The 68,224-nt window shown below is 35.2% G+C and overlaps 2 protein-coding genes and 1 pseudogene across 2 annotated transcripts in view; all 3 read left to right on the top strand.

Moving 5' to 3' along the window:
- Positions 1-8,707: 8,707 nt before the first annotated feature.
- Positions 8,708-11,508, top strand: LOC126712146 (cytochrome P450 CYP82D47-like). Its single transcript, XM_050411358.1, has 2 exons — positions 8,708-9,736; positions 10,569-11,508. The coding sequence occupies exons 1-2, from the start codon at positions 8,783-8,785 to the stop codon at positions 11,190-11,192; spliced, it is 1,578 nt and encodes a 525-aa protein (XP_050267315.1). The 5' UTR covers positions 8,708-8,782; the 3' UTR covers positions 11,193-11,508.
- Positions 11,509-31,466: 19,958 nt separating this feature from the next.
- On the top strand, positions 31,467-58,215 carry LOC126694255 (cytochrome P450 CYP82D47-like; annotated as a pseudogene).
- An 8,903-nt stretch (positions 58,216-67,118) lies between these two features.
- Positions 67,119-68,224, top strand: part of LOC126712148 (cytochrome P450 CYP82D47-like) — an 11,672-nt gene continuing 10,566 nt past the window's right edge. Inside the window, exon 1 of the mRNA XM_050411359.1 lies at positions 67,119-68,160. Coding sequence (XP_050267316.1) covers positions 67,240-68,160 — 921 coding nt within the window. The 5' untranslated portion in view covers positions 67,119-67,239. The remainder of the gene's footprint in view (positions 68,161-68,224) is intronic.

Consider the following 68,224-nt stretch of genomic DNA (forward strand, 5'->3'; position numbering starts at 1 on the left):
TTTCTTGTAGTGTTATTCTCTCATCTCTTTCTCAAGCAAGCTTGGAAATCAAGAAGGTGACAAATACGTTAGAGTTGAAGGAGCAGGAAAACCACATATATTTAAATTAACTATCAAAGAATAATACAAAGTATCAGTGACCTTCACTTTGGCACTGAGGAAGGACCCCAAACAATGCTAAAAAAAGCATATCCAAAGGTGTTGAACCAATAGAGTTCATTACAAACAAGGACAAATAACTATACAGTTAACGTGTATTAGGGTATGTGGGCTTTAGGCCCACCTTGTCTACTTGTATAGCACACTTACTTGTACTGCACACTCTGCCTCCTATATAAAGGCACTTATGTATATTCTATTACTTGAGAAATACAATACAATCATTCAGCATTTCTAACATGGTATCAGAGTCACTGCTCTAATTTTCTTGTGTCTTGCAGTCTTGTTTTGTCGATATTTTCCGCTGCCTCATCTTCTGTGGTCAGTAAACCCTTTCAATGCCATCTCCCAACTGCTCCGCCGCAGTCAGAGGTCCTCAGGGTTGAATCTCCACCGCCAGAAGCTCCTCCTTGCCGCCAAAACCACTGCCATCATCGGATTTGTCACCTCTGACCTCCGATTAGGACATAAGACCTATCAGCGTGTAGATATTCAATCGATCTACAAACCGCCACCAGAAACATCCACATCTGACCATCCACGCGTTGCCACGCGCCGGTCAAAGTTTCGGCGAAGTTGATCCACAGGCCTTCCGTGCCACTAGGGTATCTCCGATCTTGTTGCCACCGACACCATAAGAATCTTCCTTCTCCGATCTACATCATCAGAGAAGAAACGGCATCATCAGACAATTCATGCGCTCTCACGCGCTGACAGAATCTTCAGCGAAGTTGGTCCACGTGCCTCACGCGCTCCACGCGCCACTGGGTTATTTGCTGACGTCATCTCTGACGTCATCCCTGCTTACGTCAACCCTAGCTGACATCACCTGTTTACGTCAACGCCACATCATCTGCTGACGTCATCACCTGTCAGCCTGCTGACGTCATCCGGTTGACTTTGACCAGGTTGACTGTTGACTTTTTGCCAGAGTTGACTTTTTGCAGTCCAGGTGCTCCTTACCCAGTTTTTCGCGTAGATTTCATTTTTGTAGTCCATTTTTGCATATTTTGCTTCTAAATGAGAGATAAGGACAGGTCTTCTTCTTGTTGCAATAATAGTCACCGACAATCTAGCAAACGTTTTTGCAGTTTTTGTAAACGTTTTGGCCATAATAATGAGACTTGCTATCATCGCAACAAATTAGCTATGTCAATTTCCGCTACTACTATTGCTAACACTGAGAGTGTCCAACCAATGGCTCCCGTCTTTGCACAGTCTAAGACTTCAGGACGCACTTTCACCATGTCCACAGATGACCTTAAAAATATCATCGCCAATGTCATTCGTATGGTTGGTAATGCATCTTATTCCTCTTCTCTCTGAGCCTTATCTGGTATGTCTCCTTCCTCTTGGCTTATGGATTCTGCTTGTTGCAATCACATGACTCTTCACTCGTCCTTATTTTCTGAATTTAAACCTGCACCAAACCCTCTTAATATTCACACAGCAAATGGTTCCACTATGTCTGGTCATAATATAGGTTTCGTTTCGACCTCCAATCTCTCGGTTCCTGGTGTCTTTAATGTTCCTGACCTTTCTTACAATTTATTTTCTGTGGGACAATTAGCTGAGTTAGGTTATCGCATTTTCTTTGATTATTCTGGGTGTATTGTGCAGGATTCAAGGACGGGACAGGAGCTTGGGACCGGTCCTAGAGTTGGGCGTATGTTTCCCGTGGACAACCTTCGTCTTCCACCTGTTGCTCCTGCTTTTGTTGTTGCAGCTGCTGCAGTTTCTTCTACTCCTTCCCTTGCACTTTGGCATGCTCGACTTGGTCACGCATCTTCCTCTCGAGTACAACAATTGGCTTCTAAAGGTTTGTTAGGTTCAGTGTCTACAGAAAATTTTGATTGTGTTTCATGTCAGTTAGGAAAACAACCAGCTTTGCCTTTCAATACTAGTGAATCAATATCCACTGATATCTTTGACCTTATTCATTCTGATGTTTGGGGGCCTTCCTCTGTCTCTAGTATTGGTGGGTCTCAATATTTTGTTGTCTTTGTTGATAATTACTCTAGTTATAGCTGGATTTTTAATATGAAACATCGTTCTGAATTATTGCAAGTATATTCTAATTTTGCAAAAATGGTTGAAACTCAATTTTCCAAACGTATCAAAATTTTTCGATCTGATAATGCTCTTGAATACACTCAATATGCTTTCCAAGTTGTTTTGCATTCCTATGGCACTGTTCATCAACTAACTTGTCCAAGTACCTCTCAGCAAAATGGTAGAGCTAAACGAAAACTTCGTCATATTCTTGACACTGTTCGTGCTCTTCTTCTCTCTGCCAAAGTTCCTGCTGCTTTTTGGGGTGAAGCTGCCCTTCATGTTGTTCATGCTATTAATCGCATTCCAAGTCCTGTTATTCAAAATCAAACTCCATATGAGCGCCTTTTTGGGTCACCTCCAGACTATCACCACCTTCGCTCCTTCAGTTTTGCTTGTTTCGTTCTTCTTCAGCCACATGAGCATAACAAACTTGAGCCTCGGTCAATGCTTTATTGTTTTCTTGGCTATGGCGAAACTCAAAAGGGGTATCGGTGTTATGATCCTGTCTCTCATCGTCTTCGCATCTCCCGCAATGTTGTCTTTTGGGAACATCGCTCCTTTGTCGAGCTCTCTCACTTCCGTGCCTCCCTATCTTCCTCCTCTGTTTTAGATCTTTTTCCAGATGAGGCACATATTCCTCCTATAGTTGCTCCTGATCCTCCTATAGACTTCTCTGTCCAACCACCAGATATCTTTGATCCCTTTCCTAGTTCACCCTTTAATGAACAGGTGGAAGATGCACAGGTTGAAGATGCACGTGTATTAGGGTATGTGGGCTTTAGGCCCACCTTGTTTACTTATATAGCACACTTACTTGTACTGCACACTCTGCCTCCTATATAAAGGCACTTATGTATATTCTATTACTTGAGAAATACAATACAATCATTCAGTATTTCTAACATATACTTTTTCTAATTGACAGACATGACATAATGCCATCAACTATTGCCCGAACACTATAGCTTATTTGAAGTAAGAATTTGTTACAACGGGGATGACCAAGACTATGATATCCATCAGCAAATAGAATTAACACATTCAAACACTGGAGCGTTGTATATATTATAATTATATATTTCATACTAGTATAGATAAGACATGGAATTGGTTTTCTTTTTTTTATCTCTTAAGTACACTGAACTGATAAAAGTGTACAAAATTCCAAACTAGGTAGTTAAATACTGTTAGGTTCTAAATGTTTAGAACAATTGGCAAATCGTGAACATAAACTTGTCTAGATATAGATCTTAGAGTCTATAGGTATTGTTAGACAATGCACAAGGTGATTCAAGTCAAGATTCAAGAACATACAAGCTGTAGGAAGAAGATTTCATAATCTGCTTGGTTCGATCGATCGAAAGACAAGCTCGATTGATCGAAAGTCGTATCTACAGAATTTTAATTAAGCCCAAATAGCAGTTTAAGCCCATTAAGGATTAGAGTTTCAGATCTACTTCTCCCAGTATATAAAAGAAACCCTAAGTACGTGTTTATAAGGCTTTTCAGAGAGAGAAGAGTGTGCCTCTTTTGTATTTAGGGTTTTGTACCTAAAAAGCTCTCTTATATTTTCTACCGGTGTTATTACTTGAAGAATTTCAAGATCCGGTATTGTAGAAGTTGTTGCCTTCTCTAGTCATCAAAGGTACTGATAATCTAAACCTTCAAGGGTGATCTTGGAGTCACAAACATAAGAGTTTGTGTTGCTAAACCTTTGAGTGGGATCTCAAAGTCACAAACGTGGGTGTTTGTGTTTTGCAAAGTTAAGGAAAAAAGGAGTCCATGGTCTCGGAGCTTGCACGTGGTCATTTCAGTAAGTTTCTACTGGTGGGTAGCAATAGAATGTTAGTGGTCTAAGTTCTATTGTACAAACTTCAATTCTTTCATAGTGAATTTGCTTTTTACCTTGAGGATAGCTAGGTTAAATCCTCCCCAGGTTTTTTACCGGTTTGGTTTTCTTGGGTCATCATATCTTTGTGTTCTTTATATTCCGTACTTTACATTGATATGATTATATGATTATGTGTTAACCTAGATCTGAAATTTGGACTAAGTAATTACTTGGCTAATTAACTAGGTTAATCCAATTGTGTTTTAAGGGGTCTAAAAACATACAAGTGGTATCAGAGCAAGTAACTCTTTTGTTTTAGATCTTTTGATCTAAGAGCTGATCCTTGACCCCTGTTGTCATGGATAATTTGAAGTGTCTTTCTGATCATGTTTCTGCTCATGCTTCTGTTGATTTTATTGATGCCTGCGAAACTCTTTGTAAGGAATTATTGAAATCTATGAAAATTGCTAAGAAATTCAAGGAAGAGTTAAAATTGGCTAATCTTGAAAAAGAGGAATATATAATATATAATTTTAAAAATTTAGAGTTTATGTAATTTATCAAAAGTCATTAATAAATGTTGGCTACTTGGCGTAGAGAGAACATAGGAACTTGATTCAATAGTGGTTTTCAAAACCCAATCGCTTGTTATATAATATATAATTTTAAAAATTCAAAGTTTAATTTAAAATTATCACAAATTATCTGGGCCAGAATAATCAAAAAACTCAAATCCCCCCCCCCCCAAGCTGAGGCTGAGGCTGAGGCTGAGGCTGAGGCTTTGCCTTGGTCTGTGGAGATTGCAAAAAGAGAGTGTTGGAGCCACGTTATCTTCAAGGGTGATGCGGAGTGCTATTTTGACCCCCCTAACGGATGAAAGTATTGCCCCTGACTAGTCCATTAATGCTGCTATCTCCAATATTCTTTCTTATTCCAAGTTTTTCATGCTATTTCTTTTGTATGGATTAGGAGAGCTTGCAACTCTACAGCACATGTTGCCAGATTTGCTTTAGTTTTAGATTTGTCTTGTTTTCTTTAATAAGGATAATCTTCTCCCAGAGTCCCAGTCCTTTCAGCCATCTGTAAGGTTGATTATCCCCATCCCTTTTCTTAGCTTTCAATGAATTGTAGTTTATCAAAAAAAAAAAAAAAAAAAATTTTTACCCTTAGAGAAGCTCCTACACCGTATTTCACAAAATTGAAAAAAGCAACTCCACATAAACATGGATACAAAGCCATAACAAGTTTAGACCAAACCAAAACTCTATGAAGCATTTCAACAAACACTTTTTATGCCACCAAAAAAAAAAAATTGTGGGAGATTGATGTTTTGCCTAAATACTTTTGATTCAATCACTTCCAAAAACTATCCAATTAGATCAAATCCAAAAAAAACAAAAACAAAACTTCTTTTTTTATAAGGAAAAAAAAAACTATTACTAATTATATTTAACAACCAATAAAGTTTTCAACTATAAATCAAATTTGAAATCCATGTTCATGTTTTACAGAACCTAAAGATTCCAACAAAGTGCTACTAAAGAAATACGATTAAAACTTGACCCATTTAATATAAAACAAAAGTAAGGCAACAAGAACTTAACCCAGTTAATATTGAGCTAAGAACGAAAAATAAAAACTAAAAGCAGTGAGATAGCCGTAGTGGCTGGGACAGATGAAATAGAAACAGAGCTGAAGTGTAACCAACGTTGCGATGGAAAGAAACAGCAGCAAATAGTGGCAAGTAAACTGATGTAATACCATTTTTAGTGATGTGTCTTCTCTCTATTGGCTGGGACTACAAGCTGACCTTGTAGTCCAGGACTAGCTAAGAATTTTCCAAAATTCATTATCTCTAGACAATTAAGGTTGTCAAACGTGAAATCAACCTAGAATTGATTTATTTTCCCGTGTTGACACTATTCATCCAAGTCTGGTACAAGTTTGAATTTTTTTTCTTCTTATTTATAAGCAAGCTGGAAATTTATTAGAACACACTAACAAACTTACTTAAAGAAGCTCGGAACAATTGCCTGCAAACAAACTCATTTATTGTGGAAAACTCAACTACAAATACAATTCAATTAGTTCTAATATACAAAACAGACAATGGAATCGATATAATATCTAAAATTGAAGCGTAATATTTATTGTTGTTACGCTCTTATTGAGCCACATCAACGTAGCATTTTAGAATGTTCAGTCCAGTTCGGTCTAATTCGGTCCACTTTCATCCAATTCGGTCCACTTGCATCTATTCAATCCATTTTGCTAAGTATACTTTTATCATGTTTAAAATTTTCCTCCATCCCTAAGTGTGTGTTTGGGTGGAAATGAAAAAAGAAAATTATTTCACTATTTAGTTTATTTTTGCTACTATTTATAGGTCTCACTATACTATTTCAACTAATTTTTACCTTTATCTACAGTACTTTCAGTAATAATTTTTCAGTTTCAGCAAAATAAACAATATCCAAATACACTAAGTATATTTTGGAGACTTTTGCTATCCATAGACACTCATCTATCCCATCAGTACACGTTTGAAAGTTTGGATTACTAAGTAGTAGGTGAAATATTTCAATCATAATCTAAGTGATAGTAACGGCAACATTTGTAAAAGAGAAATTTTATACCTACAAAATGATATTTTATCAATTTCATTTTACTGATGAGGTAAGATGGATCTTGATCCAATAATATGATAATAACAATTATTGAGATTTATGATATAGTAAAGAAAATTGAGAGAGAAGTCAAGTTAATTGAAAAGCTCGACAGGTTTCTAACTTACTTTCTTGGATCCATCGCACAAACTCATCCATTCTATAGAACCATCAGCTTTAAAAAAATAATAAAGGTAGATTTGATTGCTTTATATGTTCTAATATTCGTGGTATAGTTTCTAGCCCAACGTTTGATCCTTCTATTTCCTTCTCTAATCTTGCAGGGGCATGTGCAGAATCGTTGCCTGTTCTGCGTGTATGGGAAAAGCAAGAAATGACCTTCTCTTCTATTTTTCTGCCAAAATCCTAGACTTCACGCTTAAACAAACAAGCAAGCTGAAACAAAATTTGGGTTGTCATTTTACATTCGAAATACCCAAAGATCTTCTACTGACTTTTTTATTTTTTGAGAAGATCTTCTATTGACTTAATCGTACTGGTATATATATGGACCCAAAAGTGTAATAATACTTAATCAACAATTATTGTGATTGACGATATAATAAACAAAATTGATGCGTTAATTTCCACGTGTCTTAACTTAATTTCTTGGACTTATCGTTTAAATCACTCAAGTTTCTGACTTAATTTCTTGGCCCCATCACAAAAGTTCGTTCATTCTGTACAACCAGCAGCTTTGAAGAAGAAGCAAAATTCGCCAGCACCACCCCTTTGCAAAGCCTGCTCTACTTAAGTAATGGTGGTTTTAGGAATTTTTTTATTTTTTTTATTTTTTTTATGGTTGTCACTATAAAATTTAAATTATACGAAATCTAATAAAGTAATAACTTAAATATTTACTGCAACTGCAAGTCAAGTCGAAAAAGAAAAACAAAATTGTTACGACTGTAAAGCCAAAAAGAATATAACTGTCATCACCATCAAGGAAAACTCACAACTACAATATTTTTCTTGGTATCATTTTTAAAGGAAAATTGAAATTAGATATTATTTTTATTGAATAGGTTGAATGAGTTACAAATTTGAATAATTAGCAATTTTTATCTTTTTGTTTCATAATAGGCTTTTTGTTGAATAATTTGTTCATTTGTTGTTGTTTGGTCTTGTCTTATTTTTGTTTGATTTATATTTGTTGTTATTTGGGCTAATATTTATTATTGTTATTTAAGTTTTTTTTTTTTTAAAAAGGATTAAGGATCATGTTTGGGGGGGTAGAATTGGTTTTGGAGTAATGATACTTCCACAACATTTTTACAATAAATCTTATGCAAAAAGTTGTTTATTGGTGGGTAAAAAAATAATATTTGTATTAGGCCCAAATTATAATCATAACAACTTATTACATTGAATTTGTTGTGAAATTATTGTGAATGTAGTAATACTCTTATTTTTGTTAAACCTAAATTTTTGTAATTCCCAAGTCAAAGTGTTCAACATTTTTATTAGAGTGATCACAATAAGTTAGTTTAGTATATATATATATATTTTTAGCAAGTGTATATATACATTTTTTTTACAAGTTAGGGTGATCTGGTGACCATCCTAGCTTGCATGTGGAGCCACCATTGACTATAAGCTATATAAGCTATAATAGAGTCAAACAAACAATAACTTGATAGAATAAGATAACTCCAGCTTAAATCTTATAAATCTCTTTAATTTTTAGATAGATGTAAGACATATAACATTTATTTGATTTTTTGTGATTTATATGAATCTTTTAACACCATTGATTTTTTAAATATCACGTATCTTATTTGTGTTGGAATTAAAATTAGAGAAAAATGAAGGATTTTAATGCAAAGATCCTTTCCTATCAATGTTTCTGTTTTTGGATTTGAGGTAAAATACTAAAATTAGGCCGGATTTGCAAAGTAAAATGACATCGAGATAAGACAAGAGAAAATCTTAGGGTACGTAAGATGTAAAATGACAATCCAAATTTATTTTTCAGCTTGCTTGCCACGTATCTTGTAAGAACCACCTCCTTACTAAGTTCGGGCTATATATATTTTCCCACATTAATTGTCACTCACCAGAAACATCAACCATGCTCTTCTCCTGCCCATTCTTCACAAATTCTATGGCTAGCATATTCACCATTTTCATGTTCATATTCTTTCTAATATGGATATCAAGAAGAGTTCAAAGAATTGCCACTAAACAAAGATCAGTTCTACCTGAAGCTGGTGGGGCTTGGCCTTTGATTGGCCACCTCCACCAGTTAGGAAGGTCACAACCGCCTCATATAGCCTTGGGTAACATGGCTGAAAAGTATGGACCAATCTTCACAATTTGGTTGGGTGTGCATCGAACAATAATAGTAAGCAGTTGGGAGATAGCCAAAGAGTGTTTTACTACCAATGACAAAGCCTTTGCCAACCGTCCTAAAGGTTTAGCTCTAGAAATCTTGGGCTACAACTATGCTATGATTGGGTTCAGCCCTTATGGTCCCTTCTGGCGCCAAGTGAGAAAATTGGTCACGCTAGAGGTCCTCTCAAACCACCGCCTGGAAACACTCAAACACATTCGAGAGGCTGAGGTAAATGATTCTATAAAAGAGATACATAAGCTATTGGTCAAGAACAACAAGGTGTTATTGGAGATGGAGAGATGGCTAGGGTGCACAGCCCTAAACATAATATGTAGGATGGTTGTAGGACAACGATTTGGTAAGGTTACAACCAAGGCTGAGAATGATAAAAATGATCAGTGTCGAAAGGCATTGAGAAAGTTTATGGATTTGAGTGGAGAGTTTGTGGTCTCAGATGCACTTCCATATCTAAGGTGGTTGGACGTGGGGGGAAGCGAGAAAGCCATGAAGAAAACTGCAAAAGAATTGGATGATGTGACTAAAGAATGGCTAGAGGAGCATAAGCAGAGGAAAATTTCTGGTGGGGTGAAGGAACACCAAGATTTTATGGATGTAATGCTATCCATTGTCACTGATGATGATGAGACTTCCAGTTATGATGTTGATACAATCGTCAAAGCTACATGCCTGGTAAGCTTTTGATAACCCTATTAATTCACACATAGTATAATATATTCCCAAAATCCCATTTGCTACATATATTCAATTAGGTTAACTTGTTAAACACACGTTATTTTACACAATTTTTAATACGTGAAAAAAAAAAAAAAAAAAAAAAAACAAACAAACAAACAAACAAACTGAAATTATAAGCTTTTTTTTTTTTGTGTTTATAAAATTGTATAAAATAATTTGTGTAATAAACATTACTCTATTGAATTTGTAGAGTCAATCCATTGATCACTTTGTGGACTAATAATTAAATTTCTTAGATAGTTGAACACATGCATGGCCCATGTAAGAAATACAAATTCTTTATACTACTTTTTGTATTCCACTTTATATTCTACGAATCACAACTTATCATGTACTGTTTTTATTTTTTTTAATTTTATAAAATAATTGAAGTTTTAAATGAAATAAAATAAAATCAAACACATTGCATACCACAATTAATGGAGCATAAAGTACAACACAAAAAGTGGTATAGAATATTTGTATTTCCCGTGTCTCACATAAAATTCAACGTGGATCTAGAACTTCATTTTACAGAATTAAAATGTCCAAAAAATTTCATGATAATTATCTTGTGCATAATGGTTTATTTAAATCCTGAACTTGAAGGCATGTCATTTTCTTGTCGAATATTAAGCCATATATAATCAAATAGCACAAGTTTTGAATTCTTAATGCAATCTGAATTCTTGCTGCTACTAAAGATTCTTGGACCATGGCTAGAAATCTTAAAGCTTTAGCCGATCATCTAAAATTCTAACCAATTCATATTATGTTACTTTTGTAGAACCTTATCTTAGCGGCTTCAGACACATCAACAATAACATTGACATGGGCTCTCTCTTTACTTCTCAACAACCCTGAGACCTTAACAAAAGCTCAAGAAGAATTAGACATCCATATCGGTAGAGAAAGGCAAGTGAAAGAATTAGATATGAAAAATTTGGTATATCTCCAAGCTATCCTCAAAGAAACAATGCGTTTATACCCTGCTGCACCACTCCTAGTGCCACACGAGTCAATGGAAGACTGTACTTTGGTTGGTTACCACGTCCCTGCAGGTACACGACTTATTGTTAATCTTCCAAAACTCCATCGAGACCCAAATGTGTGGGTGGATCCTAGTGAATTTCGACCTGAAAGATTTCTTACAACTCACAAGGATGTTGATGTTAGAGGCCAAAATTTTGAATTGATACCATTTGGTAGTGGTAGAAGAATGTGCCCTGGGATTTCATTTGCCTTGCAAGTTACGCAACTCACACTTGCTACTTTGTTGCATGCTTTTGAAATTTCAAGCCCATCAAATGAACCTGTGGACATGACAGAGAAAGGTGGAATTACAAACCCGAAAGCTACCCCACTTGATGTTTATCTCACTCCTCGCCTTCATGCTCAAGTTTATGCATAATTTGACTAGGTATAATAAAATATGGTGTGGTACGATATGCATAATTTGACTAGGTATCATTTGATAAATTAAAATATGCATGGTGTGGTGCAATGAATTGGTGTATGCCATTTCCATGTAACCATTCCAGAGGCAAACATTAGAAAAGTAAAAGTCATTTGAAAAAGTTATCATCTTAGTTAATTTAGCTTTGTTTGAAAATAAGTTCTGTATTTGTCAAGTCATATTACGTGTGACTTGTAATTTGCATTTGTCTTGTGAGTTCTATTTTTGGAGGTTGGATCTTTTTTCTAAAAATAAGTTTTTTTTTTTTATTTATTGTCATTTTATGTGTGTCTTGTAATTTGGCATTTGACTTATATATGAGTTATTAACCGTTAGGAATTGTATTCACTATATATATGGGGGGAGGTTATGTTTTTAAAATTATATGTATATATATATATATATATATTTATATTATATTTTGAGAAAGACTTAGACTGACACACACATACAAAAGCCAGTAAGATTCTATGTGATAGTTTTTAGACCCCTTAAAAGCACAATTGGATTAACCTAAATAATTAGCCAAGCTGTTACTTAGTCCAAATTCCAAATCTAGGTTATCACAATCAAACAATCATATCATGCAAAGCAGCGGAAAGATAAATAACACAATGATATGATCACCCAAGAAACCAAACCGGTAAAAACCTAGGGAAGATTTAACCTAGCTATCCTCAAGGTAAATCTAAATCCACTATGAAAGAATTGAAGTTGTTCAACAGGACTTAGACCACTAACATCCTATTGCTACCCACCAGTAGAAACTTACTGACACGACCACGTGCAAGCTCCAAAACCACGGACTCCTTCTTTCTTGGATTCTCTAGCAAGTACAAGCACACCCGCTTGTGTTTCTTTAAGTTCTTAAGGCAGCAACTGAATGATCATCAAGCTCTTGAAGAAATCTCCTTTTTGATAATCCTAAACTTGTGTAAAGGAAAGCTCCTCACAGATCTCACAAGAGATTTACACAAACAGCAATATGAGCAACACTAAAACGTGGCTAGGGTTTGCCTTATATACCTGGGGCAACTTACAAAACCCTAAACGTTTTAAAACAAACTAGGGCTGAGTTGGAATTCTGCAGAAAACGCATCTGACCCGATTTTCGATTGGTCGAGCCTAAGCTTCGATCGATCGAACCAGGCTGAGAAGCAATATTAATTTCTACATCAGCTTATTCCAACTTTACATAAAAGAACCAACTTTGAGCAAGTCTAAACACGACTAAACATCTTGTTTTGATCACGGTTTGCCAACAATACACATTAGAGTTCTAAATACATAAAATCCTAAGTCTTTAGAACCTTACAATATGTATATAGATGGAGGAGATGTGGAACTTCAAATCAAGCCAAAAATCTCAAATATGCCCCCCCAATACTGCTACCAAGGTTGTCAAAATTTTGATTTGGATCCTACGATCCTATGATTTTACGATTCCACCTATCCAAAACGATCCAAATCTTTCAAAGATCTTTGCGATCATTCAGAATCAGTAGGATCGTACGTTTCTGACGATCCTAAACGACCTTGGTTTTTTGTAATTTTCTTTAACTTGACAGAAGGTTCAATTGAACCCAAATGAAAAATAAAGTCCCATAAGACCAATTTTTTCTACTCTAATGTAAAGAGAGTGTCAATTGGACTCAAATAAAAAAGATTCCAATAGAGTGTCACATTTTGAGGTTTTTGGCCTCTTTAAATAATGCTTACAAATGAATGTAGTGATATATGACAATTATATCAATGAATGTATAATTTATGTGATTATTTAACATACCAATGTGTATTTTTTGTTTTTTTCTCAAATAATGTAAGATCTTATGATCCACGATCCAATCCTACGATTCACGATTCCACCTACCTCCCACGATCCTACGTAGGATCCCGATTTTGACAACCTTGACTGCCACACAACCTTCATCATCTTTTCTATTTATGGTCAATGGTGGTGATTTTTTGGTAAAAAATAAAATGTAGCCCAAACTTCTAAATTTAAAATGACAACGATGTAAGGCAAGATAAAATATTTGGGTACCAGGCCGATTCAACAATTTTGGGGCGCAAAAAATTTAAGTGGTGTCATTTTTTATTTATTTAAATATTTATTAAATTTTATTATTTATTTAAATTTATTTTTATTTTATTTTTTGAGATGCAAAAATAATAATTAAGTTTTTGGATTTAAAGTCTAAATTTGCACAAATAAAACTTAATTTATCACCTGGCTATATAAATTAGTATCATTATAATACAAATGGTTTAATATGATATACGTCAAATTATCAATTAGTGTGATAATTTATAATAATTGCTAAAATAAAGGGTAAATTGCAATTTACACCTTTAAAGTTTGGGAGTGATTGAATTTTACACTCTAAAATTTCAAGATTTGGATTTTACCCCCTAAAGTTTAGGGTGTTAGGATTTTACACCCTGACGTTTCAGAACTTAGATCTTACCTCCTAAAGTTTAGGATTATTTGGATTTTACACCCCCAAATTCTGAAACTTTAGGAAGTAAAATCCAAACACTAAAACATCAGGGTGTAAAATCCAAATTCTAAAACATCAAGATGTAAAATCCAAACATCACCAAACTTCAGGAGGTAAAATCTAAATTCTAAAATTTTAAGGTGTAAAATTAAATCATTCCCAAACTTTAGGGGTGTAATTTGTAATTTACCCTAAAATAAAAGATTATTCAAATGTCGCACGTGTGTACGATGGTGGCTTACTATGTGGGGCCGTGGGCCATGTGTCTGTGGTGTGCCAAGATGCTATATGCCTATGCGCATATAGTAGGTGGGTTTAGTTAGTGATAGTGTGTGAGGTTGTGAGCCATGTGATTGTTGTATGTTAATATACTATGTGCAGTGTGCTATGTATGTAGTGTTTAGTGCAGAGTGTAGTGTAGTGTGCAGATTAAAAAATAATAATTGAAATAATGTATAAAAAAAACCCATAGTTAGAGCGTTCACACCAGTTCTTCTAAAATACATAAAGTGACAAAATTTACACAATTTTTCTCTAAAGTTACCCACACAAATGGGTGTTAAAATGCAAATATACCGATGCTTCTAAAATACAAAAAGTGACAAAATTTACACAATTTTCCTCTAAAACTACCCACATCAATGGGTGTTAAAATGTGTATATTTGCACATTTGCTACAATAACCATCCAAAAACCCCTACAGCCTACATTTAAATAGGGGCAAAACTTGGTAAAAATTCTTCTTTTAACTCCTATGTAAAACACTATCTACAAAATAGGATCACACTCTCATTACACTCACGGTGGTTTTCAAACTCAAATTAATTCTTATTCAGTTCTCCAACTCTGGTTTAATCTTCTTTTCACCATTATTATCATTTTTTTCTATTTGCCCTACTCAAATTTGCTCTTGCTCAATGTTATGTGTATGTTAATGTACATTGGTCTTTTCTATTTTGGTTTTCTAATTCATGAACAACTTCTTATATTCTAGAAACGATTCGAATATTTGTGTAAAATAACTCTTATATTTCAACCTCACCTTCAATTTCTTTCACATATTTCTTAAGGAACGTGCACTAGGGTGCTATCTTCAAGATTTTCTTGTCTAAACTTCAAGGAACATGCACTGGGGTGTTGATCTTCAATATTTTCGTGTTCTCTGTCCTCTAACTCTAACAAACTGTTTGGACTTTAGACCTGAAGTGTAGTCAATAGCAAAAATGTAAGTATCTTTGATCACCTCTATTTAGATGCCTAATGCCTATTGGGTTCTCTGTATTACGTTTGCTTTTATGAGTTGTCATTCAATATTTACTTTCTTGTATTTGGTTTATATTTGGTTTCTTTATTTTGTTATCATTATCCTTTTTCATATTATTATCTTCTCTTTAAAAAAAAAAAAAAAAAAAAAAAGCACTCACGTTTTCTTATATTTCTGTTACACCGTCATGTTTTCTTATATTCCTATTTTTTTGGTTCAAATATGATCATCGTGAAAGCAAGATCAATTGTTGTTTAGCTTCTCTTGGAGATGATGGTAAAAGCAGTCGAATTTGTCAAGTGAGATCTAGCCAAAAAGGATATCAACGTGATGGTTATACTTTGAATGAGGTATTTGCCTTTGAAAATGGGTACATAAATAAGAAGAAGGATAGTTATCATCAAGTACAAGATGTTTTACAACTAACCAACGTCCATTCCTCCATGTTTGAGGTGCCAGACAATGAATATAAGAAAATTTGAGTTCAAATAGAACTCATTTGAAAACTTGAATATAAGAAAAAAAAAAAAAATTAGTTGAATGCTGACTTAGAGTTTAGGGGGGAAAAAAACTTTATTCTTTTATAAAAAAAAAAAAAATTTCTTTTAACTCTCACGTAAAATATTGCCTACAAAATAGGACCACACTCTTCTTTTTTAATCTTCTCCATTATTTGGTCAATTTGGTGAATATTTATATTTTCTCTAATTAATGACTCTTTTTTAAAGAGTGGCAATGATATATATTTTTGTCTTTTTTTTTTCTTTTTTGTAGTTATTGGGTTTGACTAATTATTTTAGTGTATGTGTTCTAAATGATGCTCTCTCTTCCTCCTATTATTTTTGTCTGTTGTTTTTATTATATTTAATTCTTACTCTCTATTTTTTTATATTTTTTTTAGGGTGACATTTCAACAATTTTGTTAGAATGCATAGCTGTCACATTGGATGAATTTAGGTGAGCGTAGTGGTAGTCAATCTATCAAGTAGTTGTTAAAGACCATTTTTTGTGAATATCCTACCATAAGAAATTTAATATTGTCCTTTGTTGTGCCTTTCATTGCACATTTGATGATTCTATAAGCAATTACTTTATACAGAAATCTTTTTTTTTTTTTTTTTGAGAAACCTATATACATAAATCTTGAAATAGAAAAATGATTCTGGGGAAGTTATCTTTAAAGATAAGATTTAAAAATTGTGGAGAAACCTAAAACGTGGGTTTTTTTTTCAATCTCTTTTCTTTAAAGATAAAATTATAAAATCATGGAGAAAATTGCTTCTGAAAAATAGGCAAACTTTTAGGAATAAAAACACTTGGGTTTAAACACATTAAAACGTGGGGTTTTTTTCCCCTATTTTCTTTAAAGATAAAATTATACTAGTCACTGACCCGTGCTATGCACGGGAACTTATCTATTTGTGAGTTAGACTAAAATAATTTTATAAAAAATTTAAGAAACTATACCATTGCATGATTTGCTCTTGTATGATTTCAATTTGTGTTACAATTTGATGAAGAAGCCATTGCTTGAAACCTTCTACAAAAAAAAATACAACATTGAATATTAAAACTTCAACATTGAATATTGATATTGCAAAAAAATAACTCAAAAATTTAGATATTAAAACTTCTAGAAGGCCAAAAAATATTAAAGAATCAAATGATTCACTACTTAGAAATTATTGAAACAAAACAAAATATATATGACTAAACAATAGAGAAATATAAGAGAAAGATGGGTTACATTCAAAAGAATAATTTCAATTATTGCAAGCTTTTTTATCTTGTAAAAAAAAGGCTAAAGAGAGTTTGGTAGTTCATGTACAAAAATTACTTTTTAAAAAATACCATGAAAAACCATAATATAACAAAGTAGAGGAGAAGAAAATAAAATAAAAAGAGCTCATACCTCTGCTTGGCTATAAAAAGAAAAAAATTGGGGTTTGCTTTGCTTTTATAGTGTTCATGATTAACCTAGCAAATTTGGAAATAAATTATTAATGTTTGAGTTTGAGTTTAAGTTGGACTTATTAGAGAAATAGAGTTTCACTCCTTGATAAGTTTTGACTAAACAAAAATATTTTTATTTAAAAAAATTGATAATTGTGGAAAATAGTTGCTTTAAAAAAATATATATATATAAAGCAATAAGTTTTACTGGTGTAAACTCTAAACAACAAAAACAATCACATGCGCAAAATCAAATACCAAAAAGTGATTTCATATAAACTCATTAAAAGAGTAATGAGAATAATTAAAAAAATAATAATGGAGTAATAGAAGAATTAAAAGAACGTAGATTAAAAAAATAATAATAATGTAGATGACAAAAAAAAAGTACCAAGCTTAAGATGTGAGACTTGAGGCAAAGAGTAACTCAATACATAGCATCTAAAACAACTAAATTAAACCATGAAAAAAGAATACCATAGATACTATATGGTTGCATGGAGCCATGCTTGAGCTCTGAGCATGTTAGCAACAGCCAGCCACACCAACCTCATTGTATGTCTAATTCTATTAGCAGTGGCAAAAGCAAAAGCCAAAAATAAAAATCCTAAATATAGCTCTTTCAATTATCATGGCTCTTCATTCTTTTTCAGCTTGTACATTGTTATATATCTATATATATATATATATATATATTTTAGTTGTAGGATGGTGGATAATTTGTTGAGTTGTAATCAGTATTCAACTCTACTTTGGTTAACCTATTCGCTTCCAACTATTTTTATGCAATGTATGGGAGTAATTTTTGGTTTCCAACTCTCTTTAAGCAACGTATGGGGTAAATAAAAGTTTAATAATTTGGTTTAAAAAAAATAATAATGATGTGACAAGCTCTGAAGTGGTTTCAAAAATAATTTTATTTAAATACATTTTATTTTAATATTGTGCTGACATGGAAAATTGTGAGAGTTTCAGAAGTTTAGGTTAAATATATATAGATTACAAAATCATGGAGAAAATTGCTCCTAAATAATAGGCAAACTTTTAGGAATAAAATACCTAAAACATGGGTTTTTTTTTTTTTTTTTTAAATGTAAAACCGTGTTGGTTAGTAGGCTATTAGTAGAGGATTTTAAAATCCTAAAATTTAGGATTTCTTTTCTTGAAATTGTAAAAAATAAAATAAAATAAAATAAAATTGTGATCCTATTTTGTAGGCAATGTTTTAAAAAATTGAATTAAAAAAAAATATATGAGTTTACAACGTGCAAGTCTTTAGCATTTGAAAATTTTGTTATGGATATGCAATAACTAGCTACCTTTTAGGACTAAGTGACTGCCTTTTAGGATTTAAAAAAGAAAAAATTGATGTTACATTACAACGTAATATTACATTATTGTAATCTTACATTAATGTAATCTTAATGCAAGAATATAACATTACTTTGTTTAGAAAGGTGATGTGATATATTTTGTAATTTTAGATTATGGTAATGTTAGAAAAAATAAAATAAACAAAAAAACTTTAATGTCACATCATTGTAATCTACACCATATCAAAAGCGTATCACAACGAACCAAACGCCATTTAAATGGATGGTCAAGACGTGCCCATTTTAAAATATGTATGGTGCCCAGTCCAATTCACTCTCGCACTAGAAGCAAACCAAACTTTGTGGAAAAAATATAAAAAAAAATATAAAAATATAAAAACAAGGATCAAATTCGTGACATCCAGCCAAAAATAGAATTCAACAAAGGCAACGCATGTTTGAGGACATTCACGGACAAGGAATTTTGTTGACTTATTTGGGGAAGGTACAAGTCCGTTCTCAAATTCTATGTTTTAAATTTTGTGTTCATCTTTAATTTAACGTGGATCTAATGTTTAATTTAATTCTATTTTTTATTTTGTTAAAATTGATAAATTAAAATTTTAAATTTAAGATGCTAACGTGGCATTTTTTAAATGCCAAATAATTTTTTTTATTATTATGTTAATAGCCACATCAATATTTAGTATGTTAACAGACCGTCTGTCACGTTGACAATTTCCACTAGTGAGATGATGATAGGGACCAAAATAGAATACGTTTTTCATTTTGGGAACTAAAAGCAATAAAATAGAAAAGTAGAAACCGAAATGGAAAAAACTGTCAAACTATAGGGATGGAATATATATTTCCGCCTATTTTTTAAGAAGCCAATGAGAATGATCTAAGGTAAAATATTATAGATGTGCAATCCTTGTCACATATCTAAGTATGTAACTCATGATATCATTAATAGGTTTAGAGCATCTCAAGATGATTGACAATCTCGATGGCTAGGGATATTTTCAAGAAATTTCAATCCTTGCCAAGAGATTTCTTAAGTACCATCATGGAGAGCAGGAGAGGGACATCCGAGGGGGTAAAAAAAGAGAAGACTTTTGTTCAGTATTTGAAAACACTGGATGGATAGTCAAGACATGTGCCCTTTTTAAATATGTATGGTGTCCATGACTCTAAAATGATGTTTAAAATATAATTTTTTTTTTTTTTTTAAATCTAATCCATCAAGTTTTAACCGGACCATCGTTTATTAATAACCAAATTTTAATAATTTTTTACAATTAAAAAATACTGAACAAAGACTTAACGTTAAAAGTTAGCAAAATAATTCCTAAAAGAATTATTATTTTTTAGCCAGACACTAGAGTCATGCAAGAAGCCGTGTCCGACACGGACATGCAGCCCATTCTGTCTTGTCTATACTCTATGCTACCTAGCCCTTAAAGCAAGTTAGAATAAAATTTACTTAAACACACTCTTTTTTTTAATAAATACTAAACCTCGGTGTGAAAGACCAGAAACAGCAATGTTAGGACATATGTGTTTCACATTAAGAACATATGTCATGATTTTATGTAATTGACTTATCCTTTGACAAAACGCACTTTACTTGTATTTGGGTAGATTTACAATGTGTTTAGATACTTCAAGAAACCATGTTTCAAGATCAAGTATTGAAGCCTTCAAGTCTGTTCAAGAAAATAAGTTGATAGTGCAAATTCATTAAAGCTCAACAGTTGGCTCGACAGCTGCATCTATTGAGCTTAAGAAAGCTGTTCAAAGTTCGGTGTGCTCGACACCTCCTATCTATCGAGGTTTAATATTTCCAGAATTCAAATATGATTTTCTTGGGATCCGTGAATATGTCTTTGGGCCTTCTTTTCTCCTAACCCTAGACATATGACAGGATTGTTTTAAGGGCTATCAAACAATTCACAAGTTGGACAAGCTTTGAGAAAACTCTACTCAAGCAAATTGTGACCGGAGACGAAGTTCTTGCCCTAGTTCATCTTTTTCTCTTGAAGAAGTTGCTGTGTGTGTGCACCGTAGGGTTTTGTAACCAAGCATTTTCTTGATCTTCATCATGTGGATGAACTGAAGAACTTTACAACAAACAATCTTCTTAGTTGGTGATTGAAGTCGCGTACTGGGATCCACGCAATTGGTTAGTCACGTACTTGGGAGTTGTGCATCAGAAAGGGGAACTGTCACTACAAAACAAGTCCAATTGGGTATTGGGGTAAGGGTTCAACTGTAGGTTGGTAAGGTACTTGGGATTCCTTTACTTGTAGGTTTTCCCCATTCGTAAACAAATCACCGTGTTATTTATTTTCCACTGCATAATTAATTTATTGGTGATTTGTTTGTACTACCACGCATTTGCATGATAAATTGATTAATTAATAATTTGGCTGATTAATTAATAATTTGGCTAATTAATTATTTAATTTCTATCACAAGGGGTCATTCAATTTGTGGCATATCAAGTGGTATCAGAGCAGACACACTCTGATTAGGGTTTAATCTTTGCTGTTTTGATCCATTGACCCCTATTTGTCTGGATAGAGAACAGTCATTAATCGTACCTCCTTTATTTGATGGCACTAACTATGCATACTGGAAAGTATGCCTAAGAGTTTTCTTGCAGTCTTTAGATGAGAAAGTGTGGCAAGCTATGGAGATAAGTTGGACTAAGCCTATAGAAGTGCCAGCCGACTGGGATGATGCTAAGACTAAGGCGGCAAACTTCAACAGCAGAGCATTGAATGCATTGTTCAGTGCAGTCACCAATGAGGAGTTCAAGAAGATATCCTCAACTGAAATTGCCAAGGAGGCTTGGACCATCCTCCAGACAACCTATGAGGGTACAAAGGCTGTAAAGATTCAAAACTTCAGAGGCTCACTACAAGCTTTGAAGAGATAAAAATGGAGGAGGATGAGTCTTTCGATGAGTTCTATGCCAAGCTAAAGGACATAGTGAACTTAGCCTTCAATCTTGGGGAAACCATTCCTGAACCCAAGATTGTAAGGAAGGTGCTCAGATCTCTACCTGAGAGATTTCATGCCAAGATCACCACAAAAGAGGAATCAAAGGATATTAACAAGATTCCTTTGACTGAGCTGGTTGGAAACTTGTAGACCTACGAGCTAGGGTTAACTAGGATTGGCAAGATAGGTAAAGGCAAGAGTATGACACTGAAGGCCAAGAGCAGTGAAAGAGATGAATCTTCTGATGATGAAGATTCCAAGATGAAGTCCTACATCACCAGGCAGTTCAAGAAGTTTATGAAGAACGCCAATGGAAAGGGTTTTGACAAGGACCACAGGCAATCCAGTTCTTCTTAGGCTAAAGGCCAAGACAAAGGAAGAAGGATGCTAAGGAAGGTGGTTAGTACACTGTTCCAACAGGACCTAAGTGTTTTGGGTGTCAAGGCTTCGGTCACATGAAGCATAAGTGTCCTACATATCTTAAGAGCATTGGAAAAAGCAAGGCACTTGCTGTTACCCTAAGTGACACTGAGCCTGAGGATGATTCCGACAATGAGGATGAAGGAATCTTAAATGCCTTCACGGCCACTATTGATCCTCCTGATGGGATTGTTGAAGATGTGGTTGAAGAGAAGGAATTGGTGGAATCAAAATTTGAGAAGATGGATGATCAAGATGACATCCATACAGCTTATGAGAAGTTGTACAAGCTTTCTAAGAAGCATGAGAAACTGTATAGGCTAACCACCAAGAAGCTCAATGATGTGGAACTTGATCGTGAGGAGCTTTCTACAAAGTTTGATGAAGCGAATCAGACTATTGGAACACTGAGGTTCGAGAACAATTTCTTGGCTGAAAAGACCAAGAAGCTTGAAGCGGAGCTGTTTCAAGTTAGAGCTCAATTGGAGAGGACTTCAAGTGCAAAGCTTGATGAGATGCTTAGCATTCAGAAATCTGCTTCAGATCGAACAGGTTTAGGGTATGGTCTTCCTTCCTCTAATACTGCTTCTACTAGTACTACTGTTTTTGTTCCTCCTGCTAGTAATATTAAAATTGAAAACAATGAGATTAAAACTGAATTAGCTAGTGAGAACATAGACAAGGGTAAATCTATCTTAGGAGCACCCCCTAAGCTTGAGAAGAAAGATGTTAAAAACCCTAGGGCTAAGAAGGCTAACTCTCAAAAACCTAAACAAAAGAAGCAGCATCTCTGTCATCATTGTGGATCTTCCAATCATACTCGACCAAATTGCTACAAGTGGCTTGCCACTCAACAGAGCAATGGCATGATAGCATCTGGGAACCAAAATCAGCTTCAATCCTCTCTTGCTCCCCTTGGAGATTTTCTCAAAGCCCTCATGTTTCTTTCAAACTTGAACGGTTTTTCTCCCTCACCACCGGTTCAAGGGTTTAATCAAAGGAAAGGTTCTTCCAAGGTATGGAAGGAAAAGGGCTCCAAGTGATTCTGTAACTTTTCTCTCTCTCCTTTTGTTTTTGTGTGTGGATTACTTTTGTGTTTTGTTTTCATGTTTTGAGTCAGTCTAGTTTCTATGCTTTGGTTGTTTAACATGTTTTTGTTGTTTTTTTGGTTTTGCCTTATTTTTTTTTTTTATAAAAATAAAATTAAAAAAATTGAAAAATCAGAAAAATACAAAAACAGTGTGTGCTATGTGTACATTGGTACTTGTGTACCTTAGATGGCCATTGAAATAAAGTCTTCTAAACTTTGTATCATTTGTACCTTAGATGAGCATCTTTATGCACAACTAAGCAAGTGAGCTTTGTGGCTCGCGTTTGTGATGAGTAAGATTAAATTGTCTCTTATACTTAATACTCATATCACTCTTTTTGACGGGAAGGACTAAAAAATCCTGAGAGAAAGACATAAATAACCATCTCACCACTGTTGCCCACCAATCATAATATGACACCTGTATGCTTCGGCATAGCAAAAGTGCAGTGTCAATGATATTTGTGTGCTTAGGCATAGCAAAATTGAAATGTCAAATATCATTGGGTATTTCTTTTCTCTCTTTTATATGTCCATGCATGATATGCTTAAAAGAAAAATATGCAAAGGAAAAATTAAAAGGAAAAGTATCAAAAATGCTTTAAATATGATTGCAAGCGTGTATTCTAGGAGATGTGGGAGTTATAGGATGTAGTTCAAAGGTGATAGTCTCCATCAAGCAGTTATGATTGTGTGTGAGATAAAGTGATTTTCTCATATCTCAAATCGTCATAACATGTATACACTTATGCAATCTTGCGATGTTTTTCACACACAACATGCAATATTCTTTTCTATTCTTGATACATGTGCAGGTACAATGTGATTTGGCCATCACAATGTTTTACATGTCTTAATGTACACTCACTAAACTGTCTTGACTTGTTTTTGAAATATAAAATTGGTTAGACATTTTTAGTGTGTGTGTGTGTGTTTTTGAGGATCCATGTGCTTAATTTTTAATTGAGAGATGATTTTAAGAGCTCAATATGTTGATTGGATCGTTGGTTGAGTTGAATGTCGGATTGCATTCATGTCTGTGTTTTTCTCATCTCAAAAAACTGGTTTTAAATGCTAGCTCGACACCTCCTCGATACCTAGCTGTCTGTCGAGCTTCTTCAGCTTTTTCTAATCGTAATCTCGATAGCTTCTCGATACCTGGTGGATCAATCGAGAATGGTTCTGCATCCTCGATAGCTTCTCAACACTTGGTGGATCGATCGAGCTTCTATTCTTGATTCTGTTAAGTTGTTCCTCGACACCTCCTCGATACCTCAACTGTCGACGATCATTTTCTCGACACCTCCCTCGACAGGTGTCTCGATACCTCTCGACAACTGCATCTGTCGATATTTACTGCTGGCACTATTTAAGCTCCCTGTGCGATCCGGTTTTCATTTCATTCGATCTCGCTCTCGATACTTCTCTGTTTTTCTCTCCCAAAACTTTCTCATCTCACTCTAAACTTTGTTCTTCAAGGATTCTTCAAGCTTTTTCAAGAATTTCTTCCCTTGGTAAGCTTCCAATCCTCTCACATTCATGCATTTCTTGTTTTGAAACCTAGGTTTTGGGGTTTTTGAAAAATTTTGGGGTTTTTCAAAATTGATGAGTTATTATTAAAATTTTGGGATGAGTTTTCACTTAAATGAGTTTAAAACCTCATACATTGCATCACATTAGTATTATAATGATATTGTCATGCATTTAGATGTGTGCTATCTGTTTGTGTGCTGATAGGTTTGGATTGGGTTGAGCCCATAATGCAATTTCTTTTGTATGTCACATGTTCATGCATTTCCCATGCATACGTACTCTTTTTCAATGTAATTGTTATATTTGAATTTGCTTGGGACTTTTCTGATTGTCATTCTTTCTCTCCCTTTCTGTTTGTTTACGATAGTCGTGTCTAAGGCACCTAAGCATAAATCCACTCTTGCACGGAACCCTCTTCGTTCCGATGCTTCTTCATCATCTAATCCTACTCTATCTCATATCCAGTTCTGTGATGATGATGCCTTTAAGGCATTTTCGGAGAACTTTTCTATACGAGGCATTCATTCGGAACGCCAAGTCATTCTGTTGGACTTTGCCGACACTGACCTTCCCTCTATCATTCACAGTAGGGGATGGGAGTCATTGTGTGACGTTCCGGTTACCTGTCCTCTTGTGATTATCCAGAAGTTTTACTCCAACATGCACGGGATTGATCGTTCAGTACCTCTTTTCTTCACTCGCATTCAAGGTACGCGCATTCCTATCACACCGCAACTTATTGCGGATGTGCTTCGGGTCCCTAGGATAGAGTTTCCTGACTATCCTAATTGTGAGCATCTGAGGACTTTGTCCAGGGATGAGCTCATGTCTGCTTTCTGTGAGTGTCCTTCTGCTTGGGGTGAGCGTCTGTTTACACCATGTCGACCTTTTGCTAAAGGTCGTAGATTCATGAACATGGTGATGACCTTTGTTTTGTATCCACTCTCTCACTATAACTCCATTATAGAGCCTCGTGCTCGATTTTTGTTGTTGCTTCTTGAGCATCTTACTATAGATTTCCCTTCTCATTTCATTCTGTCTATTATAGATGTTCATCTAGATTCGACTTCCCGTGATAAGCTCATCTTTCCTTCCGCTATCACGAGGATCTTATGCCATTTTTCTGTTCCTTTTCCCTCTTCTGACCATTTTACAGTCATGTGTGCCATAGATTACGCTACCGTTAAACGTAGCGAGGCCCAGCTTCAGTTGCGGCAGTCGAATTCAGCAACTCCTCCCTCCCATTTAGCTTCATCCACATCCGCTCCTCCCTCTTCTTCGGGTGATGTGACTTTAGGAGACATCATGGCGCAGCTGCAGCGCATGGATGCTCACCTAGATACACTCTCTACGGAGTTGTATCAGGTGAACGTTCGTGTCGATTGTATTGCACGGCGACAGACGTCCATGGGTGGTTTTGCTCCTGAGGCTACTCCTTCACCACCTTCTCCCGTGGCTTTTGATTCTGAGGATGAGGATGATGATGATGATGGTGACGACGATGATGCTTCGAATGATGCTGATGGAAATGCTAGTTCTACCGATGAGATGTCTACTTGACACTCTTACCCTTTGTTACTCGTGACAAAAAGGGGAAGTAGTTTTGGTATGAGAGTAGTCTATCATAGGGGGAGAGTTAGTATAGGACCATTTTGTTAGGGGGAGTGTTGATACATTTTAAGGGATGTAGTGAGGATAGTATGTATCCTTTCTTTTCTTTCTCTTTAGATATATTACTCTTATACATAAGGTTCTTGTGACCATTTATAGACATACACTGTACTTATCTCTTTCTTTATATTGATGTATGTTTTTCTTTCACCTACCCTTTCATGTGTTGTTTCTTTTCTCCCTTTATACACATGTTTCTTATACTTGTATACAATCTATTATTTCTATTTCACACAAAGATGTCTTGATGAGTTTTGTTTAAAGTGTTTCAAAAATACAGGTTGTCAAAGTCTACTTGCCATAAACTCTCTTCTTGCAAAATTTTTCAAGAGTTTGTGTTAGGATAGATTTTATTGTATTCAACAAGTGAATATGAGTTGAGTGATTTATGACTTCTCTCATATGTTCATTTGTTTGTTGTGGTTTTGTCATAGATTGCCCAAGGGGGAGATTGTTAGGACATATGTGTTTCACATTAAGAACATATGTCGTAATTTTATATAATTGGCTTATCTTTTGACAAAACGCACTTTACTTGTATTTGGGTAGATTTAGGATGTGTTTAGATACTTCAAGAAACCATGTTTCAAGATCAAGTATTGAAGCCTCCAAGTCTGTTCAAGAAAACAAGTTGATAGTGCAAATTCATTAAAGCTCGAAAGCTGGCTCGACAGTTGCATCTATCGAGCTTAAGAAAGTTGTTCAAAGTTCGGTGTGCTCGACACCTGCTCGACAGCTACTTGACACCTCCTATCTATTGAGGTTTAAGATTTTCAGAATTCAAATATGATTTTCTTGGGATCCGTGAATATGTCTTTGGGCCTTCTTTTCTCCTAACCCTAGACATATAAAAGGATTGTTTTAAGGACCGTCAAACAGTTCATAAGTTGCACAAGCTTTGAACAAACTCTGTTCCAGCAAATTGTGACCAAAGACGAAGTTCTTGCCCTAGTTCATCTCTTTCTCTTGAAGAAGTTGCTGTGTATGTGCACGGTAGGGTTTTGTGACCAAGCATCTTCTTGATCTTCATCGTGTGGATGAACTGAAGAACTTTGCAACAAACAATCTTCTTAGTTGGTGATTGAAGTCGCGTACTGGGATCCGCGCAATTGGTTAGTCACGTACTTGGGAGTCGTGCATCAGAAAGGGAAACTGTCACTACAGAACAAGTCCAATTGGGTATTGGGGTAAGGGTTCAACTGTAGGTTGGTAAGGTACTTGAGATTCCTTTACTTGTAACGGCTTGTTGTGATAATAGTGGAGTTTTGGGAGTGGTGACCTAAAAATCACCCGGTGGGGTTTTTGCCGTTAAGTTTTCCCCATTCGTAAACAAATCACCGTGTTATTTATTTTCTGCTGCATAATTAGTTTATTAGTGATTTGTTTGTGCTACCACACATTTGCATAATAAATTGATTAATTAATAACTTGGCTAATTAATTAATTAATTTCTATCACAAGGGGTCATTCAGTTTGTGGCCTATCAAGCAACCAACTCCCATTTAAAATAGAAAAAAAAAAAAAAAAAAAAAAAAAAAAGAGAAATAGCAACCATGCTCATCTCGTAACCATCCCACACAACTTCTATTGCCAGCATTTTTGGCCTTTTCCTAATTTTCTTCTTTCTACTATGGATATCAAGAAGAGTTCAAAGAACTGCTAGTAAAAAGACAATTCCACCTATTGGGAGGGTCACAACCGCACTATATAACTTTGGGTAACATGCTTGGCAGACAAGTACGAACCAGTCTTCACTATCTACTTGGGTGTGCATCGAATGCTAGTAGTAACAAATTGGGAAATAGCTAAAGAATGTTTTACCACCAATGATAAAGCCTTTGCCAACCGTCCAAAAGCTTTAGCTGGAAAACTTTTGGGCAACAATTATAGCATGTTTGGTTTCAGCCCTTAGAGCATTCGCATCCCATATCTTCATTCTATTCTATTTTACCATTTCAAAAAGTCATTTTATCTATTATACAATACCATTTTACAATACACCAGCATCCAAACTTTTATTTCAGCATACTACACATTAAAATAATATAATATACAATAAAATATATTTAGTTCTCTCTCTCATTTCTATCTCCCTTCCTCTTTCTTAACCAGTGGTCAAGTACCAGAGAAAACTCAATACACCCATCTACACAGCAACCACCCTCTCAACCACACCACCTCCACACAACAACCCAATCACCACCACATAACAACCACCATGACACCAAAACCCGTTACCCAACAAAACCCTTTTTCTTCATCCTCGGGATTCGTCACCCTCTTCACCGAGATCAGTCACTTCAACCCAAAACCCAAACTACAAGAACAAGCCTTTCCCACCACCACCGAGATCTTCCTCTTTTGTGACCCGATCATTGACCCAGACCCACACCGCCACCACGATCTCTGATCTCCGCTAATCCACGTTGATCCCAAACCCAAAATCAACACCTAGCTCTGTCATGCCGATCCCAAATCCAAAATCAACACCCAAATCAAAAATCTCTGATCCATGCCTAGATCAACCCAGATTAACACCCAGCTCCGTCATGCCCAAATCAACCCAAATCCATAACCCACATCCCACCACGCCGATCCACTACTTGACCTATGATACACTGATTAGAGCAAACCACCCCACATCGAAGCAAACCCATCAAAGCCACATCAAACCCATTGGAGCAAACAGCACTGAGAGAGGAAGGGGAGAGGGAGAAATATGAAAGAGAGAGAGACAAGGACAGAGTTGAGAGAGTGGGAGAGTCAGAGCAGATGAGAGAGAAAATGAATAAGATAATGTTTTTATTTTTACAATTGTGCTACAGTGCAATTCTACTTGTAGAATTGCACTGTAGCACAATTGCAAATTTTTTCACAATAGTGTACATATACAATTCCTTACATTTGACATTTGCAATCCCCAGTGCGAATGCTCTTATGGTCCCTATTGGCGTCAATTATGCAAAATAGTAGTTTTTGAGGTAAATAAAGAAAGTTAAGAGATAGTTTTCCTTTGATCTATTTTTTTTTTGGATACTACCAAATACGAGAAGATGTGAAAAATTATCTTCACATAATGGTTTCCATTAAAACAAACAGATCAAGCGCATACCACTTATTAATTACTCACATTACAATTATATTACTTTTGCAGGCCTTTATCTTAACGGCCACAGACACAACAACAATAACATTGACATAGACTCTCTTTACTTGTCAATAACTATGAAGTTCTAAAGAAAGCTCAACAAGAATTAGACAACCAAGTTGGTAGAGAAAGGCAAGTGAAGGAATCAAATGTGAATATTTTGGAATACCACCAGGCTATCCTCAAAGAAACAATATGTTTATTCCCTGCTTGACCACCCTTAGTGCCACATGAGTCCTTGGAAGACTGTACTTTGGCTGGCTATAACATCCCAACAGGTACACGGCTCTTGTTAATATTCCAAAACTCCATCGAGACCCAAGTGTATAGGTGGATCCAACTGACTTTCGATCTGAAAGATTACTTACAACTCACAAGAATGTTGATGTTAAGGGCCAACATTTTGAGTTGATGCCATTTGGCAGCGGTAAAAGAATGTGCCTAGGATTTCATTTGCTCTACAAGTTACACAACTCATACTAAGTATCTTGTTGCATGCTTTTGAAATTGCAACCCCATCTAATGATCCCGTGGACATGACTAAGAAAGTTGGACTTACCCACCTAAAAGCCACCCCACTGGAAGTCAATCTTACTCCTTGCCTTGCTACTCAAGCATATACGTATTTTGAATGGTATTGTATGATAAATCATATCAATTGATCATATGTAATATGAAAATAATAAAAAAAAAAAACTTTGATCTTATGAGTTGTACTACAAAGTTGGGTGTTCTCTTCATATAGGTCACTATATATAAATTAGTTTTCTTTAGCTAAAACTATTCTGTCAAAGTTTTAAATATTACCTTCAATTTAAAACAGATCAGTTAGAGTGTTATTTAAATAATTAAATTTATTATTTCATAAATTTAAATTTTTGGATATTCAATAATCTACTACGATATCAAAGTAGGTGATTTGGAGTTAGAATTAATCTTGTCTCCTATTAGAGAAGCATTTGATTGCTAGCTACGCCTTGTTACATGTTTAAATCTGTAAAGTTGTGATTTACAACTATATTTTATGTTGGCTTTATTCTATGACAAAAAGTGTTGTAATTTCTTTAATTTTGTTCCTAGTATTTTGTGGGATTTTATTGTATTGGGTTTAGTATTAAGTTGGTGAAGACTCAAGCTTAATTGAAGATCAGTGGATTTCACGAGAAACTCATGAGAAGCTAACCCGCGAAAAAGGCATGTGAGAAACACATGACTGGAAGCTAAAGAGTATGCCAGGCTGTCAATTTCGCGAGTATTTCGCAGGTAAGGCCTTCCCGCAAAATACCCGCGAGACTCTCTGCCTGGAAGATTTTTAAATATGACTCTATTACCCTTCACCCATACTATATATACCCTCATTACCCACAAATGTAAAAGAGGCCATTCAGAGAGAAAAACCCTAGATAGATTTTCTACAACACACACACCATCTTTTAGAGAGAGAGCTACTCATCCTTAGTGAGAAATCATTCTAGCCTCTTCTCCTTCCCTCTCCTATTGTTATGCCTTAAGAGGAGATTTGTACTCAAACATAACCCACACCTATTCAGAGTGTAGATAGTGTTTTGGAGCTTAAAAAGCTTTGGGGATTTGCCAAAAGAAGCCGGTAAGGCTTGGTGGATGCAATCGGGTGTATTAGACTTGGAGGGTCTCTTGGTAGACAAGACACGGTTCCGAGAAGCCTTGTTGGAGTAGGAGATTGGAGGGTTTAGGTACATTGGGTAGATTAGACTTGGAGGGTCTATTGCCATTTGTGTATCCCAATTTATTGTCTAGTTGATCGATTTACTGCTTAGAGGGTGGCAAAGAGGTTTTTCACCGAGTTCTTCGGTTTCCTCTTCGATAACACATCGTTGTGTTATCTTGTGTTTGCATCTCTCTTCCCTTACTCTTGTGCTTTAATTTTATTGTTTGTTGTTCATGTTTATGCACGAAAGTAGTATCAGTTGATTGTGCTTCATTTACTCTTATTTTTGCACTTAGTTTAAGTAAAAGTAAAAGCAATCTAGCTATAATCTTTAATTAGGGGTCTAAACAGCTCTTGTGTTTTCACACAATTTCGAGCTTTCAAAATACTATCTGAGTGCCCAGTGAATCTGAAAGCAAGACCCTTAGACATATCAGATATAGCTATGGAATTTTTGTCTAATGGAACCCCCCAATATCTTGAAACTTTTTTCGGGCTGGCTTGGGCCATTTGGTACAATAGCAACCAAATAGTCTTCGAAGATACTGACCACTCCTCTGCATAGGTCTGGACCTATGCCAGGAGACTTATCCTTGACTTCAAAGAAGCAATTACTATCTGCTGCCAAAACCAACAGCCAATGGTTTTAGGGTGGAAAGGCCCACCTCCAGGTGTGTTCAAAATAAATGTAGATGGAGCTACCTCAGCTGATGGCAAATTGTCTAGTATTGGGGTAGTCATAAGGGATAGAAAGGGCGACACCATAGCAGCAATGTGCAAGACTCTCCCTAACCAACATTCCAACAAAGAGACGGAGATATTAGCGGTTGAGAATGGAGTGCTCTTGGCTAAGGAGCTAGAGCTGTCACAGATTTATATAGAATCAGATGCTCTTATGGTTGTCCAAGATATTCAAGCTGGGAATACAAATGGCAGTCTTGGCCATCTGCATCCGGGGATTAATAGCATCCTTGAGACCTTCAATTGTTGGAAAATTCAGCAGTTGAAAAGGGAATAGGAATACAACAAGGTAGCTCATGAGCTAGCTAGTTATGCTTGATGTAATGGTACTTATCAGGTTTGGAAATGGATTAATCCTCCTATGGTTCAACATCTCCCCCAACTAGAATGTGCCTAAATTGTACCCTTTGTAGTTTAGTTGCCTTGTTGTACTTCAATTTCATCTTAATGAACTCAGTTTCCTATACAAAAAAAAAAGGTTTAAATCCTATCATATTTATAGTAATAATATCTATCATATCAAAATTCTTTATCTCTAAACAATAAGGGTGCGTTTGGTAGAGTTGTTAAACAACTCATTTTCAGTTTTTAAACAACGTTACACACTTTTTCACTCACACGTATTTCAAAAAACTACAAACAACTTTACTCAAACTCCCCTACCAAACGGGTCCTAAAGTTTCCAGATGTGATATCAACCTAGAATTGATTTATTTTCATGTGTTAATACCATTCATTCAAGTCTGGTACAGGTTTGAATATTTTTTCTTTCTTATTTATAATTAGAAAGCTGGAAGTTTATTAGAACACACTAACAAACTCATTCATGGAAGCTTGAAACACTTGTTTGCAAACAAACTCATTTATTGTTGGCAAAGAGAAAACTCTACAACTACAATTTTCTAATATACAAAACAGACAACGGAATTTATATATTATCGAAAGTTGAAACGTAGTATTTATTGTTGTTACATTCTTATTGAGCCACATCAATATAGCATTAGGTGAAGTATTTCGATCATAATCAAAGTGATAGTAACAACTACATTTGTAAAAGAGAAATTTTATGCCTACCAAATGATATTTTATCCAATTTCATTTTACTGACGAGGTAAGATGGATCTTGAACCTTTAATATGATAATAACAATTATTGATATTTATGATATAATAAAGAAAATTGAGACAGAAGTTAAAAAATTGAGAAGAAGTTAATTGAAAAACTCGACAGGTTTCTAACTTATTTGAGCAAATTACAACTTACTCACCTATAGTTTAGCTGAAATTTAAATTGCCTACCTATAATTTAAAATTTGATATTTTACCCGTTTAAGATTTGACTAAAATTTAAGTTGCCTATCTGTGGTTTGAAATCTCATAATGCAAGTTCTGTTAGATTTTTATTTTATTTATTTTATCTTATTTGATCTTGTATTTTTATTTTTTTTGTATTTTTTGAGGAGAGAGACATAAAAGTGGAGCAAAATTATATATTTAGCTGAGTTTTTAACAGAGATAGGTTATAAAAATCTATCTGAGCTAACCTCAAATAGGTAAAGTGTCAAATTTCAAATCATGGGTAAGTAATTTAAATTTCGACCAAACCACAGGTAGATAAGTTATAAGTTGTAATTTGCCAAACTTATTTTCTTGGATCCATCATACAAACTAATCCATTATATAGAACCATGCATCAGCTTTAAAAATAATAATAAAAAAAGGATAAATGTTCTCATTTCATACCCAATTGCAGATGTTTCTAAACTTTTTTTGCAAAAGCCTACTCTACATTTTTTGGATTTTATTTTATTTTATTTTTCCTAGAATAAAGGTAGATTTGATTGTTTGGTATAGTTTCTAGCCCAATGTTTGATCCTTCTTGAAAGTTCAATTAGTGTATAAAACACTATGAACATTTAGACCCAATTAACAAATTATCAATTCAAGCTTAATATCAAACAATTAATGTGCGGAATATGAACAAAAGCTTAATACAGAATTGATGAACAATCTAAACCAAATAAAATCACATCCACAGTAGAAATTAAATAGCAAAGATTAAGGGAAGAGAGATGCAAACACAAGGACAACATAACGATGTGCTATCGAAGAGGAAATTGAAGCCCTCAGCGTAAAACCTCTCCGCCGCCCTCCAAGCGGTAAATAATCCACTAAAGAATGTAGTGGGGATACATGAATAGCAGAAGACCCTCCAAGCATAATCTAACCAATGTACCTAAGCTCTCCAAGCTCCTACTCCAACAAGGTTACACCGAACCTATTTCTTCTTTAGCTTACCGGATTTCACTATTTGACCATAGCATCAACCAATATGAAATTGGTCCCTTCTTAACTGCTTTCCAAACACCAAATGGCCTTCTCACAGATATAGGTATGGTGAGAAAAGGTTTTGGTAATCTGCCTCTCAAGGATGTAACAATGGAGAGGAAGATAGTAGATGAATTTGAAGAATCTCTATGTAAAGATTGTGGATGAGTCAATCTTGTTTTTCTCTAGGGTTTCTCTCTCAAAATTCTCTCTGGAAGCTCTCTTTATTTCGTGGGAATAAGGGTCTATATATAGTGGGGTGAGAAAGGAATGCAAAGAGTCAATTTTTCCCAAACAGGGTGATCTGGTGACTTGGTCTCGCGAATGGACTAAGTCGCGAGTTCAAGTCGCGAGCTAACGGCCTGGCCAGCCTAGGACTTTTGTCCTGTAGTGCAACAGCTGGCATGATGCTTCAACTTCTGACATGCTTGGCACGTGTGCAACTTCTGGCGGCTTGCAAGCCGTGAGCCACCTGCGAGATCTAGTCACGAGTCCCTGCTTCTTTGCACAATCTTGAGCATTTCTTCACACTCTCTCACACACTACCCTTACATGATTCCCATCTAAATACAGGGTTACTATTTGCTAAAATACAAGCAAATTTGGCATGGAATAAAGCCAACAAGATGGTTGATAAAATTTCAACCTTACACTTCTATTTCCCTCTCTAATCTTGCTGGGGCCTAGGGCATGTGTAGAATCGTTCTCTATTCTACGTATATGGGAAAAGCAAGACCTTCTCAATAAGCTTGCATGCAGTTTTGAGTCCTCCACTAAATGACCTTCTCTTCTATTTTTCTGTCAAAATCCTTGACTTCACGCTCAAACAAATAAAGCAACAAGCTGACAAGCAAGCTGAAATGAGGTAAGACAAGAGAAGATCTTTGGGTACATAAGAGCATCTCTAACAGTTTCTTCAAATTTTTATATCGTTTGAAGAGTAAACAGTTAATTTCACCTTTTACCTACCTACTTTTTCAAATACACTTTCCAACATATTCTCTAGCATTTCTCTATCCCATTTAAATATTATTTCTTCATTCTTTTTTTACTATTTTTTTTTCAATCTTCCTTCATTCACTATAATTTTCAAATTCTCAAATACTATATATTTTAAATCTCCCAACAGTAATATTTTAAAATTTTCCAATGATTTTTTTTTTTAACAAATTTAGTGGAGCACTTGTAGCAATGATATAATGAGTCGTAGAATCATCTAATTTTAATAAGAAGTGTTTCGTTCTAAACATTTTTACAATATTTTCACAAGTCATATGTGGTAAATTGTTATTGATTTTAATTTGAACACACGACTTAAATTATTTTTTTCTCACCAGTATTAGCTAGTAACAACCCACTACTTAAAATTTGTTGTGAAAGCATTGTGAAAATATTGCATAAGCATTTCTCAATTTTAATTTCTTATTCTTTATTTTATTTTCCCTTATCTCTTTATTTTATTTTTCATCCACACGTTTCTTTATTTTTTTTCCCTCTTTTTTTCTCCTCCACACACGTAAATGAACAGTGCAAACTGGCAAATGAATATTGATTTCATTAATAAACAGTAACCGAAATATTTTTTTTTTATTGTTTTCAGTTTTCAATTTTCAATTTTAAGCAAAATAAGCATTATCCCAATACACACATAAGCTATTGGTCAAAAACAACAAGGTGTTATTGGAGATGGAGAGATGGCTTGGGTACACAACCCTAAACGTTATATGTTGGACAACGATTTGGTAAGGCTATGACCAAGGTTGAGAATGATAGAAATGATCAGTGCCTAAAGGCATTGAGAGAGACTATAGATTTGAGTGGAAAGTTTGTGGTCTTAGATGCACTACCATATCTAAGGTGGTTTGACATAGGGGGGAGCGAGAAAGCTATGAAGAAAACTGCAAAAGAATTGTATGATGTGACTGAAGAATGGCTAAAGGAGCATAAGCAGAGGAAAATTTCTGGTGGGGTGAACGATTACCAAGATTTTATGGATGTAATGCTATATATTGTCACCGATGATGATGAGACTTCCCGTTATGATGTTGATACAATCATCAAAGCTACATGCTTGGTAAGCTTTTGATAACCCTATTAATTCCCACATAGTATAATATATTTCCAAAATCTCATTTGCTACATATTTTGAATTAGGTTATAACTTGTTACACACACGTTATTTAAGACAATTTTTAACAGGTGAAAAAAAAAAAAAAAAAAACTGAAATTATAACTTTTTTTTTTTTTTTTGTGTTTGTAAAATTGTATAAAATAATTTGTGTAATAAACACTGCTCTATTGAATTTGTATTGACTTCCAAGAGTACCAATTAAATTTATTAGATAGATAAACACATGGCTCATATAAGAAATACAAATTCTCTATATTACTTTTTGTATTCCACTTTATATTTTATGAATCACAACTTATCATATATTGTTTTTACATTGTTTTATAAAATAATTGAAGTTTAAAATGAAATATAATAAAATCAAGCATATGACGTACCACAATTAATGGAGCATAAATACATCACAAAAAGTAGTGTTGAATATTTATATTCCCCACGTAAGAAGCATTTACCACATCTATCTCACATAAAATTCAACGTGGATTTGGAACTTAATGTTACAGAATTAAAAGGTTCAAACAATTTCATGATAATTATCTTGTGCATAATGGTTTATTTAAATCCTAAACTTGAAGGCATTTCATTTTCTTGTCAAATATTAAACCATATATAATCAAATAGCATAAGTTTTGAATTCTTAAAGCAATCTGAATTCTTGCTGCTATTGAATTTGATTCTTGGACCATGGCTAGAAAGCTTAAAGCTTTAGCCGACCATCTAACATTCTAACCTCCAATTCATATTATGTTACTTTTGAAGGTCCTTGTCTCAGCGGCTTCAGACACATCAACAATAACATTGACATTGGCTCTCTCTTTGCTTCTTAGCAACCCTGAGACCTTAACAAAAGTTCAAGAAGAATTAGACATCCATATCTGTAGAGAAAGGCAAGTGAAGGAATCAGATATGAAAATTTTGGTATGTCTCCAAGCTATCCTCAAAGAAACAATGCGTTTATACCTTGCTGCACCACTCCTATTGCCACACGAGTCAATGGAATACTGTACCTTGGTTGGTTACCACGTCCTAGTAGGCACACTACTTATTGTTAATCTTCCAAAACTCCATCGAGACCCAAATGTGTGGGTGAATCCTAGTGAATTTCGACCTGAAAGATTTCTTACAACTCACAAGGATGTTGATGTTAGAGGCCAAAATTTTGAATTGATACCATTTGGTAGTGGTAGAAGAATGTGCCATGGGATCTCATTTGCCTTGCAAGTTATGCAACTCACACTTGCTACTTTCTAGCATGACTACAAGCAATTGTGCACGTGTATTAGTTGATTAGCATTGTATAGTGTGGTTTATAATTGCTGGTATTGTAATGTGCAAGCTGTAACAGGGTGGCAACTCAATTAGTTAGGAGTTAGTTAGGAATTGGGTTTAGTTGGAGTAAGGGTTAGTTGGAAGGGTACTAGACACGGGTTGCATTTGTCAAGGGGTATTAAAGGAAAAGCAGTACAGAAGAGAATAATAAGAAGAATGTTTCCAAATTTGCTTTCTCTTTCTTTGTTTTCCTTCTCTGTTCTTTTCTCTTTCTGTTTTCTTTCTCTCTTCCATTTGGAGGACCAGCCGACCATAAATCCAGCTAGATAGATCAAATCCATTCACTCAAATCCTAACAATTTGTCAAGTCATATTACGTGTGACTTGTAATTTGCATTTGTCTTGTTAGTTCTTTTTTTGAAGGTAGTTTTTTTTGTCATTTTATGTGTCTTGTAATTTGGCATTTGACTTATATATGAGTTATGTTTCTTAACTGTTAAGAATTGTATTAACTATGGGGGAGGTTATGTGGAACTTCAAATCAAGCCAAAAATCTTCAACAAGTATGGCCCCCAATACTGCCACACCCTTCATCATCGTTTCTGTTTGTGGTCATTGGCGGTGATTTTTTGATAAAAAATATATGGTCCAAACTTATAAATTTAAAATGACAACGATGTAAGACAAAATAAAATATTTGAGTTGGGATACACATATATAGATAGGAACAATAGAAAGAAAAAAAGGCCTTGACTTTAGTTATGTGCCGGTTCAACAATTTTGGAGCCCAAAAATTATAAATCAGGTCTTTTTTATAGCTTTAAATATTTATTAAATTTTTTTTTTTTTTTTTTTTTTTTGAGATACAAAATTTGGCTTTAGTACCTATGTGTGGGGCAGTGGGCCATGTTGCTGTGTCTTAGAGCATCCGTAACAGCTGGTGTATAAATTATGCCATTTTACAACACCAAATGCTTATTTTATTATTTTACCACATCATTTTATAACATCTCATTTATCAGATGTTTTATAATTTAATTCTATACATTAAAATAATATTTACTACACATTAAAATAATATATTATCCCCTCCCCCATTATCATCAACAACAGCAACATCAACAACCCACATGGCAGATCAACCACCACAGCCCACAACCACTGGCCACCCCACAGATCAACCACCGACCACCAATATCAGCCATTGCTACCCCACCAAAAAAAAAAAAAAAAAAAAAAAAAAAAAACACTACAATCAAAACCCAATCAACCAAAATCAGCCAAGCCGATCAACCCAAACCCAAACCCGATCATCATCATCAACAACAACGGTACAACCACCTCCGTTGCAACAACGCCGACAGCCACCACCGGCACAAACCAACACCACCTTATAAAATAAAATAAAATAAAAACCACAACTAGAAAAATTGTTGCTACCACAACCACCAGAAAAACAACAAAACCCACAACCCACCCACCCACCCACAACACCAAAAAAATTGTTGCGGCCACAACCCATTCACCGATTTACCGATTTCGCACCACTGATTTCGCTGATTCAGAACCCATTCACCGATTTCGCACCACCGATTTCGCTGATTCGGAACCCATTCACCGATTTCGCACCACCGATTCACCGATTCAGAACCCATTCACTGATTTCGCACCACCGATTTCGCACAACAGAACCCACCACCACCGATTCGCCCATCACTAGCCGACCCACCCACCACTGAATCTGACCATCGCAACCCACCACCAGTGATCTTCCAATCACCATCTCAACCCACCCACTGCCGAATCGGGTATCAAATCACTGCAAAAAAAAAAAAAAAAAAAAAAAAAAAAAAAAAAAAAAAAAAAACACAGCAATAGAGATTGGAGTGAAAGAAGAAAAGGGTGAGAAGAAAAAACTAAGGGTGATGTCTGAGAGAAAGAGAGAAAAACAATGAGATTGAGAAGAAAAGAATGGAGAGGCATGATGTCTGAGGAAGAAAAGTGAAGAGAGAGGAGAGAGTAAAAGAATAAAAAATGATTAAAACTTATACCACACCATTCCGTACCGTTGCAAATTTGCAACGATACTGTTCACATGTTGTAAAAATGATAGGATTTAGCACATCTGATATTTGGTGTTTTTTGAGTTTGGTGTGGTAAATGTGCCAAATATTTGGCATTTGGCACATTTACCACACCTACTGTGGGTGCTCTTAGTGAAGTTGGTGATAGTGTGTGGGGCCGTGCACCATGTGTCTGTGGTGTGCTAAGAAGCTATATGGGTTTAGTGTCTATTTGAAAAAAAATATTTTTTCTAATTTAATTTATTATTCAACTTATTTTTTTATACAAGCTTATTTTTATTATTATTAATAGGTTTCACTATACTTGTGTTTACATTATTAATAAGTTTTATTATTATTAATAAGTTATATTTGTGTTTACATACCTAGATAAAAACACAAAATCTTCTATATGCAACATTATAATTTTTTTAAAATAATTAATTAAAATCCAATTGCAAAAACAAAATATGTCACTTCCAATTATTTTTGTTTAACTAATTATTGTTTTTGTCTGATTAAGTGCCACTATAGAATACTTTAAAAACAATTACTCTGAATACTTTTCCCACCAAAACCACAAATTTCTTCATCCAAAAGGATCCACACAAAAAGGACCTCATCAAAACCGCATAGTTCAACATCTAAACAAATTACTATCAACAATATTAACAAAAGTAAAATAAAATCACTTATCGACCAACAGCTTTTGAGTGTGACTCTACTCTATTAGTAGAAAAAAAAAATTCTCAAAGCCAAAATTTATCTAAAAAAGTAATCACTCAAAAATTGAACAAAACAAAAGATTCAGCCTTTTAAGAGAGATAGACTAACATTTAGATAACAAGGTCATAGGCAAAAAAAAATTGTTGCCTTAAGGTATGACATAACATCTCACAAAAATAAACAAAAGCCAAGTCTTCAACTTATGGTAAAAAAAATTAAACTGGAAATGAAAGGAAAAAAAATATGTAGATTAATTTATAGCATCTTTTTGTTAAGGACTCTTATAGTATGAAATTTTAGCTTTACAAACTTGATCTAACATCTAGGACTTTATAATGTATAGAGGCACTCTCTTCTACTCTAAGAGAGATATAAAAATGGATCGAATTGACCAAAGTGGACTAAAATGGACGGAATGGACCTAATGGGACTGAAATGAAGTGAATGTGACCAGACTAGACTGAAGTGGACCAAGTAAACTGAATTGGGCCAAAGTGAACCGAAATGTTACGTTCATGTGGCTCAATAAGAATGCAGTAACAATAGACTATGAAGTACGGGTGCATTTCCGGATTTTGGTGCGGGTACGAGACTCGGCAATTTTTGAAAAAGTAGGGTGCGAGTGTGGTGATTAAAAAATTGTTAAAAATATTTTTATTTATATTTTCTATATATTTTTACTATCAAAATATTCTTAAAAAACACATTATATTTCCTTGGTTCACAAAACAAAGAAAGAAGGAAAGAAACACAAAACACAAAAGAAGCAACAAATATTCAAAATAAAATTGAGGAATGACAAATTTAGGATGTTTAATTTGGGCCTTATTCAAAGAAAATTTTGGCTGTTCCGGCATGATTAATAAGGCCGATTTCGACCTATTTTGGCCGCTGATCGATACGATCCAATTCAGCCAATACGTCCCAATTCTGGCCGAATCGGCGTGAATCAAAGCCGAGTCGGTGTGAATCCGATCCGAGTCAGCATGAATCCAAAAAAAAAAAAAAAAAAAAAAAAAAACCTCAAACACAGCACCAACGCGCAGGTAGCGGCGTCGCTCACGCGTCACTGCAACGAACGCGGGTGCTTTGCCCATTTTGCCGTGTCCGTGTATCATAGACAATAGATGTTAAATTTCAATTTTTAGATATTATATAGATTTAGATAGAAGATTTTTGAGAACTTGTAAACTTGTTAGGAGTTGAATTAACTATGTGGGTGGTTATGTTTTTAAGATTATATGTATATGTGTGTGTGTGTGGAGGAGATGCGGAACTTCAAATCAAGACTATTTATTTGAGTATTATCATTTGGTTGAGCATAACTCTCCGTTATCACTGTCTTTCTCTTTTTGTGCCTATATGGATTTCTTAATTATTTCTTCGTATCAAAGCTAAGTGTAACACTCTTGGTGTAGCTTCTTTATGTACTTCTTTCCATGGCAGCAGGAAGGAAAATATATCTACTTTTACAAATATATAAAAAGAGCCAATGCACTTATCTACAGTAATTTTGGATTATTCAAGTGTTGTACCAAAACGGTGTATTTGGGTGAGAAAAAGGAAAAACTTTAAACGGTGCATTTTGCTGAGAATTTTTTTTTTTCCAACATAGAGGAGGTGAGGGAAAGTGAAGCGAGCAGAGGAGTCAGTGAGAGTGAGACTGTGGAAATCACTAGGCCTCTCTCCCTCACATTGGATTACAGACTTTCTCTGTTAAGGGAAAAATTAATTTCTTTCACATATTCTTTGCTTAGTTGATTGAATTTTTGGATTTTTATGAGTTTTTCCTTATTGGTTGCTCTACTTGTGGTGTTGGATCATGAAGATTTTGGGTTTGGGGACACAAATGGAAGAAGAGAAGGATGCTTTTTGGGGCTTATAATTGGCATTTATAAGAGTCTGTCTAAGTGTTTTCCAAGCTCAAGCCAGGTCTTCTATAATCTTTTTCATTCTTATACGTTTCTAGACCCCTTAAAACACAAGTTGATTAACATAGTGATTTAGCCAAGTGATTACTTAGGTAAATTATTCAAATCTAGGTTAACACAAGTAAATCATATCATGTAAACAATGCAAAAAATAAAGAACACAACATATGATAACCCAACAAAACTAAACTGGTAAAAAACCTAGGGAAGATTTAACCTAGCTATCCTCAAGGTAAAACAAATCCACTATAAAAGAATTGAAGTTTTACAATAGCGACTTAGACCACTAATATCCTATTGCTACCTCAAGTAGAAAATTTACTATCACGACCACGTGACAGCTCTGAGTCCACGGACTACTTCTTTCTTGGATTCATAACAACCACAAGTACTCCCACTTGTGTTTTTCTTTAAGCTTTTTATGCAGCAACTGAAGTGATCACCAAGCTTTCAACATCAATCTTGATATTGATAACCCTAAGTATGTATGAAGGCAAACATCTCTAGATCTTACAAGAGATTCACACACACAACATATCAACAACCATAAAAACATGGCTAGGGTTTTTCCTTTTATACTAAAGGCAAAATATAAAACTCTACACGTCATATGGGCTTGGGCTGAGTTGGAAAATTCTATAGAAAAACATTTTGCACGAGGTTCAATCGATCGAGTCTAATTTTCGATCGATTAAGCCTTGCAAAAAGTGAACAATAATTTTCTGCAATTACTCGATTCCAACTTCACAATAAACATACTTTGAGCAGCCTAAATCTAGACTCTAAGTTTTGATCATGGTTTGCCAACATTACATATTGAAGTTATAAAACATTTAGATCCTAAATCCTTAGAACCTAATAAACTCCCCCTTTGGCAATCCGTGACAAAACACATAATAAAACAAAATGCTCAAAGTTACAAAAACAGCCCATTATTATAATAGACCTAAAAACAATTCAACCTAACTACTTTCTATATGTTGCTAGTGTGGACAGCAGCATGATTGAATCAACTTGTATATTCCTGTAACACTCAACAAACACATAAACACGCGTGTGGAAAATACAAGTAAAAACAAAATAAATTCTTGATTTCACAAAACAGAAAATAGAAGACATATATCATGAATAACCTCATAATATAGATCAATAGCCAATGTAGCACAATGTGAAACAAGAAATAGAAATAAAAAACATAATATCTCCCCCTAACATATACATCACATAAAAATAAATACATCAAGAGCCAAAAATTAAACACCTCATGAAGCACCTAGATACAATATAAAGCTCCAAAAACTCAAAATCTCTCCCTATCTCCATCCATATGTACTTTCCCTTTTTGTGACAAATTGCCAAAAGGCAATCAAGACTCATCATCGAAAGGAGATGGTGGAGGAGATCATCTATGCTCGCCAAATCCGCACGCGGGGCTAAAGCTTCATAAGCACATCCACCAAAAGCTGATCATGAGCCACCTGAATGGTCATAATAGTGTTCAACATACTCCAAATGCGAGAATCACCCGAAGTAAAAGGTGGAGGATCAACAACGACCATCAGATCAACATACTCCTCAGCAGTGGGATCATCTAAAGAAGGAGGAGGAGGAGGAGGTGCAACACCTGAAGAAGACTCTACATGAGGGCGTTTAGAGATAGCTCTCATCTAAGCAGCTCTCTGCCTAAGGAAGGTGACACCTATGGGAGCTATAATGTGTACGGGCTCAGATACAGGAAAATCCTCTAATCCTAAATGTAACAAAATCCTATGAATAAAAATAGGGAAGAAAAGACCATGTGCAGTAGAACTACTCCTATGAACCTCAACCAAGGATCGAATGAAAAGAGTAGGAAAACTCATAGAAGCATCTGTCACAAAGGCATACAAAAATGTACATCTCTCAATAGGAATGGTGTGCAAGTGAGAGATGGGCTAGATGAAATGACAAGAAATTCAGAAAAACAAGTAATGAATCTCGGTCAACTCATGAGAGGTAATCCTTGGATCAGTACCCCACTAAATGGAAGTACCGGTGAGATATGACGTAATGTCATCTAGAGGAGGGGTCACATCATAAAGGTACATAGGTTACTATACCTTAGGCATCCTAAGAGCAGAAGCCACTAGTAAAGGAGTAATGACATACTCTTCACCCCGTATCCAACTTGTAAGGTTGAATTTATTCAACCATCTAATTGGCTTTATTCCGTGCCAAATTTGCTTGTAATTCAGCATTTAGTAACCCTGTATTTAGGTGGGATTGTTGTAAGGGTAGTGAGTGAGATAGTGTGAAGATTGCTCAAGAGTGTGCAAGAAAACAGAGTGTCGCGGCTGGGACTCGCGACTGGACTCGCGGCTTCAACCCGCCAGAAGATGCACACGTGCCAAGCATGCTGGAAGATGAACAGTCATGCTAGCTGGAGCACTACAGGACAAAACAGGACAACTGGCCATACGGTTAACTCGCGACTGGAACTCGCGACTTAGTCAAGCCGCGAGGTCAAGCCGCGAGCCACCCCTGTTTTGGAAAAACCTGACATTTCGCATTCCACTCCTTTTCAATATAAATACCCTTTTAACCCACGATTGAAAGAGAGCTTCCAGAGAGAATTTTGAGAGAGAAACCCTAAAGAAAAACCAGATTGTTTCACCCACAATCTCTACCTTAGAGTCTCATCAAATTCCCTCACTCTCTTCCTCTCCATTGTCAAATCCTTGAAAGGCCTTTATACCAAACCTGGTTCTCACCATTATCATCTCTGTGAGACAGACGTTTGGAGTTCTGGGAAGCAGTTAGGAAGGAGCCAATATTCATTGGTTGATGCTACGGTGTAGTAGCGGAATCCGGAAAGCTAGAAAAGAAAAAGGTTCGGCGCAACCTCGTTGGAGCAAGAAGCTTGGAGGGCTTAGGTGCATTGGGTAGATTAGGCTTGGAGGGTCTATTGCTGTCCTTGTATCCCAACTGTATTTTCTAGTGGATTGATTACCGCTTGAAGGGCGGCGGAGAGGTTTTTCGCCGAGGTCTTCGGTTTCCTCTTCGATAACATATCTGGTGTTATCGCTGTGTTTGCATCTTCCTTCCTCTCTATCTCTGCCTTTACATTAATCTGCTGTGGTTTATTTTGATGTGGCTTAGATAGTTGTTTAATCAATTCCATGTTATAGCATATGTTAAGTTTCCGCACACTAGTTGTTTAACATATTGCATGTGTTGATTAAATTGGTTTTTGGGAGTCTAAACGTTCAAAAGTGTTTTTGTACACGTTTTTGAACTTTCAATTGGTATCAGAGCGGGTACACATCTGTTTGGTTTTATTACCATTGTGTGATCCTTGACTCCCTTTCTTTTTGAGATGGATAGGTCTCAATCCCTTAATGCACCTCCATATTTTGATGGAAGTAATTATGCATTTTGGAAGGTTCGTATGAGAGCCTTTTTATGCTCTATTGATGAATCCGTGTGGGATGCTGTTGAGATGGGTTGGACCAAACCTGAAGCAGCCAAATCCACATGGGATAAGGCAGCACTTACTGCATCTAATGCTAACAGTAAAGCACTAAATGCTATTTTCTGTGGTGTGTCTCCAGATGAATTTCACAGGATTTCTCACATTATTATTGCCAAAGATGCATGGGAGATTCTGGAAACAACTTATGAAGGCACGAAGAAGGTGAAAGATACCAAGTTACAAATGCTGACCACTCGGTTTGAGGAGCTCAAGATGAGTGAGGATGAGTCTTTCGACTCGTTCTATAGGAAGTTAAATGAAGTGGTTGTCAGCAAGTTTAACTTGGGGGAGAAGATGGAGGATTCTAAGATTGTAAGGAAGATCCTTCGATCATTGCCGGAAAGCTTCCGTGCCAAAGTAACAGCCATTGAAGAGAGCAAGGATCTTGACGACATCAAGGTTCAGGAGCTGGTTGGTTCTCTACAAACCTATGAAATGTCGCTGCCAAATCAACGGAAGGGTAAATCCATTGCTCTAAAGACTGTTAATGAAAAGGTGGAAGATCAAGGCTCTTCGGGAGAAGATATGATGGACAAGGATGTAGCCTATCTTGTTAAAAATTTCAAGAAGTTTTTGAAATTCAAAAACAATGGAAAATTTGATGATAAGAGAAAATTCCAAAATTCTGGAAGGGAGAAGAGGGATTTCCAAAGGAAAGATGGAAAAGAATCCCAATCCACACAAGGTGTTACTTGTTTTGAATGCAACGGGCATGGACACTTCAAGAGGGAATGTCCTAACTATTTGAAATCAAAAGGCAAGGTGTATGCCACGACCTTGAGTGATTCAGACTCGTCCGACTCAGAATCTGAAGAGAGCTGTGATGGAGAAGGGAACTACTCAGCTTTCATAACTATTGCTCATGTTGAGTCTTCGGATGAATTGAATTTGCTTGTTCAAGACCTTGGAGAACATAGTGAGGATGACTCACTAGGAATTGCTGAAGAATCTGAAGCTGAAGAAGAAGAAAGCACAGCAACTCTTCAAGAAAATTACAACTCACTTTTGGAGAAATCAGGTGAATACACAAGGGTAGCCAAGGCTGCTGTGAGAAAGATGAAGAAGGCTGAGGAAGACTACAAAAGTCTCCTAATCCGGTATAGGGAGGCCAAATGCGAGATTGAAACTCTTAATGGTGAGCTGTCCGAAGCCTACACTAAAGTGAGATTCCTTGAGAATGAGGTTGTTCAAGCAAATGCAAAAATAGAGAGGGTCACCACCAAGAAGCTTGATGATGTTATATCATCTCAAAAGAGCTTCTCAGACAAATCTGGACTGGGATATACCGGAGGAAGTAGCTCAACTGGAAATGTCACTAAAGAAGTGAAGTTTGTGAAGTCCAAAGATCCAGTTGTAGCTGACTCTACGAGTGTGAACCTCGAGGTGGAGAAAAAGAAGAATGTGGTGGACCAACGGATGCTGAATCATCGGAATCAGTCTATGGGCAGGTCTGAGTCTCGTGCCAAGTCACGTCCTCAACCACAAAGAGGTCCTAGAGGAATGTATGTGTGCCATTATTGCGGACTTCAAGGGCACACTCGACCGAATTGCCAAAAGCTGAGAGCAAAGAACAGTGCTACTCCTCAAAGGTCAGGAGGACCAAGAACTGATAGGAGAACTTGGGCAGGGGATCAACCTAGAGAGCAAAATGGAGATCCCAGAATGATGGACGTGATGAAGACGATTGGTGCATTCACCAACTGCTTGGAAAGCTTCTCACGAAGGTTTGAAAGCCCTAACTCCCGTACCCAATCCTTTAAGGAAATCACCCCAAACGCAAGTGCCGTGTGGGTGAAAAGGGGTACTCATGCATAAGCATTACAACATGTCCATGCATTAATACTTCCTATGCTTTGTGACTATGTTTGTTCGGTATGCTTGTTGCTTTTGATTTTGTTTGTTTGTTTGTGAATTTTTCTTAATTGTGTTTTATCAATCTTTTTGTTTCTTGAGTCAAAAATCCAAAAATTACATAAAAAGTTGAAAATCAAAAAGCTTGATTGACTTTGTTGAGTTTTGTCTTAAAACTCGTTTTGCCGTGTACCTTTGTGCTAATGGCTTTGTGCATTGTCGAGCATTGCTTGTCTTCATGCACTCGTATCACTATGGGAAAAATCTTGAAATCTATGTGATTGTTGTAAATAGATCTTCAAACTTGTCATGAATGATTAGTGAATGGTTATGTTGATCTTGAAACATGCATAGTCTTGTGTCTATATCTCTTCCCATTTTTTATTTTTTGTTTTGCTAAAAAGAGCTCACTAAATGTAAATCTCCAAATGAAAAGAGATATTGAGCTGCAAAAGCCTGTCGCACATTCTAGTATTTGACTAGGAAAAAGGGTAAGCGACCTTATATCAAAAGTGAAATTTCTTTCAAAAAGGCCAAAGGCCTGTTCTTCAAAGAAAAGTGTTGTCTATCCCTCTCACAATGAGAGATGATTGCCTCAAAAGATCAAATGTTATGGCTGAAAGTGGAGTCAAATGAAAGGCTCCTAGTTATGTTATCAAGTTGTGTGGGAAGTCATATATTCATATTTCTATAATTGAGATTGGTCACATGATCTAGTACTAATTGTGTATGCCTTGGTTGAATTGATCATTGAAGCTTCACATTAGACAAAGGACTATTTCATTGTTGATATCCACACACAACACACAAGTTTATGTTTGATAAATGCCATATTCATTTGTGTGATTGTACTTGATAAAATGTGTTTTCACATGCTCAATCTTTGTTAATTCAAGCACAAAAAGATTTTTGAGTGTTTTAGGTGTTTTTTGGAAAGTGTTTTGCTGAAAAATCTGAAAATTTCAAAAATACAGTTTTGCCCTGTTTTGGCGGCTCAGTCGCGGGTGTGTCAAGTCGCGAGCCTCAGTCGCATCTTCGCTGGTCAGTTTTGGCAACTTGTTCGCGAGTGGAAGGTCCAGTCGCGAGATTCACTCAGAGATTTTCGCGGCTCAGCTCGCGACTCACTCGCGGGTAGACCTTCCAGTCGCGAAAAACACTTAGAAAAATTTTTTCAAAATTTTCCTCTTGTGTGCTTTGGCGGCTTGAGCTGGCGACTGTGTGGCGACTTGAACCAGTCACGAAAATCGCGTGTTTTGCAGAAACTGGAGCAGTTTTTAAACTTTTTCAGTTTTTCCCTCGAATTTTTGTGATTGTTCATCTTCTCTCTAAACTCTCTCCCTCCCAAACACTCCGTGCTCCCTTTTTCCAATCTCTTGTGTTGCATTCTTACAGCCCAAAATCGTCGAGTTCCAGGTATGGGTTTTCTGTTTTTCACTCTTTTCTACTTGATTTTGTGCTTTTACCCTTGATTTTTCGCATTTGATTGTGTGTTTGAAATGGGTTTGAGTTTCGGTCTCTGCTTCTTGTTCTTGCTTTGCGTGTGGATGTTGTTGATATAGGTTGTGTTAATGATAGTCTTATTCCTATTGCTCTTGTGCTTAGCTAAGTATTTCTTTCATTTCAATCTGAACTTGGAGTTGTTGATGTTACTCTTGGTTCTGTTTGAGGTTGTGAGTTTTCCCTTGCTAGATTTGCATGTCTTAGATTGTTAATCTGTGGGAAGATTCTGTTAGGCTCAATATATTGTGTGTATGTCATATCATTTTCCATAATCTGCCTCAATGTCATTTATTTGCCTTCAGGATAGCTTCACCATGTTGTTCATGTGTTTCCTATCCTAGGCTTGGTTTATCCATATGTTTGAACTAAATTGCTTGCTGTTTAAGTGTTTGAAGTTCACTTGTTTGATTGTTATCTCTCTCTGTTAACTACATGGTACTGACTGGTTATGCACATATATTGTTATATGTTGTTGTGGCCTTTTCTGATTGTTCACAGATGGCTCCTTCACCCCAGAAGAAGAAATCTACTGCTAAAAGGGCTGACAAAAGACTTAAGATGGATCCTAGATTGTTTAGGTCAGTTCACCATTTTGAGAGATACAAGGATAACTTCTTGAATGCAGGAATCATTCAAGAGAGATTTGTGGATTTGGAAGATTTAAGGCAAACTTTTATTCCCAGTTGTTTTGAAGGAAGAGGATGGGACAAACTTTTGAGTGATTTCCCTTTGGTGTGTGAACCCCTGATTAGAGAATTTTATTCAAATGCTGTGATAAAGGAGAATGAGTTAAATTGCTGGGTTAGAGGGAAAGAATTCATTTTGGATGCACATGTCATAGATGATGTACTAGGGCTTGAGGGTTTGGATGATGAGGAGTTTATCAATTTCAAGGATAGGAGTGTCTCTATTGAAACAGTTCAACAGAGGATAGGTGGGCAGAGAGAAGGGAAGTGTTTGAATACCACTGCCTTTCCAGTGGACATGAGGGTTCTAACCATAATCATGATGTTTAACCTTTATCCTATTAAGAAGTTGACCACAATCAATTGTGCTAGAGCAATTTTTCTGATGGATCTCAAAGAGAAGAACTTCATAGATATAAGTTCCCACATCTTTGACATCATTGTGGATGAGACAAGAACAACATCCAGACCAAAACTGATCTTTCCCAGTCTCCTAATGAGGATATTTCGAAGGAAGGGTGTTCCAATTCCTCAAGACATCAGTCACATGTCCACACCCTCTGCAATCAACAAACTTACCTGCAAAAGGATCAGTGTTAGGCTTCCAGGAGACGAAGATGAAGGTGATGAAGGAGAGGAAGTCCCAATGGAGACTGATGTAGAGGCAGCAGGGCATGCATCCACCTCAACACCAAGGAGGAGTGGCAAGAGGTCCAGAGCTTCAACTTCTGCAGATGCACCTCCAGATGCTTTCCAGATCATTCTGGAAAGGCTTGATGGGATCAGGGCAGTCCAGACCGAGCATTCTGACAGGATGAGAGCCATGCAAGACCAAATTGATGTCTTGGCTGCTACACTTGACAGCTTCACAACTCAGCATGACCAGTGACCCTTTGGCCATTCCATGTCAAAAAGGGGGAGAAAGTTCATTGATAATTGAAGCAGAAAAGCAGCTCTTGAGGGGGAGTAATTTGTTGAGGGGGAGTACTTAGTGTTTTTATGGTTTTTATGGTTTTAATACACTGGGTTTTGGTGTATAACTGTTTCTAACTCTTTTCATATACTCTTGGATAAACTTTTATATATGTTTGATGATGTTATTCAGGTATTTGTTGGTTTGTACCCATATGCTTTTGTAAGCTTTGAGGGTTTATGTTGTATGCATAGTTTGTAGGCCTTGTGGTATGTACCATGCTTAAGTGCAGCCTTTATGCTATGTTGAAATCAGTACTTTAATCTAAATGTTCTGCATTATGATTGTTGTACTGTCACTCTTGTGCCCTTGTAGGATTGTTCCTAGATGCATATGCCTTGTGTGCTATGCATTGGTTGAGTGTTGTACATACAAGTGTCTTGCCTTGTGCTTGTTAACTTGTATGTCCTTGTGTTCATTCCAAGTGTGAATGAACACTGTGATCACTACCTTGTGGTGTTCACTTGGTTGATCAAGCCTTGGTTTGTTCATTAACTCCATCTTATGCTTGATCTTATATTGCCTGTTTCATATGCATTTATAATTTTCTGCTTACAATGATCATGGTGTATTGTTGTGTTTCAGGAGTTTATGTTCATATGATTCAAGTGCTTCACAGCTTCTAGAATTAGGTGTGAGTGAGTTTTGATCAACTGTTCCCAACTCACATGTTAAGTCTAGAGTCTGTTTTAGGGTTTTGTCACGGAATAGCCAAAGGGGGAGATTGTAAGGTTGAATTTATTCAACCATCTAATTGGCTTTATTCCGTGCCAAATTTGCTTGTAATTCAGCATTTAGTAACCCTGTATTTAGGTGGGATTGTTGTAAGGGTAGTGAGTGAGATAGTGTGAAGATTGCTCAAGAGTGTGCAAGAAAACAGAGTGTCGCGGCTGGGACTCGCGACTGGACTCGCGGCTTCAACCCGCCAGAAGATGCACACGTGCCAAGCATGCTGGAAGATGAACAGTCATGCTAGCTGGAGCACTACAGGACAAAACAGGACAACTGGTCATACGGTTAACTCGCGACTGGAACTCGTGACTTAGTCAAGCCGCGAGGTCAAGCTGCGAGCCACCCCTGTTTTGGAAAAACCTGACGTTTCGCATTCCACTCCTTTTCAGTATAAATACCCTTTTAACCCACGATTGAAAGAGAGCTTCCAGAGAGAATTTTGAGAGAGAAACCCTAAAGAAAAACCAGATTGTTTCACCCACAATCTCTACCGTAGAGTCTCATCAAATTCCCTCACTCTCTTCCTCTCCATTGTCAAATCCTTGAGAGGCCTTTATACCAAACCTGGTTCTCACCATTATCATCTCTGTGAGACAGACGTTTGGAGTTCTGGGAAGCAGTTAGGAAGGAGCCAATATTCATTGGTTGATGCTACGGTGTAGTAGCGGAATCCGGAAAGCTAGAAAAGAAAAAGGTTCGGCGCAACCTCGTTGGAGCAAGAAGCTTGGAGGGCTTAGGTGCATTGGGTAGATTAGGCTTGGAGGGTCTATTGCTGTCCTTGTATCCCAACTGTATTTTCTAGTGGATTGATTACCGCTTGGAGGGCGGCGGAGAGGTTTTTCGCCGAGGTCTTCGGTTTCCTCTTCGATAACATATCTGGTGTTATCGCTGTGTTTGCATCTTCCTTCCTCTCTATCTCTGCCTTTACATTAATCTGCTGTGGTTTATTTTGATGTGGCTTAGATAGTTGTTTAATCAATTCCATGTTATAGCATATGTTAAGTTTCCGCACACTAGTTGTTTAACATATTGCATGTGTTGATTAAATTGGTTTTTGGGAGTCTAAACGTTCAAAAGTGTTTTTGTACACGTTTTTGAACTTTCACAACTCATTACATATTGAGTATTGGAATCATTGGAATGGACAGAGAGGTTCGAGTAGAACTCTCTAATCAAGGTAGCCGGAGGAGGATGATCAATATCCAACAAAACCAACCCTTACGCTCAAAGTTCCTCCTAATTTCCGAATCTAGCTCATCTAACACTGCCTTCCTCTCAGCCCAAACTGATCTAAAGATGTTCAGCTTCTTATAGGTTTCTTGGTTTTTCTTAGATCGAAACCTATCACTCTCAAAGGCTGGAGTAGAAAAGGAGGTGGTTGTCCTATGGGCTCTAGTCTTCCGAACCATGATGCTAAGGAAAGGAAAGGAAAGACAAAAAAGAAACCAAAGAAAGAAACACAAAGAAAACCAAGGGCAAACTGCATCAGACAGAGTTAAAGAGAAAACAACAATTGAAAATATCAATCTATATGATGTATGAACAGAATTAACAAATGATGCATGCTCTAATGCATTGAGAACAGTTCAATTTTACTTCTTAAACCAAGAATTTGATTTGAATATAGAGTTTATAACAAAAAACCCCAAATTTTGAAAATCCACTTTCAAAAAATTTAACCAAATTGAGTAATTAATCATTACACTAGATACAAATCATCATTTAATGACATAATCAATCAATTTCACAAGTCAATTTTACCAAATTAAGCCCAATTGAACAAAATCCCCAAATTCGTGTAGTTACAAGCCCTAGGATTTCAAATTGTTCTCAAATCACCAAATTAATCAAATTTAAGCATGGTAAACATGTGTACATCATCTTAGAACAAAAACCCATTGATCAATTTGGACAGAAACCAACTCAAAAAACAGAAACTCCAAATTCCTATAGGTTAGAAAAATTTCCTAAAAATGCATGAAAAAAGTGAATAAACTAAAAAAGAAAGGGTAAAAAGGTCTTACCGGCACTAGAAGACAAAAACCTTGAGAAAAATTTGGAAGGAAAATGACAAAAAATTTGACTTGAATCTGGATCGGTCTAAGAGAGAGAGAGAAAAGCTTTTTGAAAAGTTTGAAAATGTGAAGAACACATGAAAAAGCTTGTTTTAAAAAACTCTCTGAACAATTTTCTATCGGTCGAAAATTAGATTCGATCAATCGAAAATCACATTCAATCGATCCAGCATCAATCGAGCAACGATCGAGCCAGGCAAATTCAAACCAAGTATTTTATCGCAATTTCGATCGGTCGAGCAACAAGTTCGATCGATTGAAAATTTGGAAAAACCAATTTTTTGAAAAACAAAGCATTTTAATGCAAAAACTCCTCAAAGCACAATATTTTATGAAAAGAATGCATGAGTATGAGATGAAATTTTTTTCAAAAACCCTTGAATTTAACCCAGATCTTCCAAAAACAAGGTTTTCAATCAATTTGTCCTTAGATCTCAAATTTTAAACACATTTTGCACTAAAATCAAGGAACTTTTAATCTTGGATGGCCACAACAAGATCACACACAATATCATGTACTAAGTTTAGCAAAAAATAACTTGTGTAGTGTGTACAACTAGAATAGCTTGAGATACATGTAAGGTGATAAGTAAATAGTGATCAATCACAATTTCTATAAAATTCATCACATAAGTTTGAAAGTGACTATCACCTAAAGAGTTACATCATATAACTCTCACATCTCCTAGAAAACAAGGTTGCGATCATGTAAGTTTCTTGTTTTGCCTCATAATGTACACACCAATTTTATTTCAATTTGAATTTTATTATATTCCAATAATGTACAAACCAATTTTATTATTATAAGCCGAGGCTACACCCACTAAAACAAATGTATTTTCAGTGATGAAAAAATTCGTCACTAAAAGTCCAGTTTTTCATCGCTAAGATCCTTTAGCGAAGAAACTCATTTCATTGCTGAAACCCCATCGCTAAAAGTCTTGGTGACGAAAAATTTCGTCCCTAAAAGTCTGATTTGTTTTATAAAAAAATAAAAAATAAAATAAAAAATAACTTAGTGACAAAAACGTTTTCTCGCTAAATGTTTTCCTCGCTAAAAACACTATTTAGTGACGAAAATATTTCGTCACGAAAAACATTTTAGTTTATTAAATCATATTTAGTGACAAACAATTTTGTCACTAAAACTATTTTTGGGTACATAAACTGATGAAAAAGTTCGTCACTAAAACTATTTTTAAGAAAATCCTGGCACATATAGCGACAAAAATTTTCATCACTAAAACCATTTCTTATAAAATTCTGCTACATTTAGTGACAAAATATTTCGTTACTAAAACAATTTTTTGTTGCTATATTTGTGATGAAAAATTTGTCGCTAAAACTTATTTTTTGTTTTTATTTTTTTCATAATTTTGATATTAGCTTGTAACTTTTCATTACATTATTAAAACCTCACATTTGAATAACACATTTATTTCAACAACACATTTATAAAAAATCGATCCATACATTCCACAAGTAAAAAATAAAACAAGTATTCAGTTCAGACTCCTTCCATACAATAATTGTTTGCAACACATACAATAACTCAAGATGTTTTATAACAATACAAAAAGTGTAGCATAATATAATTAGAACCAATGGAAAATGTCCTCATATGTCTTCAAGTAATGTCAAAAGTAAATCCTCTAAAAGCCACCAATAAGAAATCTGCACAAATATAAAAACAATCTATTCGTCTATAATGGCATACAACAAGTGATATTAATTAGTAATAAGCAATGACGAAACTATTTAAATGTTTAATTTTATTAGTGTGTGATTAAATTTCATCACATCTAATCAATAAGGCTCATTCACATTTGCAAGAAATTAAAAACACTCCCAATATAAATTTAAACTACCTTATAACACTATGCAAACCATCCGCTTGCTCCAACACAATAACCTACCATAAAGCCAATCACAAACATCACAAGTAGAGAGTGTTTACAAATATTGAAATCAATTAAAGTACCATTCATCACATCTAATCAACAAGATCCATTCACATTTGTAAGAAACTAAAAAAACTCTTAATATGAATTTAAACTACCTTATAACACCATGCAAGCCATCCACTTGCTTCAACACAACAATCCACTGCAAAACCAATCACAAACATCACAAGTACAATGCTTACAAATATTGAAATTGAATAAAGTACTATTCTTCACATATAATCAACAAGGTCCATTCACATTTGCAAGAAATTAAAAACACTCCTAATATGAATTTAAACCACCTTATAACACCATGCAAGTCACCCGCTTGCTCCAACACAACAACCCACCACAAAAACAATAATCAACATCACAATATAGAGTTTTTTTAAAGTATTTAAATAAATTTTACTTACTATGCTCAAGCCAAGTTATACAAAATTTATCTATGATCCAGACATACCAAATGATAAGCATATTAAATTATAGCTCAAAACATTCACCCTAACTTTAGAATTAAATCCTCAAAGTCAGAGTTATCATTTACTGTTTATTGCTCTTTTTAGTAGCATATGTCTCATTTGTAACATATAAATGGGCTATCTAAACACATCTATTCTCATGAAATTTTACAGAGCCACTCCTCTAGATGTCTACTAAATCCATATCAATTTCAGAGTCAAAGCATAAAGTTATGATTTATTAAAAATCATACAATACAACATGCTCAAATCTGTCCTGACAGAATTTCATGCAACTTAGAAATTAAATCATTATTTTTATATTAATCCAAATGCTGTGAGACCACTTCCATTACAACCATATGTGTCTTAAAATTCATAAAAACTACTCCTAGCATCCTAATTCACCATATAAAATTTAATACATAATTTATCATGCTTAAACACCGAATCTGACACAGTGACAGTTTTGCAACATTTTCTTGTAAATTCACAAACAATTATCAAACGATGGTATTTTCATATGAAATTTAATATACACATACTAGACATATTATAATACATGAATAAACTTCCAATTGACCATAATATCATCAATCTTTCAAAATATTAACACAAAAGCTTTAAACATAGAAACAGAGAAAGAGCTAGAATTTAAAGTTGATTAAACAATAAATTAAACAAAAAAAAAATTCAGCACCTAAAATCAGCAAATCTAGGAAGAGAAACTCATAGATCTAAACCTAAATTGAGAGAGAGAAATCTAAATCTGAAGTAGATGTGAGATAGAGTTTGGAGAAGATACCTTGAGAGAGAATGAAGGAGAGAGAGAGAGAAGATTGTGAAGTGTAAAGCTGGCCAGGCTGTGGTGAGGTGAGGGAGGACCAGCGGCGTAGTGGCAAGTTGAGGGAGCTCCGACATGGTGGTGGCAAAGTGAGGGAGGGCCGATGACGTGGTGGCGAAGTGAGGGAGGGCGGACAACGAGATGGCAAGGTGAGGGAGTTCCAGCATGGTGGTGGTGAGGTGAGGGCAGAAGAGAGAGGACCGAAGATAGAGAGAGAGAGGGATTGATGAGAGGCGGCTTGAAAAAAAAAAAGAGTTTGGCTAATAAAAACCCTAACTTGACGCATTAGTGACGAAACTGGATTCGTCACTGAAGGCTATCTTTAGCGACGAAACTAGATTCGTCACTAAAATTGTTTCAGCAAGCAAATAACATTTAGTTCTTTCGTTCACTAAAGGTTATTTTCTATGAGGAATTTGGTTTCTTCACCAAAAATATTCCACCACGCTTTTAGTGACGAACTATTTCGTTGCTAAAAGGTGTCTTAAGTGACAAATCCAGTTTCATCACAAAATATATTCCTAGCAAATTTTCGGTGATGAAAACCTTTTATCACTAAAGATTATATTTTTAGCGATGAATAGTTTCATCACCATAGATCAAAAAAGTTTCGTGCCCTAGGTTTTTATTTGGTGCCTTACTTTTTAGCAACGAAATTGTATTTTTGTCGCTAAACATTATTTATTTTTTTATAATTAGTGACGAAATTTAAATTTTGTCGCTATATGTTAGCTTTTAGCGATGAAAAATATTTCCTCACTAAATTTCGTCACTAAAAATGCATTTTGTTGTAGTGACCTTATGTTTTTTTTTTTGTGCATGTGCTACACTTTCTCGAGCACAAAATCATATGATATGCATTAAAGTGTTCATGTTTGGCTAATAAATAGTGGTGAAATGGTTATTTATGCCTTTCTCTTAGGATTTTTTAGTCCTTACAATCAAAAGCATGTGACTTCAAGATCAAGATCATGTGATCAAAAACTATAGACAACTCCCACATAACATGCACTTCAAAGCTAAGACTAGCAAGGTGCACTAAAATAAACTCAACCAAGTTAATCAAGGTATATAAACATGTTATGTAAAGATAATATGGCCAACCTCGATTTCAAATCCAAGAAAAATAATGCAAAACACATTTTTCCTTCCTTTTTTTATGTTTTTTCTTTTAAAAAGAATTAACAAAAACAACCTAGCATGAAATGCATAAATGTTATGTAATGCAAATCCTAAAAACAAAGAAAGCAAAAACAATGAAGAAGAATGGTCACAAAAAATAGAGAGTTCATCTTCCTAAACTCCAACAAGACCCAAATGCGTGGGAGGATCCTAGTGAATTTCAGCCAGAAAGATTCCTTACATCCCACAAGCATGTTGACATTAGGGGCCAGAATTTTGAATTGATACCATTTGGTAGTGGTAGAAGAATATGCTCTGGTATTTCATTTGCCCTACAAGTTACACAACTCACACTTGCTACCTTGTTGCATAATTTCAAAATTGCAAGCCCTTCGAATGAACCTGTGGACATGACAGAGAAAGTCGGGCTTAGCAACCAGAAAGCCACCCCACTTGAAGTCCATCTCACTCCACGCCTTCATGCTCAAGTATATGCATAATTTGAGTTGGTATCATTTGATAAATCAATATCTGTGTTATGGTATAATAATGGGCCATTTAATTTTCCATTAAGCCCGAGATCCAGCCATTGGAAAATTAGAAAATAACTTGTAAAAGTGGTCTTTGATAATTTATCGAATAATCAAATAAAAAATTCTATTTGTCCTTTGAGTTGTATTTAAAAGATTTTGTTAATAGATGCCCTCTTTTTATGAAAAAAGAAAAAAAAGTAATTGCTTTTTTTACCATATTTTATATTTCTAAAAAAAATGGTACAAAATGGTATCAAATATTTTTAAGGGCATCCGTTAACCTAAATCTCGTTTAAACTAATTTATTTCAGCTAAGGGTCTTATAGTTCAGTAGTTATGTTTGAAGAGGAGAGTTAAGATTCCAATCTCCTCTTCCACTTAATGTAACAATTATTTAAAATTAAAATTAAAATAAAAAATAAAAAATAAAAAATAAAAAAACTAACTTATATACTTTAAAATTGATCCTTTTGTTTAAAACTGATGTATTTTTCTAAAGACAGTTTTTATTACATCTTTATGAGGGTAATTAAGAATTAAATTCCCTCTTCCACTTGTAATGTAACAATTAGATTCTAAAAAAATAAATAAATAAATAAAAAACCTAGTTTATTCGTTTAAAACTAACTTATTTGCTTACCTACGCTTTTTGTCTCCTCTTTAACCAAATAATTAAGCTAGGCCAAATGCATTTTTTCTTATTTTTGTACTTTTTGTAGGTCCTTATCTTAGTTGGTATAGACACAATAACAGTAACATTAACTTTGGTTCTCTCTTTACTTCTCAACAACTTTGAAGTCTTAGGGAAAGTCCAACAAGAATTAGACCTCTAGGTTGGTAGAGAAAAGCAAGTATAGGAATTGGACATGAAAATTTGGTCAATCTCCAAGCTATTATCAAAGAAACAATGTGTTTATATCACTCTCAATGCCGCACCAGTCCACTGAAGACTGTACTTTGGATGCCTATCATGTCCCAACAGGCACTCACTTGTTAATCTTCCAAATCTCCATTGAGATCCACATGTGTGGTCAGCTCCAAATGAATTTCGACCTGAAAGATTTCTTAAAACCCACAAGGATGTTGATGTTAAGGGGCCAACATTTCAAATACTTACCATTTGGTTGTGATAGAAGAGTGTGCCTAGAATATCGTTTCCACTACAAGTTATGCAACTCACATTAGCTACCTTGTTGCATACTTTCGAAATTTCAACCCCTTCAAAATGCGAACCACTAAGCTAATAAAATGCAAACCACTAAGCCATTTCAATTTGTTACTATCCTCAAGGCAAAAAGCAAATTCACTAGAAAAAATTGAAGTTTTACAAAAGGACTTAAACCATTAACATCCTATTACTACTACACATAGAACTTACTAACATGACCCCATGATAGCTCCGAGTCCACGGACTACTTCTTTCCTTGGCCTTTGCAACACAAGCACCCACGCTTGTGACTTTAAGATCCCATTCAAAGGTTTAACAACACAAACTCTCCTGTTTGTGACAACAAGACCACCTTTGAAGGTCTAGATTATCAACTGTTGTTGATCTTCATGCAGCAACTTCAGATCTACCGGTTCCAAAGATATGAGAGTGATATTTAGGGGTGTCCAACAAAACCGTGACCCGACCCACCCACCCAAACCCATTTGATTCGGCCCGATGATCGACTAACTCGACACCAATGATGGTCGACGGCAGATCTCAACTTCTAGAACCTGAAAACGGCTGGTCAGTTGGCGGGTTTTCTCTCCAAAACCCGAAGATACCCAACCGACTCGAGAACTCAGCATTACCCAGCGAAGTTTTTTAGATCTGACGAGATCTTAACCATTTCCGGCGAGTTCTCAGCTAGATCCATGGAATCTTCATTAGATTTGGTGAGATCTCACTAGATCTAGCGAGATCTCAGCCAAACCTGATGAGATTTCAACAAATTCTAAGAAAATCTAGCGAAAATATAACCAAACTTTCACCGATTTTGTCGTTAAAGCGCGTGATTTTGGCCCATTTTCAGATCTCCAACTCCGATCGAATTGACCACCCTCCATTGAATGTCTGATCCACTCGATCCAGTCAACCATACCGGTCAGCGACAGGTTGAAATTTTGACCATCCGATCTGGTCGGGTCTGTTCCGGGTCGAGCATAAACCCGACCCGGACCGACCCATGGACAGGCCTAGTGATATTCGGTAGTGACTTTGATAGAGGAAGGCACAGAACATTTTAGATCTCACAAGAGCACCTCCGAAGTCATAATAAAATGTGCCTAGGGTTTCCTTTATATACTATAAAAAGTAGATCTGAAACCTTAATACTGCTGTTGGGCCGAACTTAAAATTCTACAGACTAGTATTTCGATCGGTCAAGCTTGTTTCTCGATCGGTCGAACCAGACAATTTCTGAACTCTTCTTTCTGCAACTTGTATATTCTTGAATCTTGACTTGTATCAGCTTGAACATTGTCTAATAATACCTATAGACTCTAGGATCTATATCTAGACAAGTTTGTGTTCATAGTTTCCCAATTGTTCTAAACTATTAGAACCTAACAATATTTATATTTTTAAAATACACACACACACACTTAGTACTATAAGTCCTTACAAAAAAGCTGCACCGAATTTGATCCTTCAATCTTTAGCTAACTTTATGTGTGTAGCCATTTTATTATAACTAGATATTGTCTCATGCAATGTGCAGATGCTTGGTAATTTCATTTGAAAATAATAATAATTTTTTTATTGTCTCATGCAATGTGCGGATGCTTGGTAATTTCATTTGAAAATAATAATAATTTTTTTAAGACCCATATGTAATACTCTTTTTTTATATATAGTATTTATGATATTTCCCATAATATTGCTAAATACTTTGAAGCTTAATTTTCTTAATTCATATTTTATAAGTTTTCCTTATCTTAGAAGTAGTTTCCAACTATTGAGTACATTTTCTTTACTAATATATATATATATATATATATACATGAGATTGGAATTGCATGGTTATTAGAAATTTCTAGGAATCTATACCATATTTTAAATTTAATATTTAAGATAATAAAATAACATCTAGATAAAAGGTAGACTTTATTTCTAAAATCGAACAATTCCTCATTCCTTCATTCTTACCACCAAATCCCAAGACCCGCAATCTCAAACACTTTGTTCATAATCTAAATGAAAAAATTATTTGTGTACCAACATAAAGAGAATGTAATCAAACAAAGAAAAATTGGATAAATATACTTCCATTTATCAATATTTAATTGCATCTAATAGGACCTTTATATCCTTTAAATAAAAACAAATAGAATGCTAAAATTTAAGAAACTTATAAGCTAAAATTGGAGAACTAATCTTGTATTATTAATTTTACACATGAGCTTTGTCTCTATATAGAGAAGTAGAACACACTAATTAACTTACAATCATATATCAAAACTGTAACAACAAATTAAATATAATTTGAAACTAACCCTAACAAATGGCAACAACTATAATTAACGTCACTAACAAAAGTAATAAAAAAAGATACAGGTGGATAAGTACTATACTTGAAAGATATGAGAAAAAACATAAAAATTATGTGAAGAACTGTTTAATTGTGGCTTTGATGGAGGGAACTAACAATATGATTGTAGTCTATACACCATTTGCACACTATTCTTGAATAGTTGCAACTAAAACTGAGATAATCTTGATTCCCAAAAAAAAAATCCAAAATAATCATCACTTTTTACTTTTATGGTTGAGGCTCATACCAATACCACACTAAATAGTAGTAAAAAATTACAAACAAACCAAAAAATTATGAAGGCTAAAATATAATAAAAAAGCACCTAACATATGGCATCAAAGTTTTTTAACAGTAGATGTATATAAAGTAGTAGAAGTGCTATAAGTGAAAATGGTGAGTGGAAATATGAAAAGTTTTGTACTTTGTGAGAGAGAGGAAAGTCTTGAAACAATGTGTAAAGTCTATATTTTTAGGTTGGCAACCACGAACAAATTGTAACTATTAGAACTTAGTTTGTCTAGTTGTTTAGTCTAGAAATATTTAGTTAAATAAGACAAATGAAGTTATACAAAGATAAAGACTCAAGAAATCAGAAAAAGATAAATGTAGAAAAGAATCACTTATCTCGACTGATCAAGATTCGTGCCAAATTTCTGATCTTGTTTTTTTTTTTTTTTTTTTTTCTTAGCCTTTGGATCCAGGGTTTTGATGGAACTTAAGAATATTTAAATGAAAACCCTAGAGCATGTTTTTATACATTCAAGATGACAGTTTTCTATGCACGGATCTGGAGATTTTGCATACCCTTTTGAACCTACAGTTGGAGACCTTGTGCAAACAACAGATCCAGTCATAAGTAAAGTTGTTGCATTAAGTCAACCATAGTTGATGATCTAAACTTTTGAGTTGAGATGTCAAAGTCACAAATTGGAGAGTTTGTGTGCAACAATTTCACAGTAGAAGAGTCTGTGAATTCAAAATTGCGTGTAGTCACGTGAGTAAATACTACATGATATAGCAGTAGATTTAGGATTAAGCCTATTGTACAAACTTCTATTCTATTAGTGAAATGTTGCCTTAAGGATTGTTTAGGTTAAATCTTCCCCACGTTTTTTAATTTGAAACCACATTTTCAAAAGTTTTCCTAGGTCGTCATTCTTGGTGTTCACATGATTTGTGAATGTTTGATACTTGTTTTAATCAAATCTAATGCATAATTAATCTAACTAATTATTTGGTTAAGATTTGATTAATTCTGACTAAATTGTGGTCTAAACCTAAAACAATGAACCCAAGAACATAAAGAGTCCTTATTTTTTAAAATTTAATTAGTCCTTATTTTTGACGTGGCACTTGAGGAATGTCTTTATACAAAGATTCTAAGAAAATAAAGAGTTCTTATCTTTTGAATTTTAATTAGTCCTTATCTCTGATGTAGCAGCTGAGTAAAGAATTTATGTGAAAAAAATTCCTTGTCAAAGAAAGCGCCACATGAAAGAACCTCATGCTCTCCCATATGAGGTATTTGCTTTTATACTCATTTCTTGATTGATTTTTGTTCCAACCTTTAAAGATTTTAGCATTCAAAATTGTTGGATTTTTAGACCCCTAAAACACACAGTTTGTTTAACCTAATATATTAACTAAGTTGTTATTTAGGTTTATTAATTAGATCTAGGTTAAATAATAATGAATCATATCATACATAGTGGAAAAGTAAATAATACAATGATATGATGACCTAGGAAAACCAATAAAACAATCTAGTTTCAAGGTAAAAAAAACTAGGGAGGAGTTAACCTAAACAATCCACGAGGCAACAATTCATTAATAGGATGGAAGTTTTTACAATTGGCTTAACCATATCTATTGCTACCTCATGTAGTACTTACTCACGTGACCATAGCTCCAAATCTACTGACTCTTCTATTTTAAATTCTTTGCACACAAACACTCCAGTTTGTGACTCTGAGAGCTCCACTTAAAGATTTACATCATCAACACTAACTCTATAGTTTGTGACTCCAAGACCACCCTTGAAAGTTTAAATCTCTAGCACCTTTGATGACTAGCAATGGCAACAACTTCTACAACATCAGATCTTGAGTTTCTTCAAAGAATATTGCCAATAGAAGATTTTAGAGCGTTTTGGATACAAAAACTCTAGATCTATAATTGGATACACAAGACACACTCTTCTCTCTCTAAAAAACCATTTAAAACATGCATTAGAGTTTTCTTTAAATACTATATGAATTATATTTGTAACCCTAATTCACTTAATAGGCTTAATAGGCTGCTAGGCTTTAATTAAATTCTACAAAAACGCATCTCAATCAATTGAACCAAAATCTCGATCAATCGAACCTAGCATGTTTTGAATTTCCAGAACCTACAGCTTCCTTATTTTTGTATTCTAGCTTGTAACACCTTGAACATTGTCTAATCATATTTATAAACTTAGTAATCTATATCTAGACAGATTTATGCTCACGGTCACTTGTTCTAAACTTTTAGAACCTAACAAAAATACTTGCATTAGGAGCAAAAATTTTGTCTCCTAAGATTATCGGGCTCCTAGTCACAAGTTGCAAAACTTAAAGGCATATTTTATCATGGAATTAGTCAATACCAAAAAATCCTAACACCAAACTTATGAAATTTGTATACTATGAACAATTTCTTTCTCTATATGTATGGTCCTACTCATTAAGATCACTGGTTACTTATTGAGCTGTTGAGCCAAGATATTTCCTTCTTTTATTTCAAATCTTAGGGAATAGCAAGCAGATTGAAATTGAAATCATATCGGAATGGTGTGTAAATCAATTTTAGGATTGTATTATAACATGTTAGACACTTAGGGTCATTGTAACTCTTGGAATTCAAAATAATTTGTGGATTTTATTTTTAGTTAGAAAATGATTTCATTAGAAGGTTTGTAAGACCTTGTAAACTTATAAGAGCATTTACATTGGGTAATGCAAAATTTACCAGGTAGAGATCAAAACCCTTAAAAACACATTCATCAGCTTATTTATTACTGTAGCAAATAGTACATGTACCATGGTGCATCTAATATTTTAGCGTTGGTGTTTTGTTTTTGTTTCTAAAATATATTCATTTAATGGGACGAATTGAACAACAAAGAATGGGATAAGGGATAGGTTTTATTAAAGTGATAATGTAAAATAAATAAAATGTGTTCTACTGATGCAAAATACATATATATATATATATATATTATAAATGTTCAATTCTTGTCACATATCTAACTCATGATGATATCATTAGTCGGTTTGGAGCATCACAAGATGATTGACAATCTCGATGGCTAGGGATATTTTCAAGAAATTTCAACCCTTGCCATGAGATTTCTTAAGTTGAGCTCATGGAGAGAGGGACCACCGAGGGAAGGACAAAAAAAAATTCATTCAATAGACAGTTAGGACATGTGGCCATTTTTAAATATGTATGGTGTCCAGTCCAATTTACTCTCACACTAGACGCAACCCAAATTACGCAAAATAACCACGCTTGAGGTCCTCTTAAATCACCGCCTTGGGTTGCTCAAACACCTTGAAAATAGCATAGGAGGTGGTCCAAATCAATAATTATATGTTAATAATAGGCCAAAAATGAATTGATCCTTTGTGATAAATTAACCAATTAATTTAACAAAGTTAATTAATATGTAAATGCGTGGTAGTACAAACAAATCACCAATAAACTAATTATACAGCAGAAAATAAATAATACGATGATTTGTTTACGAATGAGGAAAACCTAGTGACAAAAACCCCACCAGATAATTTTCAGGTCACCACTCCCGAAACTCCACTATTATCACAACAAGCAGTTATAAGTAAAGGAATCTCAAGTACCTTACTAACCTACAATTGAACCCTTACCCCAATACCCAATTGGATTTGTTTTGTAATGACAGTTCCCCCTTGTGATGCACGACTCCCAATTGCTTGACTAACCAATTGCGCGGATCCCAGTACGCAATTTCAATTACCAACTAAGAAGGTTGTTGGCTGCAAAGTTCTTCAGTTCATCCACACGATGAAGATCAAGAAAATGCTTAGTCACAAAACCCTACGGTGCACATACATAGCAACTTCTTCAAGAGAAAGAGATGAACTAGGGCAAGAACTTCGTCTCCGATCACAATTTGCTTGAGCAGAGTTTGCTCAATGCTTGTGCAACTTGTGAACTGTTTGACGGCCCTAAAAACAATCATTTTATATGTCGAGGGTTAGGAAAAAAGAAGGCCCAAAGACACATTCACAGATTCCAAGAAAATCATATTAGAATTCTAAAACTCTTAAACCTCAACAAATAGGAGATGTCGAGAAGTTGTCGAGCAGGTGTCGAGCACACGAGTTAAACAGCTTCCTAAAACCTCGACACATGCTAGCTGTTAAACTTTAGTAACTCTGCACTTTCAGCTTGTTTTCTTGGATAGACTTGAAGGTTTCAACACTTGATCTTAAAACATGGTTTCTTGAAATATTTAAACACATCTTAAATTTACCCAAATACAAGTAAAGTGCGTTTTATTAAAGGATAAGCTAATTACATAAAATAGTGACATATGTTCTTAACATGTGAAACACGTATGTCCTAACAATTAACATATTATTCAGCAAAAACAAATTATATGTTGAAATTTTTTACTTTTTTTTTTTTCTCACTTTCCAAAAATTTCAACAAATTATTGGCCTCTATGAATGGGAGCATAGCAAATAGTCGGTCTAAGCAAGTGAGATTGATTGATAAGTTTAAACTTTATGCGTGTCATGCCCTCATAGGCTCATAGTACTGTCATGTATGCTTATCTTGAATAAAATTAGTACTTATGGAAGTGGGGTTGTCGAGTTCTGTTTTGATTAAAATCAACTTATGGGAGGGTCTACCACTTTAGAAAAGCGAGAGTGGCAACAACAATTTGATGATAATTAATTGTCTTATATAAGATTCCGCAAATATATGATACTAAATACTTAATCAAAAAAATGCTAGCTCACGGTAGCTCATGAAAAGGACTAATATATTATATATAGTAGAATATTTGAAATAGATTTTACTACATTTATATAATGAGATGTGTTTTACCTACGAATTTGTTTTTCATATTCATTTAACTGGTGAGGTGAAGATTGATCTTTGACCCGATTTTGTGCTAATAAATTAATCATTATTGTGATCGATGTCTAACCTTATCAAAAACCCACATGCTCTTCTTGTACCCATTCGGTTGTGGTGTTGCCTAACCTTATCACAAACCCACATGCTTTTCTTGCACCCATTCTGTTGTGGTGTTACTGTTGCCTAACCTTATCACAAACCCTTATCACAAACCCACATGCTTTTCTTGCACCCATTCTGTTGTGGTGTTACTGTTGCCTAACCTTATCACAAACCCACACGCTCTTCTTGTACCCATTCTTCACAATTTTCTATGGCCATTATATTCGCCCTTTTCCTGTTTCCCTTCTTTCTACTATGGTTATCAAGAAGACTTCAAAGAATTGCTAGTAAAAAGACAGCTCCGCCTGAAGCTGGCGGCGCATGGCCTTTGATTGGCCACCTCCACCTCTTAGGAGGGTCACAACCACCCCATATAACCTTGGGTAATATGGCTGACAAGTACGGACCAATCTTCACTATCTGCATGGGTTTGCATCGAACTCTAGTAGTTAGCAATTGGGAGATAGTCAAAGAGTGCTTTACTACCAACGACAAAGCCTTTGCCAACCGTCCAAAATTTTTAGCCGCAGATCTCTTGGGTTACAGTTATGCCATGTTTGGGTTCAGCCCTTATGGTCCCTATTGGCGTCAACTACGCAAAATAGCCACGCTTGAGGTCCTCTCAAATCACCGCCTTGTGTTGCTCAAACACATTCGACAAGCCGAGGTAAGTGCATCTATAAAAGACATATATGACCAATGGGTCAAGAATGATAAAGTATTGGTGGATATGAAAAGATGGTTTGGTTACACAACTCTAAACATAGTATTGAAGATGGTTGTAGGAGAGCAATTTAGTGGGGCTGTGACCAATGTTGAGAATGAAGAGAATGATCAACACCGAAAGGCTTTGAGAGAGTTTTTCGATTTGACTGGGACATTTGTGTTGTCAGATGCAATACCGTATCTAAGGTGGTTTGACTTGGGAGGGTACGAGAAAGCCATGAAGAATACAGCAAAAAAATTGGATCATATGGTTGCAGAATGGCTAGAAAAACATAAGCAAGTGAAGATTTCAGGTGAGGTGAAGGGACGCCAAGACTTTATGGATGTGATGTTGTCCAATGTTACACACCATGATGATGAGACTTCAAGTTATGATGCTGATACAATCATCAAATCTACCTGCCTGGTAAGCCACTCATAATCCTATTAATTAATTCAGTGCCGGACCTAGGTGAGGGCAGTGTGATGAG

Source organism: Quercus robur, chromosome 2 (genome assembly GCF_932294415.1).
Source record: "Quercus robur chromosome 2, dhQueRobu3.1, whole genome shotgun sequence".
NCBI lineage: Eukaryota > Viridiplantae > Streptophyta > Magnoliopsida > Fagales > Fagaceae > Quercus > Quercus robur.

Coding starts and splice junctions, on each gene's coding strand:
- LOC126712146 (XM_050411358.1), top strand. CDS start 8,783: ATGCTCTTCTCCTGCCCATTCTTCACAAATTCTATGGCTAGCATATTC. Junction 9,737..10,568: donor TCGTCAAAGCTACATGCCTG/GTAAGCTTTTGA, acceptor TTACTTTTGTAG/AACCTTATCTTAGCGGCTTC.